This window comes from Aphis gossypii, chromosome X, assembly GCF_020184175.1.
Source record: "Aphis gossypii isolate Hap1 chromosome X, ASM2018417v2, whole genome shotgun sequence".
NCBI classification, from domain to species: Eukaryota; Metazoa; Arthropoda; class Insecta; order Hemiptera; family Aphididae; genus Aphis; species Aphis gossypii.
Window position 1 is genome coordinate 7,821,195 of NC_065533.1, and position 72,089 is coordinate 7,893,283.

At 29.0% G+C, this 72,089-nt stretch overlaps 3 protein-coding genes and 3 long non-coding RNA genes across 11 annotated transcripts in view; 3 read left to right on the forward strand and 3 right to left on the reverse strand.

Moving 5' to 3' along the window:
- The first annotated feature begins 10,223 nt into the window (after window positions 1–10,223).
- On the forward strand, window positions 10,224–36,455 carry LOC114129914 (uncharacterized). Of its 2 annotated transcripts, XM_027994775.2 has the most exons (12): window positions 10,224–10,593; window positions 23,829–24,026; window positions 25,227–25,357; window positions 26,193–26,428; window positions 27,373–29,256; window positions 29,338–29,441; window positions 29,514–29,660; window positions 30,140–30,424; window positions 32,330–33,685; window positions 34,310–34,609; window positions 34,839–35,042; window positions 35,352–36,455. In XM_027994775.2, exons 1-12 carry the CDS (start codon window positions 10,449–10,451, stop codon window positions 35,516–35,518), a joined length of 5,157 nt encoding a protein of 1,718 aa, XP_027850576.2. In that variant the 5' UTR covers window positions 10,224–10,448; the 3' UTR covers window positions 35,519–36,455. The 2 variants fall into 2 exon arrangements, with proteins under 2 accessions (XP_027850576.2, XP_050061651.1); XM_050205694.1 differs by lacking the exon at window positions 34,839–35,042.
- On the reverse strand, window positions 23,995–31,282 carry LOC114129915 (uncharacterized). 3 transcript variants are annotated; one of them, XR_007605625.1, is made up of 9 exons: window positions 31,076–31,282; window positions 30,923–30,989; window positions 30,571–30,625; window positions 30,094–30,400; window positions 26,188–26,480; window positions 24,615–24,728; window positions 24,414–24,520; window positions 24,181–24,257; window positions 23,995–24,109 (listed from the first exon to the last, which is right to left on the reverse strand). It is a non-coding gene; the product is annotated as an uncharacterized LOC114129915 (long non-coding RNA). The 3 variants fall into 3 exon arrangements; XR_003592874.2 differs by having other exon boundaries at window positions 30,512–30,625; XR_007605626.1 differs by having other exon boundaries at window positions 24,414–24,549; window positions 30,512–30,625.
- LOC126551694 (uncharacterized) lies at window positions 31,992–41,047 on the reverse strand. Its single transcript, XR_007605627.1, has 3 exons — window positions 40,873–41,047; window positions 40,607–40,774; window positions 31,992–32,135 (listed from the first exon to the last, which is right to left on the reverse strand). It is a non-coding gene; the product is annotated as an uncharacterized LOC126551694 (long non-coding RNA).
- A 7,500-nt stretch (window positions 41,048–48,547) lies between these two features.
- LOC114129913 (regucalcin-like) lies at window positions 48,548–50,381 on the forward strand. Its single transcript, XM_027994774.2, has 6 exons — window positions 48,548–48,714; window positions 49,062–49,218; window positions 49,289–49,492; window positions 49,566–49,787; window positions 49,881–49,993; window positions 50,068–50,381. Exons 1-6 carry the CDS (start codon window positions 48,670–48,672, stop codon window positions 50,314–50,316), a joined length of 990 nt encoding a protein of 329 aa, XP_027850575.2. The 5' UTR covers window positions 48,548–48,669; the 3' UTR covers window positions 50,317–50,381.
- A 14,431-nt stretch (window positions 50,382–64,812) lies between these two features.
- Window positions 64,813–68,823, reverse strand: LOC114129916 (uncharacterized). The gene is made up of 3 exons (XR_007606138.1): window positions 68,501–68,823; window positions 65,482–66,280; window positions 64,813–65,018 (listed from the first exon to the last, which is right to left on the reverse strand). It is a non-coding gene; the product is annotated as an uncharacterized LOC114129916 (long non-coding RNA).
- Window positions 68,824–68,840: 17 nt separating this feature from the next.
- The window catches only part of LOC114129918 (uncharacterized), a 4,089-nt gene continuing 840 nt past the window's right edge, over window positions 68,841–72,089 (forward strand). The window contains exons 1-6 of one of the 3 annotated variants that reach the window (XM_050207542.1): window positions 68,841–68,940; window positions 69,071–69,202; window positions 70,401–70,479; window positions 70,545–71,287; window positions 71,789–71,868; window positions 71,940–72,089. The exon at window positions 71,940–72,089 is cut by the window's right edge and continues 839 nt beyond it. In XM_050207542.1, coding sequence (XP_050063499.1) covers window positions 70,437–70,479; window positions 70,545–71,287; window positions 71,789–71,868; window positions 71,940–72,078 — 1,005 coding nt within the window. In that variant the 5' untranslated portion in view covers window positions 68,841–68,940; window positions 69,071–69,202; window positions 70,401–70,436 and the 3' untranslated portion in view covers window positions 72,079–72,089. The other 2 variants (XM_027994778.2, XM_050207543.1) reach the window with 2 other exon arrangements.

Sequence of the window (72,089 nt, forward strand, 5' to 3'; positions counted from 1 at the left end):
TATAGGTAATCTTAATATTATAATGACACGATAAACGTAAATTAACAAAGCCTATATTGGCAGTCGAGCGGTATTTTGTATACTTGATAAACGAATAAACCGCGAACCAAAACGAAATAAAATATATTAAGATATTGCACGGCGGGCAACCCAACATCGTTACCGGTGAACGGTGATCATATAGGTATTTTGTACAATTTAGCACATTAACAAAGTGATGACAGATAATGTATAAAATAACTAGTTTAAGTATGAATTATATATATTATCTACTGCGCGTTTTAGTTATTTCATAACATAAACTATCTGTTATAACACTTTAAATATAGTAGGTAATGTTTATCTGTAATACATATATATAATATGTATAATCTGCATATAATATAACACTTACTCAATATAATGATTAAATTGTCATACTGCATGTATAGGTTGAAATTTAAAATAAATAATTTTAATAAAACTATACACCACAGTACCTATATACATGGAAGACAGAGTATAATCAACGTCCCACGTACATCACACAATTTATCCGCAAAAATACGTACTTTTTTATGCAAGTATTAGTAGGTACCTAATTGACAAAATTTTTGAAACAATAATTCTTTTAATTTTTTAATATTTTATTTGTTACTCGTAGGTGTCAACTTCCTACTTTTTTCAATGCGAATAAAAAATAATACAAATACCGAAAACTAGCTGCATCGTAGATTTCATACGTGTAAAAAAAACTCGGTAGCGTATATTGAGCGATTGATAAATGAATATTGTTGGCAGGGGAGCCAGCCAACTATGTAGAAGATATTATTATTTATCACATTATCCTCTTGTATTGAACATAATAATATAATGTTAATTACTTAATTAATTTGTACAGTTGAAATATCAAAAAAATAGGTACAGTAACGAAAACATTGTAAACGAAGTAGCGACAAAATGCAGACAACCAGAATCGTTGTCGTCGGATTATCGGGTCCCGCTAAATTGAATATGCTTCCGACTACGCGTTTATTAACATGTACCTAAATTTCAATTTTTTTTAGTTTAATTTTAAATATCCTTATCATCTATTATACAATCGCATTTACACGAGGATATAATCTTAATTAATTATAACCATGTATACCTATTTATTATTTAATTTATTAGTACCTACATGCATTTTAATTTATGCGTAATAATAATAATTAAAAAATTAATTTAGCCAACAACTGATTTTGATTAATATTATTTTACTTACCGTGTTTTTTATCCTCAATTGTTTTTATAAGTACCTATTGAGAATATTTTCCTCCCCCTCTAAGTACCTACTAAACTCGATACGACTTACTACTAACTTGCCACCCTGAACGTCGAATATTGATCATTTTATCATACCTATAATTAATATATTAGGTACCTATGTATACTTTATACAGAAATATTAAGATTTAAAAAAGCTACACAATAATCCAACATCATCATTGCTGTTATAATTTACTTTTGTTCTATGGATGATTTAGTTGCCAATATATATATATAGCACGCGCATATAAAAATTTATTACGATTATTATTCACAATTTAAATAAATAATAACTAAACGGATCTCAACACCGTTGTAGTGAAGAACATCTGTATATACACATAATATATAATCGAAATAACCGCCTCCTCTCAAAACTACTTCATTCTACATTGTAATCGTTCACGCGTCGACGATGAACGGTTGTGGCTATACATCGTATATATTATTAATATTATTATAATGTATTATGTGCGCACTCAGGCGATGTTGATGCCACTGAATGCGTTCGCGTGTCACGTTAGCTGTATTCGATTTACTCTTGTAAACGCCATGTCAAGCTTAACACGTGATGCCGGCCAGACTTTACAAATAATCACCTGATTTACACGTAAATGCAATTACTTATATTGTACAAATTACATTATATTATATTATGTTCAAATCGTAGACGACTGGACCTGCAACTGACGATCGCCCCTGTTCATAAACCACAGTCTGTAATCACATTATCTTATTTATTCATTTATATAAAATCAACGGGCCAAAGCTCTTTAACAAAGAAACTTTAAAAAAAAAAAACATAACATATGAATTGGCACAATATGGAAATTAAAAGACAAAAGTGATAATAATAAAAGTAAAAATAACAAGAAAATCAAAGAAAAAATGTTAGTCTATAAAACAAAACTATAAAATAAATAATTATAGGCACTATGATTTTATTTAAAAATTACAAAGTTTTAGCTTTAAATACTTGACGAGACAAAACGAAAAAATCCAAGACTGTGGAGACTTATATATATACTATTACTTAATATTTATTTTATACTTACATGACTTTACCTCAATAATTTGTAACGTAGGTACCTATTTTAATATTATAATATATAATCGAATGGAACAAACGCATCGCGAGTCGACGAAACTGACGTGACAAACCGACTACTATATTATACATATATTCCTACTGTCCGCGAGGACCGGTTTTGACGCTCAGGTTTATTATTTATCCTCCGAAAGTTTTATCCTCGTCAGCCCACCCGCCACGATCAGCCCGTCACCGCTTTTTTATTTAATACAGTTTTATTGAATAAAATTTGTTACTCGTGGACGTGAGTTTACGTGGATTTTTGAGTGCACACTGCGCAGCATATTTTATATGACATATTTTAGATTCGGTTTATCGATTCTTGTTTTAACAGTCGGTTTAGGTGAAACGAACAGTTAGTGTCATTTAAATATTATATATATTGCTCATCATTTATTAATCATTGAATCAGGTTCCAATTAGATAACTCACTTGGACCTGGGACCTGATACCATGATGCCGATGCGTCTCATCTCGGATAGTCGATGTTATATAATGACTATATATAATAAAACCGTCGAATGCAACTTATTGTGTTTGTAAAAATACAAATGAAACGAAAAAACGCGAATTTACTATTAAAAACAATAAGATACTTTATCCTGTGTACGGCGTTTTAGCTGTTACCTAACATTTTTTTCAATTGATTCAGATCATACCTCGATACAGTATGAATGAGGCTCGCGGACAAATCATCACACGATAGATTAATAATATAATTTTTACTACTTAGGTATTTTATTTCTTTATTATCATCTATCTAAAAATATTATAAAACATTATTATGTAGTGAAAATATATATGCGATCGTCACCTAAATTATGATTTATTAATTAAATACTTAATTATTCATACTATATATTATATAAAAAAAAAAAGATTAACAAATTGTAATCGACCGTCACCGAAACCTGAACTATGATGCTAACTAAATTATATTATATGAATAATTAATATTTTGTAAAAACTATACCTAACTTGTTTACTGTAGTCTTTTTTATTAACACATTAAACGGGATATAATAATCATTATAGGTATATGGGCCCACTGCAACTTGCAAGTAATTGATACGATCAGAAATAAAATAGTATTGCCGCCCTGGCACGTATGTCATATAAGTCGTGCCGTCGACTATACTTAGCTTTTAATAATTTTAAACGTATCTATCATCTCTATCTACGCGTATTATATATATTAATCGTAATTGCACGGCGTTATAGACTACCTGCAGGTTATTACACGTTATATATATTGTAAAAGATGATCTTTAAATCGTTTTTCGGTATTATATAAGCCTAGTGTATATTTATATAGCTATTAATATTATAATATATGGGTAGGTACATAGGTGCTACTATTACCGACGTGCACACTGCACAGACGGACGGAGACAGCGCACGTTATTATATATGTATATAGGTATAGGTAATACCTATATAATAGATCCACGGGTCACCGGCGCCGAATTTTTTACGTGTTGTATTGTTGTATATTGAAGAAGAATATATTATTAATATATTAGTATTATGTTCTCTACATAGTACATATACGCGTACCAATGGCATAATGCTAACACTTTGTATACATGGGTACCTTTAATATTGTATAATGGCTTAGGTATAGGCTACGAACCACGGTCCGCCTATTATAAATAAATTATAATATTAAACGCGATTTGTTACCTTACAACGTTCACGTATATATATTAGTACATAGATATGTACAATAATACGACCGCGGGTCCTCTCGATTATAATATAATATTCTACCACATAAAAGATCTACTGCAGTTAGGGCGATTTGACGTTTCTGACGATCGTTCGGTGGAACAAATGAATGCCATAATATTAGACGTATATAGGTATATTATTATAATATATTATTCGCACATACCTGCAGCTGTTATAGTGTTTTGTACATTATAATGTTCTTATATATGTATTAGTGAGTGAATTTACGTCTAAGGAACTGCACATGCGGTGTATTATAATAGTGTATACTGTATATAATATATATTATATTATAATACTATGAGTGGTCGCCGTTTTGTCTCGAGCTGATGTAATATATTGTATAATTAAGTTATTGAAGTTTATAACGCGTAATAATAATTATTAAGTACATAGATGTAAAGTGCTATCATGTCACAGAAAATTTGCATAATTATCATACATCCGTGACAATTACGATACCAATAATAGAAACAGAAACTGTGTTTAACGCGACAAAATCAAAACTTTTTTAAAACAATAATATAATATTAGGATAAAGCATTGTATTCAAATTCGCGATTGAAGTTCCTTTCTCGGGACATATAAGCAGTTCCGTATACACATTGCAATTACACAAATGTAATATCAAGTGATGTAACATTATAACAAGTTACAAATGTATATTGTAAAAACATCGCAGAAATATTTCATTGTACAGTGGGTATAGTATTTTAGATAATTAAGTGTTGGATAGAGTTTTAAAAAATTAAGTCGTATATCTTAGACAATCTTTTAATATAATCGTTATCTTTATGAACACTGCCGACGTGTGTGACAATCTAATTTAAAAAATATCAAACAGAGAATATAATATATTATAGTATAGTATTTGGGTATTATGATAGTAAAACGATGTGTAAATTTACGTATATAATTATTTATACTGTGTCGTATAATATAGGTATTTATTCGTAATTATTAATTTAACGAGTAGGTACAAGTGGTGTACGTATAATGTATATATAGCAACGAATACATATTATTATTCGAGGCGTTTTCGATGCAATATCGGATACTATAATATATGTTATTATGATTATTTAAAAATTAAAATACCTATAGTAGTATATAGTACTACTATATTACGCCTCGATTATCACGAAATACTACTTAATTACACATCGACATACCGTTCAACATAGTATAAATGTATAATAATGTACCTAATATTATAATACGATCATACGAATATATTCAATATTATAATTAATAAAGACCGTATTTATATGCATTTAAAATTTAAAAATATGCATGCAAACATGCACTAAAAAAGTCAAAATATGCAAAAGAAAGATGCAAAAGAAAGATGCAAAACACGCAAAATAAAATTTCAATTTTTATTATGTTTTAATATCGATAGCTAAAAAGCCAAACATAATATGTTCACTTTTTCAAAAATTGGTTTTATATGTCCAATCAAGAAAACTACATGCTTTTTATGGTTCTGCCAAATATCAAGCGTCTAAAATTATTAGTAGTGCGTTATTTTTACATAATAATATTTGGCATTTTACTAGCTGATCATATATTTATGAATGCACAAAAATTATAAGTCAAAAAAAAAAAATGTGACATACAATTATTTTAAATAGAAATAATAATATTGGTGATTATTTTAACCGGACAAATGTAACATGTCCAGCCATAGTGCCATACTACACTATATTTGGTAAAAATGAAAAATTCAATTTTGGACTTACAATAATTGACCAAATAAAATTATTGATAAATCTATTTTTAAGCCATAACATGTTCGGATTTCATCGCGATTTATAAATGGTACCACTTTTGTAATAACCGTCTATAATAGTATTAATTTTATTTTCTACAATATACTATTCGTTTGTGTGTAATAATTTAAATTTTATTTTTTACGTCATAGCAGTTTATGATTAAACTTATTATAATAATTATTTTTCATATTATTATTCATTGTTTATAATACCTATAATTTGATTATTAAAAATTATATTCGGCTTTTGATATTAAAAAAATTGTAATAAATTATGTTTAAATTTTAATAATAATGACTAAAATTGTAATAATTTAATTAATAAATATGTCCATAAAATATTTTTATGTCCGTAGCAAGATATATAATAACAATTGCCATTTGTAATAAGTCCATTCTAATTCTACCAAAAAATTACTTAAAAAAAAATAAAACGTTTTAGTCGAGTTAATAGCTAGTAAATTAATATTAAATAGTAAATTTAACACTATATTATCAAGTTTACTCTAAGTTAAAACTTAAATTTAAAAATAACTAGGTATTAGAAAAATATTAAAACTTTGAATGGCTCTCCTGAACATTTTGGTATTTGTGACATACCTATCATTTTTGGCCTTTTAGCCATCGACATTTAATATTTGATTTTAATTTTGCAGCGATAATTATTTATAAATTTTATTAAAATTTTCATAAACAAAAAAAAAAATAATAAGGTGCCTATATAATACCTATAACAAATATGCAATACAAAAATGTAATTTGTTAAATTGTAATTACATTTTTAATCATTGATACATTGTAAAAAGTATTTTAGATTTTTTTTTTTTTTACTTATTTTACCTATTTTTAACGTCCGGATATTCTTTATTGAGAAGTTCAATATTTGATATTAATAATATTATATAAACGTACCTATAATAATCTGTTTTTTTTTGCTCAACACCTTTTTGGATCGTTAGGTGTATATTTATACGGTTTTTTGTTAAAATATGCAAAAATATACAAAAAATGCAGTTAAGTCAGAATATGCAACAATATATGTACTATACAATTTTGATATTTAATCAATCAACTTATGATTTGTTGACATTTATTGACTGCATGTAGGTATATATGATGTTGAAAGTATAACTGCAACATACATTTTATGCAAAATCCGCGGTCTTATTATATAATTATATAATGCATTATGTTAATAATGGTATTATATTAACTTATGCTAACTTTATTATGCGATATCTGCAACTATAGGTAATATATCAGCTAATGATATCACAATATTTTGTTTTGCCAAAAAAATAATAAATGTATATATCTACTACGAAATGAATTATTTTTAATTTGTTTGATTTTATCGTCTTAAAATGGCTTAAGTACTGCAGATATATGTACAATGTACTATTGTATATATTTTAATATCTCTTAGTTATATATATAGGTATACTGTATAGTATATAGGCAAAAGTGGATAATGAAAAAATTTAACCGTCAAATTCATTTCGTTTAGATGGATATATAATACACATATAGTGAACGAGTACGGTGTTTATATTAGACATGACATATAGATAAACTAAATATTAAAAACCGTGCATGTGCATAAAAATATTGTATAATTGCAGCTCAACCCTATATAGGTACATATATACTATTCGTACAGTGGCACCGTCATTTGAGTTTTTTAATTGTGATGCCTAATGGCTAATATATAGTATTGTTACTATAGTATAATGTTACAAAAACGGGGAAAATAAATAATAATAATAAAAAATTGTTAGGTACTATATATGGTTACCGAAAATAAAATAATAATAATAATAATCAGTACTTTAAATTTTTTTTTTTGTTAAAATTGTTACCATTGTGCATGCATGGTTACAGACAATTTTAAATTATTTTTTTGTGCACTTTAGAGGCCATTACTCCGAAATCACTTATCACATAGCTTACAAACTATGCACAGAAACCATCTACATATCAATCTTAATATGCCCTGCAATTTTTATTGAAATCGGTTTGGTGGATCTTGAGTTAAATATATAATATAATATAAAATGTATTTAAAATGTACACTTCTTTTTATACATACATATATATATAGAATAAAATATATACATTATATACTACCATATATTTATCTGCATTAACCTTAACAATATATGCTATAGAAATTAAAAATAGTCAACAAGTGAAAATGGCTGTCTTTAAACCAAACTGCAGAATCTGCAATATTGTCGAATGATATATATAGGTACATTTCATATTCAAGCTTTTTAAAGAACGTGTTTTCAGCGCAGGCTATCGAATTAATCCTCCCAATTATATGACGTTATAATAAGTTGTAGGTATGATATATTATTATAAGGTATAGTATAAATGTCCGACCTCAACATACTATTTATATTATTTACTGTATTAGTTTATTATAACAACAAAAAATAAGACTTTATCTGAAAGATTGGAAATAATATTGTTTTTTCGTTAATTACCTAGGTACATACCTATGCTTACATATTAAAGTCATCGGCGCGCTTGTAAATTATATGGCAGGCGAAAAAAACACAGAAAAAATATAGGTAGGTATATCTAGGTAGTCCAGTGGCGGTTTTGGTTGTATTTTTTTAGTGAGGCAACGTTTGTATTACTTCCCCTCCCTTCATAACAAAAATTAAACTTATATTTAAATCGGTTTCATTAGGCTCTGTGCAGACAATATAGTAACAGTTTATGATTATCTATAATTATGTGTTGTATTGTTTATCGTGCTGCAATTACAGCTTCGAGCTGACCATATTACCTACTCATCTATTTTTATTACTTAGAGGCGATGAAAAACGAGCCTCACGATTATCATTGCACATGCGTAATTTTGCTTATTTAATAGTCGCGTGTATTCACGTACTTACGTGTGTGTGTGTGTGTGAGTGCGCCGTGCGTGTGTGTGTAATTCATGTACACAAGTAACAATTCAGAGGCGACGTTAAACGGTGCTTCTCCGACGTCATCGGAATATTGCCGCCGGCTAAAATATGAGGGTTTGCTTACGTAATAATTATTTCGTACATTTCTTATCGGTTTATCACTATGTTTGGTAATAAACGCGGAATAATATTATACAATAGTAAAATAAATGATAATTCATATTATTAAACTTCGTAAACAAGATTATTTTTTTCAAACAAAACCATAAATACGTCAAAAATTGTTAGCGAAATGTGTGCTATCGGTGAGCTATGAATTATACTTTTAGAGTTTTATTTACTACAAAATTTTAGGTGAGGCACTGCCTCACTTGCCTCACCCTCAAAACCGCCACTGCTAGGTACCAATATTATAGAATTATAATATTTAGTAAGTATAATTACTCAGTATAATAATTAATGCGAATAACGCGTGTGGCACTGCTAAAAATCATCGTCTTCGCAAGCTACATCATAATATTATAATATACCTATAGGCTATAATATTATTTATCTATAATATATATACAATATACATATTATATATAATATGTAATATATTACGCATGAGCTGTAACATATAATATGATTCTTTTCACCCTTATTGGTACTTCATACACATCGCGTCTATATGACTATAATAGCCTATAGGTATCATATTATATAAAATGTGGTGAATAATAATATATATAGATTGCGTCTTATTATTTTATTCGACGATATTTCAATACACTCGACACCTCTATATTACCTATGTAAGTATATTATATATATCATATATTATAGTAATCGCCTGTCAGTGCGACGTACCTGTAATATAATAATATTTGCAGGCCAATACAGTATAATAATATGATGGGTTTACATGAGCCGTACGATTTCGATCCTGCACAGCGCATTTCACGAGATCTGAATTTATATAGGTAATAATAACAATATATAATATATATTGGAAAATTCGCGTGAATTGTTGAAAAACGAATATTCTTATTTTATTATTTCTCGATTGCCTACATCGTATATTGTAATAATATTATTTTAACGTCACGACCGACGTCTGTCGTCCAGAGGCATCCGGTTGCCAGCATCCGACGCCGCCGCCGAAATTCCGTCGTGCGACAGATGTTCGACTTGTGCGCATGTCCGTGTTCGTTCGCAGTGCCGGGCCGGTGGGTGGATCGGGTGGTCACATGGGCCGGCAGATCGACGGGCGAGCGGGACGGTCGGAGAAAGGTCCGTCCAATAGAATTGCCGTTCGCCCGGTGTACCGGTAGGTGCGGGCCTGATAGGCCTTCGACGCAAAACCGGTGGAGGAACCGCCACCGCCACCACACCGACGACGCACCGCCGCCGCCGAAACGCATAAAAAGGCGCGCACGAGCGCCCGATCGTCATTCCGCGGTACCGTCTACTTGAGTGTTCATTACGATTATTAACGTTTTTCTACTCGGCGATTTCATTTTTTTTTCCGTACACATTTTGTTTTTAACGTATTTTCGAATATTGTTGTTTTTTTTTCCGGACGCCGCTTGCGCTCGTCGCGAACGTATATAGTGTTAATTTTTAACTTTTTCTAAATATTATATTAACTTGTGCGTCGAACACGATGGTCGCGACGGCAACTTTGCTATTGCTGTTCGCCATTGCCTTCCAAACGACAACAGCCGTTGGACCTCTCGACCCACCAGAGACATTTCCAAATGGACATGATGCAAAAAACCGGCCTACAATCTCAATCCCAGACCCACAAGGTGAGAAATTAGCTATAATACCTATTTGTAGATATTATTTTTTCTGCATGTAAATTTTCGTTTATCATTAAGACTTATTGCTATACATAATATTTATTTTACCATTACCAATATTATTGTTGTTTTATTATTTGTATACATTAATTTTATACTTAATTGTTTACATTTTGATTGTTATACGTCTACTGCATATAAGTAGGTACCTATTTTGTATATATTATAATACTTAATATTTCAGAATTTTACTTCTCCAATAATAATGATAATAATAATAATAATAATGGTAAATTGGTAATGTAATGAAAGGATTATATATACATATTAGCTAGACTTGGTTGTATATTTAATTTTAAGCTTATTATATTATTATTATTGAAATGTTGAGATATTATAGGTATATAAGTGTGTATAATTTATACATTTTCAAAATATTGTTATCATCTATGTCGGTACTTTGAATTAATTAAAATAATAAAAAAAACCTTTAAAAAATAATAATAACTACCGAATCGCGCTCTTAAATATGAAACGTGTAATATTAATTTATTTTTCATTAACACTAGCGTGCTTATATACCTACCTACCTATCGTTTTTATACCTACTTGTTCTATATTGCGTATTTTTATCTATCGCTCCATAAAAATAAATTATGCTAAACGATTCGTTTAAAAGCATTTTATTTCACTCGTTTTGTACTCAAATTCCTGACCTAGTCTAACGTAATTTAATAATATTATACTGGTATAATATTATCATTTATTCATTTATATAAGTAAATCATGGTATAGGTAGGTATATATAATATTAGTGTTGCATAAGGCCCGCAGTTCTATATAATTTTTTAATAATCACAGCGCGCAATATTATCGTTCACTTAAATAATAAGGTTTTTTTTATTATTATAATTTAATTTTTTTTCTTGATAATATCTCGCATTTATTTGCTTACGCTGAAACTGCGTAATGTTCAAATGTGGTCACCTCGTACAAAACTTAAATATATTTGCTGTAAATAACTGAAAAAAATACCACAGCTGATGCAGATTATAGGTATACAAAGTTCAGACATATATCTATTGTAGATATATTTCTAGGAAAAAATGCTGTCTAGAAAACAAATTTAATTTAAAATAATATATAGGTTATTGGTATTAAATTCATCTCGAATTATGTGCAGACAAGGCACGTAGGAATATCTCGTAATGACGCCTATTCGTAGTCGTTTTACGTGTGTGTTTTGTTGTGTGTGTATAATTTAGGATGTATATAGATATAGATGTTTTATCGGTTATCGCCTATATGCATGTTTATGGTTATAGGTATACATAACCGTATTTGAAACCTCCAGAAAACACTTAACCTATAATATATTTTTATATTGACATATAGGATTATAAGCACACTAATATGGTAATTATTACGGTATAGTATACGGTGCAATATATATGCATAAATTATACATGATCTATTTATATAGTTATTTGTATATACGCGTATATTCCTCCGTGGCAAATACTTTTGATATTTATATAATTTATATAGGTAAGTATACAACCACCAGCGGTTTTCTTGATTTTAATTTTTAACGCATTGCACATTATATAAGGTCGTGCACCTATATAATAGGTATATTGTCGTTTTATCGATGTGTAAGTATTAGGACGTTAATAAACGTGTGGATCGATTTATTAATCGATGTGAAGTTATTACATCACATATTATGATGTACAACTTATACTTATACCGCCTTATTTGTCATTTATACATTTTATCAATTTTACCCATTGCAAATCAAATAGACATTTTTAATTTTATCGAAATAATGTCCATTTGAATGCGCATAAATCAAAAATAAACGATTTGTGACTCGATATTTATGTTAACTAGCGAATTAACGTCTTAAACTCATATTTACTTTAAATAATGCGTTAGTATACGGCATTTGATGACATAATAATATTATATGTATAAATTAAAGCAATGTGAAGATTATGGCTGGAAAGCAGGAGGTAAGTTTTTTATTTTATATCTCTTAATTGTATATTTTCATAGAAAACAGTGGTAGAATATCGATATAAGACAGCTGTATAGCACTTAATATTTATACAACAATAATAATTGCAGTATAGCGACCTATAACCTACATTAATATCGTATACAATTATGGTAACAAAGACTATACCTATACAGCTATACAATATACATAACATCGTATCTATCTTTCGTTCGTCTATATAAATGCATATAAAATGCATATTCGTGTGTATTATAGGTCTTATACTTGTTATTAGTTTTTATTATTTATATAAAATATAGATACCTACATGCTACATATAAACTTCTTTAAACATCCGAATGTTAGCTGTTAGCTATCGAAATTCTACTGCTGTAACAATATGAATTACTGTATATAACCTATATATAATACTATATAATATTATATTATGTATCCTGTATAACAAATGCACACGCAAGCAGTACGACCGAGCGCTATACCAATAACTGCAGCTCCATACCTTAATAATATATATATTATAAATAGATACCTGACCTACCTACAGCTTAAACACATTATCCGCGAGACAAAATAAATATTAAAAATGGCAATATCGGTTTATATAATATTACATTCGATACTTCAACGCATAAAAAATTCAACAATTTCTGAATTACGCAACTATAATAAATTATATGACTAAATTCTGCCGTAGTTAATGGTATGATATTATACATCGATGGTTCGCTATAACGATCGGTAATCGGTAATCGGTAAACGAAATATGAATGTTATAAACGCATGATTTTTCGAAGTAAACAATATTATTGTATTGCATTTGAGAAGATTAATTATAATCATAATAAATATAATAATTATTATGAGCCATTTATAGGTATTATAATCATCAATCGTTTCAATTTGTACGCTACTAATCGAGTATTTAGGTAATACATATAAATATATAAAATATACATATAATTTCAATACCCTCCATGCGCTCAACTCATGAAATAGTTATACCTAATACTTCGGTATATATTTTTCTCACCTCTCGGAATATATATATATACAGGAAAAGCTTTGAAGATCTATTTAGAAGGGGTACATTTTTGGAATTCATAAAGGGTATAAATGTCCTCGGACCTGCAATATCAGTAAATTTCGGTTTACGCGATCGCCACCCGCGGTCTAAAATAGCTATACCTACCTATATACATTCGACGTTCGATCTATATATAATATTATACATAGCATATAATGATGTGTATAATATATTATATTAGGCATTGTACTAAACTTACGACTCGTAAAAATATGATAATAATGCATAATACTGCACCTCCATCGTTTACCACGTTCTATAGCAGTGCGTATACGCGTCTTATCGCTGCTCACAATATTATTACTGTTGTGCGTTGCACTAGCGGCAGCGGCGGCGATGCGTTTAAGCGTGCGTGAGTGGTTCATTGAGAGAAAGACGGCGGCGTGTTTTTTTAGTTTTTTTAACGTCGAGTATGGCGTGCTTGCGGCGTGTCTAGTTTGTCTGGTATGTGTCGCGTCAAGGTCGTGGTGAGAGAATCGTTCACTTTTTCCTTGTTTACCTAGGTATATTATATACTATGCTTGCTCGTGTGTGTGAGCTCATTTGTATAGATGAATGTGTGTGTGTGTGTGTGTGTGTGTGTGTGTGTGTGTGTGTGTGTGTGTGTGTGTGTACTATCATTAATGAACCGACCACCCGTGACACCCCTCTTTCGCGCCGTCATTCCTTCTCCTCCTCGTCGTCAATGAATTTACAACCGTCGCCAATGCCACACGCACACGATCAAAACAATAACAATAACATCGCGTTAACTCACTCTCTCGAGTAAATATCATCAGCTGTAAACGTTTCGACGAATACGATTGCAAACGCGTAGTTTTCTTCGACATTTTCCGTACATGACGCATTATATGCATGTATAATATCATAAACGCGTATTCTCACCATGCTCTGGATTATATGTCGCGACGTCGTCGCGCGACAGTCGTTCTCTCTCATCGTTCTTTCGTGCCCGGATTTCGAAACCGACAGTGGGTAATAAATAGGTAATAATCATTGTTGTCGTCCAGCAACACCAAACGATTAGTCTCCACAGAGGGCGGTGGTTTTTTTTTTAAAATTGTTTTTTTAAATCTCTTGAACCCACACTGCACTGCTCTGACTCTCGCTCGTCTCGGATGACTGCCACTGCGGCGGGCGAACGATTCGAACGAACGCTTTACGCTCAATATATATATTGTACTCACATTACATATTATTATTATACACACAACAATAATAATTACACACATATATATACAGGTAAACGCGTACGCGCGCGCCTGCGTTTGTGCGTGTGTGCGTGTGCATCATGTGTGTGTATATACATGTGTAGGTACCTGTAAATACAAATAATGTACATTCTCATCGTTTGCTCGTGTTGTTCGTCTGCAGTGCGTATTATTCATGTGCGTGATGGTATTTAGAAAAATCTAATAAAAAAATAAAAATAAAACTCCCTCGGTCGTGTATATATATGTATACTATTATAATATAGTAATAACTGACGTATAACACGGTGAAGGGGTGAACGGGGGTCGGAGGCAATGGCGTTAAGGTCCACCGGCGGTGTTTCTGCCGTTTCCGGTACATATTATTTTCTGTACAACAATAATATTATACTCAGCTGTGTGTGTACGTATTGTAACAACTAGCGTGTACTTAAATTAGGCACATTATATTATCTGCAGTATTATTTATTGTTATTACCTATTTACAAGTTATAAGTGTTAAAACGGACATAGTGACATACCGACATGTATATTGTATGTGGAACCTAGACAACTCGAATTTTTTTTTTCGCTCCCAACCGATTCGAACTGTCGAGATTCCACTGTATTTATTTAACCTATATTATACTTATTATTTGGGCTGTGGATTTTTGAAGTATTAAACTAAACCGTATAAGCTCTTTAACGCACTATAAGTTTATATTAGGTACTCATGAATTCGATTTTTAAACTTTTATTTTACACTTTTCGATATTTTAGTAATTTCCCTCTAATTAAAACATTTTTTACACGTTTTATGAATTATTGTTTAATTTTCGTGTTCTCTACAAGACCCAATAAAGGCTCGAGTTGAATTTAAATAACACACGATTTTACGTTGGTAAAAATATCGTTTCCAAGTCATTTTTCCGGCCGGCAGTGACTAGCAAACAAATAACGTATAGAGGTACCTATATAACGCGACGTTAATATGTTATGACGATATTCGTATTTCGTGTATAATATTATAGCGTGTTTGAATGGTAAATACGCGTATCACACACAGCCGCGAAGGTAGGTGACCCAGGTTTCGGTTTTCGTATAAATATACCTATATATAACATTATGCGTTTTACATATAGGTACGTGCAATATATTTTATTTTATTTTTTCGTACATCAGTATGACGTATACAATTAATCGAGTGTACAGGATTTACGAATAAGTGTGTGCAGTATTCGCGAATAAAAAACAAAGCGCCACCGCCGACGCCGGAAACACGGTTCCGGTTAGGATACGTTGCCAACAGTGTTGTTATCGCGGATTAATATCGCTCGTGTATATTATATACATAATGTAATTAACGCCGCCGTCGAACTCGTCCCGTAGTCATCCGAATTCGTGTGCACACTGTAGTGTATTTTACGCATACGACCATAGTCCATAACTATGTATATTATATTATTATTACATTATATTGTCAATATCACGGTTAGGTCAGGCGAACACAACATTAACAAACATATAATATGATAGTTTTATTAGATATTATTTTATTATTCATTTTAACTATATTTCACCGTTGTTTAATCACAATATATGCGTCTCTGTGTGCGTGCGTTCTTCGCTGTTAGGTATCTCCTATATATTATATATAGGTAATATTAATATATTGGTACCTCATTGCAAAAGTCAAAATTCAACTTGAAACACCTATCTATTACGTAACAAAGTTTTTCTTTTCAATTTCAGTTAGTAAATCTGTTGTATACGATTGACAGTTTTTAAATTACCTAATGATTCTGTTTTTGAAATTTTGAATAATTTTTTGCACGTTAAACATTTTTTGTGCGTAATTTACACACAATTTTTTGTTTGTTTTTTATTGTTCGTATACCTTTTTTTGCTATAATTTTTTAAGCCTTACAACGATTACCTACAACTTGACAATGTCTTATGTAGGTATCTATTAAATTATGCCCCGAGTCTAACGCGGTTGGTCAAGGTGATGATAGTTTAGCGGAGCAATTTTTATGTTATATTTTTTCTATAAAATTGTTTCTCTGGACTATCATTAAATTTACCAACAACCATGAGCGATCACTAAATTACCGCAAATGACTTTTGGGCGGTAATACACTGACTGGTTTTTCACGTCGTCTTATAATATCGAGTATACCACGTCTGAGTGTATTGGTACTTTATGTATATGTTTCTATGTAGGACGTAGATACCTATAATGTATTATGTTAGAATGAGCAAATTATTTTACAATTTTTCGTGCTTTTTTTTTTTTGCTAATTTTTAAAAGCCCTGCAACGATTTCTTGACAATGTATATTATGTATTAAATTATGCCCAGAGTCTAACGCGGTCGGTTAAGGTGATGTTGTTCCCTCTGCCCATCTTATGTGCTATTTTTTCCATAAGATTGGTAAAGGGACACAGCATTAACTTAACCAACACATAGGAATACTATTAGATACCGCAAATTGATTTTAGGGTGATAATACATCGACTGGTTTCATGTGGTCGTACAATACGTGAGTATACACTCTTATGTATACTTTCTAGTTTCTATGTATGCTTTTATGTAGGTACCTATCAAATTAGCAAATAATATATGTATATCAAATATTACTGATCGTGTTCGTGTAGGTACTAATAAAATATTAATTTTTTACTGAAATTAATGTTTCATAATATTATTTGAACGAATTTAAAGATAGGTATATTTATAGGCGTTTTACATTTTTCAATTATTTCTATAAATCCTAACCGGCTTTGATAAAATTTGAAAATATAATAAAAAGTTAAGTTTATCATCTCGTAAGTTTTAGGTACTTATAGCAAATTTAAAATATTAAAATTTAAATACACAATATAATATTCTCTATATAGGTATTTCATGTTTTATAATTTCGAAGAAGTTGGATATTTGTTTGAAAAATTATGATTTTGGTTATTTTGTTGTAATCAATTCAAAAGCATTCGCATATTCACATATGGACTTGACACGTCCTTTCGCCACTGCGTTTATTATGATAGGTACATTATATTATATATACCTATATTTATCACATTGGAATTTTTAATATATTATACGTAGCCATTTATTCTACTATAACATATTTTATTCACATGGCACTCGTCAATAGGTATTGAGTTATAAAATAAATTAATAAATTACAGCTATAGATACTTCAGTTTTACACATTTATTACGTCGACTATGCGATGACACAATGAAGTACTCACTCGAAACCATCTAAATATATGTAGGTACCTATGCGTTTAGCATATTATTTATATAGATCGTTGCAAGCTTTCATACACTTTTTTTGCGCCTTATATATAATGTTCTCTATTTAGTAACTATAAGTATTCGTATTCATGAGTTGATATATATCTATTAATGTATATTATGCGCGTATAACGTGATCGCGAGCGGTTAACGTCTTTGGCGGCGGCGGTCGAACTCCTTGCGTGTTTTCCATTCCCCTCCCCTCACAGGCTTCACACTCGTCGTCTACTTTAGTGTTCAATTTTAGACGCCATGTCCAGACTCCAGATACACGGCGGCAAGCCGATCGCCCGGCAACTCGATAATGTGACGTTCCGGGCGGAAGAACATCCGCTACATGTTACCGCACTACGGGCAGAGCACTCAGGCGATAGAGTCGCGGCGCCCGAAGAGCGGAGACGTCCGCGCGCTAGTCGATCCGTCCAATTCATTTACGTCCTATTTTTGCTTTTTTTCGTCGATCGTCAGGTGTAGCTATGACGTCGATCGCACAAATATCATCGTTTGTATTATTATTATATTGATTTTATTGGGTGCATCATATTTTATATCAATCGTATATTTTAATTATTATTATTATTATTTTTATTATTGTTTATTGTCTATTACTAGTTTAAGTCTCGTGTTTATACGTACTTTATATACTTAAGTCTATTTCATATTTTAAAAATATTGGTTTTTTTTTTTTTATAATTTATCGAGTCTTAACTCTTCTTTGCCAACGAATACAGTTATACACACACACAAAACTATATAATAGATGTATAATAATTTATGTAAAAGCCAGTGCCGGATTTCGGACGGCCACGGGGCGTATTGCAACTCTTGAAAATTTTAACAGATTGTTATTTATATATAAGTCCAGTAGCGTACGCAGGATTTTAATTCGGTTAGGGTTTTATATGAGTAAATAATTTAAATAATTTGCTTAACAATTTTTGCATAATTAGTTGTAACAAATTACAATTCATAATTTAATTTATATCTATTAAAAATAACCAACAATTATCGACTCTGTGTATTGAATATTGAAATGGTGGTAAATAAGATTTTTTTGTAAAATAAAAAAATTTCAGGGGGGGTCAGAACCCTAGAACCCTACCCTTGCGTACGCCACTGTATAAGTCATTTAACGTTCGTCGATCGTTTGATGAAAGACGTGAAGATGGATTTAAATGAGATAACAGTTCTATTATACTTATAAATTATAATATTATAATATGTTTATCTCGCGACTTACGACTCGAAACACAATTATAAAAATTCAAAATTTGTATAGGTAGAGGTAAATGTTATTTTAAATTTTAATAAGCTTTTAAGAATTACAAAACGCATCGAACAATTTTTAATTTTTAATTTCTTTATCATTATAATATGTACAAATGAAAATTCTTAATGATTTCGTGTCGGTTTTCAAACGATTTAAAAAGATTAGGTCGTATCCACAAGAGGTCCCTAACGCAAGTTTGGAGTATTCGATCTAGGACTCTGAGCATTGCACCCCCTCCCTCGCCCGTGCACCGCCACTAAATCCGGCACTGTTGAAGTGCCTATATTATGTACCTATTGTTAATTTTACTGTTTTACGAATATATATTAGATAGACAAACTTATAGGTACGTTAATTATAATAAACCACTAATTATTTCTAATATATTATTATATTCGTTTTATTTTCGTAATGCTATCTATACCTAGACAATCGTATTATAGTCAGCACAGTATAATAATAATATATCTGTCTGCGCGTATATAAGTATATTACTATAGATTAAATAATATAAAATACGATTTGATATTATACACTGCACACAAACTGCAGCTGAGTATTAGGATATAAGCTTTCGTGCGCGGTGTTTGTACTTACTCGCTTCTCCGATGTACTGTGCAAATTGTATAGTACCTATCAATTAAGTGATAATAATAATTACCTATACATAATTTTTTTTTCTTATCTTCTTTTATTAATTAGCTCATTTTGTGTTAGGTGATTTTAACACCTCCCTTCCTCTAAAAATCAATCTAATATTTGCTTGTGATAGGATAGGAAGGTTAGGTTTAAAAAAAAAATAATAAGACAAAGTGCGATTGTTTTGTACTAACAACGATATATTTTCACATAGTACCTATATCATTTGTCATTGTCATCATATAGGTACATTAGTATTTTATATAAATCGTGTTGTACAGGTTTAAACATAGTTCTATTAGGTTATGTTAAAAGACATAAAAAAACAACTTGAAAATAAACAAAAACACATTTTATTGGATATCTGTTAATGTCGTGGTGTTTATTTTCCGATACAATATATAGTATAAAACAACTATTATAATATATACTGTGCACAAAGGACACATTTTATTATTCTGGTTTACAAAATATAATAATTGTACATCAGTTAACTATATAGAGTAATATATTTTTCATCGCAATGATTTGATTTAATTAAATAATTTACAAAATATTCGGATACAATTTCAATTTACGCTAAAAATGTTTACTTATATAAAATGAAAGAAAGGTAGTTTCTGCAAGACGATGGCATTGATTTCTGATTTTACAAATACAATTTTACATGATATTTTTAAGTCTATCGCATTTGCTATAAAAGCTCACTACCCGTGCTTTGTGCACGGCATAGGGCGATTACAAATAAATCGAGAGATTTTGCGGCTAAAAAAACGGATATGAGACAAACACAGGGGGGGTAGGGATCGTTTTGTGAAATCCCCTTTTTTATTTTGCCTTAGGCTTACAATCTTTAGGGTTATAGTCGCGATTGGAAATTTGACAAAGAAAAAATTACTGATAGGAATATAATCTTAAACAAGGAGGGGCGCATCACAACGGGTGCCTGCCGTGACGCACATACTAATATACAAAATAAATTTCATCGGTCTTTATAAGTTTTTATAAATTACAATTAAATGATCTATGTAGATCGTATATATGATAAATAATTATGTCAAAAGTGTCGAGTGACTTTGTTTAAAATTACGTCGCCGCTATATTATACCTACCTACCTATACGTCCTTTAGTCCTTATAAAGTTTATGTTACATAAAAAAAAATAATTACACTGCAGCTGTCGCATTGATTAACAGTTTAAATTTTTTAATTTTTAAGCCGTAATATGAGACAAAAACGCAAATTTTAAACAGTGAAACATCGATGAAAATTCAAGGGAAATGAAATTTTTTCGATTTATCGAAGTTTTCGAATTACTAAGGTTTTCGAGTTTATAAGGTTTCATTATATACTTATAATTACAAATTTATTGTAATCATTTATTTTCGTGTACTTTACTATTTACTTAGGTACCTATGTACCGAATCAGCTCATAATTATCGAAATATAATATAAAAATCAATACGACATTACAATGTTAAACATTGATTATGCTTAAAACATTTTAAACCACATCACACACACAAATGTGAAATATTTTTATCGCTTCTATAATTATTTTTAAAAACCAAATCGCGTATGAAATTATGTATATTAAGGCGTAAAAAATTAATGTTTATGGGACAATCGCATTGGTTTTTAGTTTAAGTATTTATAAATTCTTAAGTCATCGTATAATCCATATTATACGAGACAAAAACGAAAGTTATATACTAACACAAATTAAGAAACATATCTATGTTAACATAATATTTACATATCTATGTTTCTGTATACAGCAGCATATAGTTGTGTTATAATTTTAATGATTATGCTTTCATTCATTTTTGCGTACTTTATTTACGTACCGAACCAGTCACATTAAGAGTAAGAAAAATTATATTTAAAAAACCAATACGAAATAAAAACTATGCAGTTAATTAAATGTGACATTATTTACATGTATATTATGATAGCCAATATTTTGTGTAGGGCAGTGTGAGTAAAAAAAAATGTATAATAAATCAAAATATTTGTGGCTAAAAACGGGGTCGATTTAAATTACTTTTTTGTAGCACGATTATTTTTTTAAGTGTGTGAAATGGGTTTATCGAATTCATTTAAATATATATTGTAAATTTATTAATATCAGGAAGTAGTGAATCGTCGTACGCAGCCGGTTATTATGGCTGGCCTGGCTGGGGAGTAAAATAGGTACGTTATGTTTAGAGTACATTGTGTGTAATTTATAAACGGAATTTTTAAAAGAAAATGATGATACTTGATGCATCATGGTGACGTTTAGGAAAAATCAATAATTGTAACAGAAAATACTTGGTTAACCAACCCATCATTGGATGAGTGTATTTATGATCTTCATAGCAAAATTAACCTAATGAATACAATTGTAATCATTATGTTTTCGATCGCGAGCCGGGTATATTGTACCGGAATTCCGACGGTGGCGGTTTAGGATAGAGGCATTGGAAATGCGAGTGACGGGTGGCCCCGGTGGTTCCGGATAACCCCCGTATTCGGTCCGACCGTGGCTCGAATTTTACATGATCGAAGGTACTTAAACTAACTTATAACTAAATCTACAGTAAAAAAAAAAATACATAAACGTCCTTTGCGCCCTACTTAATAAGTAATCCGCGCCCAGACGATGAACTTTGGTCAAACCCGGCTCATACGGGGTAAACACACCTAGGACTGTATATTTTCGGGGTGGGAAAAGAAAAAACTACCTAAACGTGTTTAATACTTGAGCCGAGCCTGCAAAACGGTCGTCCACGCCCCTGCTGTTAGATTCCTATGACTTATCTCACTTCCTCTCTTCAACTGCATATCAACTGTACATATCACCACATAAATATCGTAAATCCTGTGCCGAGTGTGACCTACCTACGATAAAAAACCTAATCTACCTATGGCCTATGCACTAAAAGACACCGTTATGCACCGAAAAATACGTATCTATATAATGAACAGTACAGTTGACATGTGACGACTGACTTCTGGGAACAATATGACAATGCAGGGTTGTCGGCTTAGCTGATCTGGGCAAATGAAGGGTGTGAATAGAATACAACTACGAAGCGAGGGGCGCGCGGTCGGTTCGAGGCCGGGGCCGGGGACTCTAGCCCTGAACACTTGCTGAACCTTTGCGTCTAACCGTAAGCACCTTTGTCGGGGCGGGAACTTCACGGCCGCATTGGCTGAAATATAATCGAAATTATCGGTAATCAATATATCAATAATAAAAAATCTATAGTATAAGTAGTTATCGCGAAATTATAATATAATGTGTTGTTTTAAAAGGGCAGCTTTAGTCGAATATCAGCTAGCTTTAATAGTAGTACCTAGTTAAATATTGTAACGCGGCAATATATTTGGTGGTGCTTCGATGACAAGGCCAGCAGCCCGCATTGTTGTTTAAAAATGTTAATGAATTAACCAAGTTGAAATGTAACGTGTATAAATCTTAAGTATTTTTCTTTTAATCAGGACCCCTTTGAAAGTATCGATTAAAATAATTAAACATTATTTAATCAGTACAATAATGCGTACGTATAGCGTATAACGACGATTCACAGCCATCATATTATATCAATTTACATTATAAATACCTATAACCTAACCATCGCCTCGCCTAGACACCTATGTATGCACGGGCAATAACAATATTGTATATATTATAAACAGTATAAAATACTTAAAATTTAATGTGGTGTTTGTCTTCTTGTGTGTATAGAGGACTTGAAAACCATTCAAGAGTCGTGTCCCCCGTTGGGACACCCAGATGAAAGATTCAAGGTAACAGTACTAGGAACTTTGTCTCCGGCAGTCGGCGGGTGTGCGTCGATGATGAAGTACCGTCACGATATAGTTCCCGGTTTTAATTTATGGCTAGGTGATGCCAAAACCGGAGGCGGCAGTTGCGACGATGAAGGTACGTATAATGAATATTATATATTGTTACAGTACAATGGCGAGGGGGCGGATTCTGCGTTGCACCGGAAAAGCTCTCCTCGTCTAAAATCATGTGTACGTTAAACATTCAATTAGAATTTCTCGTGTATGATGAGAAATACAAACACAATTACCTTAAAATATCGTCGCAACTTGTATAGATATGATCACGTCCGTTCTGACAGCAGTTTATGAAAGTACAACTAAGCACCTATACAAATCACAAATTTCACATATTATATAGATATATTGTACGTATAGGTACAATTTCCGCGTATTTGTTTAGGTAAACGTTCGTCACGATCAGTGTAACGACATAATATGTATATAATAAAATCTAATTAATATTGAACGTTTTGATACTTACATGTCATCATGTGAAGCAATCGATTGTCCTCTTAAGTTTTGCGCATCCTATATTTTATTCGTGGACTTTTTGTTTCGTTACATTCATCCAATGCTGCAGTAATAGCGCTATAACATTAAGTTCATCCGTTTACTCCCTATGTATGTATATTTTATATATAGTTGGCATTTTTTATGTCTTATGAAATACAAGCACAATTACCTTAAATATAATCGCAACTTGTATAATTGATCACGTCCGTTCTGACAGCAGTTTTTTTATGAAATACTGCGATAATTGCGGTACATAGCAACATAAAATGCATCCAATCATTGCCTATAACACATTATAAAACATAATATGATAACAATAAAAATATAAAATATTACTCAAAGTACCTATGTATTCAAAATATATTTTAAATTATTGTTATTTTAAAATATTAGTTTGAAATGTTTTCTTAAATATTTTTATTAATCGTCAGCAGTTTTCATACACAGTTTTGTTTTTCTAATTAGATAAAATATATATTTTTTTTCTTCAGAAAACATGTTTCTCCATGTACTCATATTATACATTATATTTTATTTGAATGTTGTTTACAAACTAATAATATTTTATATATTTTACCATGATTTTATATACACGTACATACCCTCAAATAATACAAATACACAATTCTCAAGCGCGTTTTTATGTAAAAACAAATCATGCAGGTAGAAATACTCAAACACTATAATGTTACAAAAACAGTTAAAATAAAAAGTATTAATAATAAGCAGGTACTATTTAATTCATTATACTGATGTATTTGTTCTGTTCTCGTACTCGCAGGATTAGATCATTACACATTTGAATGTTTTTCAAAGCATCCACTCATAGAAAACGATACCATAAAAGCATGGTATGTGACCTTATATGATAAAACTGCTCGTTGGTCGGGCCGAAAAGACTACAAATGTGGTGTGAGTATATTGTTATGTTTATTGTTTATGCATACATTACCGATTCGATTAATAAATTGGGGCAATAGAAGGGGGCACACAAACGACAATGCAAATTCTTATACACACGCCTGGCGCCTTTCATTTTTACGCTGATGGTTGGTGAATGGCGATTTACATAATTCAGTAATTCACATTATTTGTGTACATAGATAATTATAAAAAAATCGTACTTTTGAAGATCACAATGTCTACGATAAAAATTAAAAACCATAATCAGGTCTTACAGGCTCATACGTATTATTCTTATCGTGAATTCATAAAATTAAATACCACTTGCCAACAATAACTCAGCCTAAACTTTACTCAACTTATAATAACTTAAGATAATTAAATTAGATAATACGACTTTAATTTTGTATAAAAACAAGCAAACCCAAAGCCATTTAACGGTTTGCTCGTTTGCGAATTACCTACATAGGTATATACCTATATTATTATTATTATAATTTATACCTATATTATTTTATAATTGATAAATATATGCGTTAGGTTAAAATGGCGTACCTATAATAATCAATTATACTCGTAATATTTAGCAAACAAAAATCACTTATTAATAATAACTGCCTTTAAAAAATAAATATTTAACGGAAAAATAGTTCTTTGTCTTTGTACTTCAATCATTCGCCATTTAACTAACACCAAATTCTACTACACTGAAATCTGTAGTCCTAGACACAACGATATTTTAATAATTGAGAGTAATATTGGGACTTGGTGTGCTTATATTTATAATATATATTGTACATTATACAGTTTTTGATCTATTTTTTTTCCGTTCATCTTACCTCAGCTGTACTCAATGCTCAATGAAGACCCACCATTGATCCAAATGATAATTAGTGCGAACCGTTCGTGTGCTGGTCTATCACAGAGAATGGCGAATGCTGAGCATAGAGTACCAGAAGGATTCCGACATTTTGAAGATGGATCCGTAGGTCTTTTATTATCTAAAGACTGGGCACATCCAACTTCAGGATCAGATGTCTGGAGGAAAAAGCGGTCGGCAGTAAAAGACAGTGTACACAGGTTAGTGTCGATGCGACTACGCCGCAGATGTCAGTATACTAAAATATAGATTCTGTAACGAACACAGTAATAGTTTTATGAGTTATAGTTTTAGAGTTTTATGCTCCAAATACTCAATAATGACTTTTTTATTTGATTTCTACTTATAAGTATACCTGTCTACATTTAACATAAATGACTGATAACAATATATAGTAAGAGTAGAAAGACTTAGGAATCACAATTTCACTTATATGAATTTCATTTGTTTTCAGTTTTAAAATGTATAATATCACAAATTTTACGATCCAGTTTACTCTATCAAATATTAAAGTTAATTGACCTGTTACAATCAAATTTAAATGTAAAATTATTATCAAGAGCCACAACTAGAATTGATTTGATATTTTCATTTTTATGCAACATCATTATAAGATGTTACTATTTTTTAAAAATTTTTATCATTTTTATATTTGACTAATTTTAATGATATGGAAACTTTTTTAATATTCTAACTTAAATAAGGAATCCATAATTGTCCCTTAACTTTAGGTTTATAACTGACCATATTTTATAATAATATAATATAGGTATGTCATATTTGATTTGATGCATCAATTTAAACGTGTCAAATTTATGACTTTAAAATAAAAATCATAACAATTATTAACCTTTTTATTATTTGCTATAATAGTGATGTAATAATCATCGTTTTATTAACAATACTATTACTATACTATACTACTAATACTATTTCTACTATAAATCAATCAATTTTAAGGATAAAATGATGTTTTATAGGCCACTAGGGAGAGTGGAAATTTATTACTAGCAGAAATTTCACATTTTAACTAATACTAATAAATGGTATGATTCGCATACTCTAGGCCATAATATTTTTATCATAATAATAAAATATAATATTCTGTTTAATGCAAACAAATAAATGTCCGTCTATTATTTAGGTTTCCAGATTGGTCACAAGGGTCGTGGTTAGATTTACAAATAGATGGAGGTCAGTTAAGCTATGATACTGCCTACCAAGAGAAAGACGAAGTTGACTACGATCAAGAAACTGATGATGAAAAAGATGAGGACGCAGAAATTTCAGGTAGTGAACCATACATGCAAAATTCACAGCGAAATGTTCCTGTTGGAGCGAGTAGCAGAAACCGACGATCAATTCCAAACATAAATGGCGTAAAAATGTTCAGAACTAGAAGTTCTACAATTCAAAACACTAAAGAAAACAAAGATTGGTTAAAACACCAATTATTTAACGAAAACATGCGAATCTCTGATCCATTTAATTTTCGCCGAGAACGCCGTCAAATAGTACCTGAAAAACAAAAACATTTTTTCAATATTTTTACACAAATATTGCCACAAGAATTAGTAGAAAATTTTTCTGATTTGCTTGGATTTGGAGGCTACGCTAATAAAATCGCTCAACCAAATAAAACTACAAATATGAATCATAATTTTTTAAAAGTTTTGTTGGATAATAATTATCGAAAGAAAAGAGATCTTGAAAATGAAGGCACAAAACAACGACAAAAGCGATGTTCTGGTTCATCGCAGACAGAAACGACAACAGCACGTCATGGTAATTGGGATTTTGAACACCCTCCCAAAGAAGGTGATCCTGACGACCCTATTTACAAGGATATTAAACTTTTACCACAAAAAAGAGATATTAAAGACGATACCGGTCGTGGTCAGGCACTTTTTAAGGAAGTATTAAGTTCTTTATTAAATATTCCTATTATTCGGCGTGTAACAGATTTGAAAAACGGACGCGATCGAACAAGTAATGGGAAAAGTACAATACAGCGAAAAAAAAGAGAAGTAGAGGATAAGTATTCGTGGGAAAAACTTTCTACAACAACAACAGAACGTGTTAGAGATTTGTGGACCGAAAACCCTATGATACCGATGGATCTTATGGAGCCATTTTTCTGGACAACTAAAAAAATTGAAACAACACCTAGTTCTGATTATGATGAATATTCTAGAAAAAAAAGATCTACGGATGAAGACTTAGATGAAGAATTTAAGAGTAGGAATTACGAGGAAGAAGCTGCTCTCAAAAAGATTAAGGTTATAGAAGAAGTAAGCAAATTAATTCGAATGGGGAATGTCATACGCGCTCTCCCATATATTTCACATCGTAGACATGATCAATCAAATAGAGACATTAAAGAAAACGAATATGAATTATTCCCCGACACCAGTATGGCATCAGTACCATCTCCAGCAAAGTATCTTGAGCTCGCTAAAATCATTGGAATTCCATATAAAGAGGCAGTTTTAAAATGGCGGAGTTTGGAACGTAAGTATCGTCAGCAAGAAGCTGAAGCGGATTATGCTGTCTATCCCGGCCAAAATCATCCAGATATTGTTATGAGAGATTTTGACCAAACATTCGATGGTATAGAATATGACTTTAATCCTTTGTATCCCGAGGGTACTGATGAAGATCCGACAGCCTACCGGGCTCTTACACTGCCAGGTGGTTATCGGCTTGAACCCCGTCTATCGCGCCGTACTAAGTTTGAAGGAAAACAGTTAGATGCTGCCTTGGAGTCAACCACGACAGATAGTAACTTTAAATATATCCAGCCTAACTCTATAAATGATCAGAAATATACTTTAAAAACAAATAAACGCATGAGACGCAGTTCTACACAAAATAATCAACAACAGCATACAACAACAAAATTTACATGGCGCTGTATCATGCCTGTTAATAATGATGAAAAACAACATGATAATCTTGAAGCTGGAGCCAAATTTCTTACCTATGGTGGCCGTATTGAAAAAACTGTGGAGAATAGCAATGACCAACAGTGAGTTAAAAATTTTATCTATTATATAAATGTACAATTAACGAATATATAGTAAGTGATTATATTATATTAATTTAATAGCAATGAACAAAAGTCAGATTTAAATATCGATGACTCAAAAATGTCTTACGGGTGCTTGTGGTTAGTACCTAGAGGACCAAATATTATAGAATTTTCGATCATAGGTGAGCATTTATTAAAACAAATAAACCAATCATTGAAAAAAATTAATAAAAATGTAATTTTAAAATTTTCAGGAACAGGGTTACCTGACATACATCAGGACATAGAGAGCTTTGCACGTCAACTTTGCACTGAAAAAAAGGCAGTTACCAAAAATAGTAATATGAAGAATAAAAAAAAGTTTCATATACGCCGCCGCCCTTCGTGGGTCACCGAAACACGTGAGTATAGTGTATACTTATTGTCAATACAAGTTACGTATACTAGTAGCTAATTTCTTAAGTCTTTAGTTGGTTGATAGAAATAAAAAACTTGTATGTCTATATTGACAAAAGGTTTGGGTTAGAATACGAGAAATTTAAGAAATTTAATCATGTTTAGATTCATTAATATTATTGTTAAATGTATTTTTACTAACAAAATACTACTATAAGTAACTGTAATGATACAAGTTATTCTTACTGATACTTGAAATAATTCGTTTTCTTTTGACACATGATTTTTCATGCAAATATATTTAATTTTCAACCTATCTTAAAAGTTAAAAGTTATTTTTTATTTATTTTTTAAAGATTTCTATGTATTATCAATAAAATTATAATATCAAAGGTATTATTATTAAAGGATCATAAACTTAAATATTACGAATCTTACCTTAGAACAGTTACTAATTGTTTTTTAAATGATTGAAAATCCGTAGGAGCCAACGAAGCTAAACGTGTGCCTGTTGGTTGTCCCGTATCTCCTGGTATAGTGTTCTATGGTGAGATCCCAGCTCCGCCACCATCTTCTACGAATATAAACAACTCACAGCCCGCACTACCACGACTATGTGTTAAATTAATTTCGTCTGCCGATGACTGTACGAATGGAAAAGCAGGACCAATCGACCAGATGAAGTATACTAAGTCAGAATGCGTTGAGCAAGACTCCTCAACTGGAACTTCCCCACAAACAGTGGCTGGACAACAAACAATCTTTGAAGGTCAGTTTATTATTATTATTCATATTTTATTAGTAATTATTACAGTCATAGATATTCTAACTAAAAAATAAAAATGTTGTTACTTACGTGATTATAGTATTATTAAGTAATTAAAGTCCAGAATAAAAGAATATTTACACACTTACAACTTATTTCATCTATCAAAAAACTGTTGATAATTATACAATAATTCAAAATATTCTGAAACAAAAATATAAACTAGCTGTGATCACATAAATTATAAAAGCTCATATATTAATTTATATTAATATAAATAAATATTAAATTATTAAATCATAAATATGTTGATAAGATAAATTAAATAATAATATTATGTTGATGAGCTGAATTGAATAATATTATTTTTTTTTTTATTTAGAAATTTGATATTTGTATATAAGTTTTATTAACAGAAAAACTAAGAACATATAACAAAAAAAAAAAAAAAAAAATTGCAATCAAAATATTATGATATACCTATATTATTTTATTTTTTACCTTTTTCGTAGATAACCCAAATGTTCATTCCTCACTTTCTATTAGATATGAAATTCTTTTAAAAATCCTGTTCGTAATAATTATAATAATTATAAATGTGACAAACGTATTAAAAAATATTAGTTAATAATTAATTTTTAGGTATACACGTACCTCCTATAGTATTTTGTATTACACCCAATATAAGATGAATTCCATATACGAAATAGTCAACTAAAATGTTTGTATATTTTTTCTGATAATGCGTTTTAAATGTTCAAAGTATAATATTTTAAAAATATTTTATTTTTTACACGAATCCGATTATTTCACGTATGTATCATCCAAACAAATCACGATGATATGGCATTATATATGGTCGCTAAGAAATAAAACATAGCATTATCAATTATTTTTAAAATTTGATTAAACAGATATGCCGATAGACAAATTAAAAAAACTTCGACTAGACACTTGCCTCTTTTGCTCGGGGTGCGTAAAAATTGCTTAACGCGGTAACCAACAACGGAATATGTCACAAACATGACGACATCAAGAGCATAATGTCTGATTGTACCTATACCTAGCTGAAAGGAAATAAATACGCAAGCACGCGAGAAAAAAACGAACCACCGTTCACAGAGCGTACAAAAATGTCGTCATTACACTTTAGACGGCGGCCGATGCGTACTTGCGCGATTAGACAAAACATGCAAACAAAATACCTACACACAAAAGCATCTATTCTACAAAACAAAAATCACTCCTTAACTACTGACTTACTAGGTGACGCCAAACGCCAGCGACGCTGGTTGCGCACAGACGCGGTGGGACCGTTACACCGTACGCTACCTAACCGTTGCCCCGGACGGTAGCGTGTTTTCGAATGCCTGCCCCCGTCCGCCGGCCAATCCATACACCACCATCAATTCGACGCCACCCAGCATCGTCGACTAAACTACCTCCGCAATTACATCCTTTACAATTGCCATAGTTGGCGGTGGACGGTCCTCACGCCGCGCGTTCCATCACCAACGCGTTTATACACACAACGTGTGAACGACATCCAAAGGTGTATGCAGAGTTTAAAAAACTGAAATAACAGAACCCGTCTTGTCGATTCCTCTCCGCCGTTTCGCTCGTACACAAATAAAAACTTGCTTGCTAATTTTGGCTATATCCGGTACCCCGAGGGTCATTATTTAAACTGTCGCTGTCGTGTCAAACACTGTATCTACACATATAAAAAAACGAAACACACACACATTTCGTTCCGTATTAGCTCAATGTCCGTGACACGTTAAACTAGTTTATCACATTTCTATGAGTATAGCCAGTGTAGGTATTAATATATTATTTTGTCATTTTGCGTAAGTAATTTGCATGTGTGTATTGTTTACGCGCATTTATGGTAATAACTATTAGTAGAGTCCAGAGGGCATACTGCCGGTGAAAGTTGGCGGAGGAATAAACGCCACTCAGCTCCTACAGATACCTCAACTGTCGCTTCATCTGTAATCAGTACATCTACATCAACCGATACACTAATGTTGTCGGGTCAAGGCACTTCGTCAGGGGAGATAGACAACATAACCAGCCACCAAACGACTGAGTTGACAGCTACCTCCTCGGCTGCTACGACTTCATACTCTACTACTCCTGGTAGAAGTTACGGCAGCAAACGTTTTGTCGAAATCACTATTACAGATCCTACAACTTTAAATATCACTACTACCACTGCTACCACCTTCTCGACGGCAACGTCGTCGACTTTACCATTATCTTCGTCGCAACAGACGACTTCGCCCGAACGACAACTATCATCATTCTCACCGTCGACCATTTCTACTACTTTTACTACTACTCCTCCTCCTCCTTTTACTTCGACGGCCACTGTTACTACAACCACGTCTTACTATCCGGTTGCTGATCATCATTATCGTCAACAGCAACAGTGGCAGCAACAACACCAACAAACGAATTATAACAATAATGATTATTATTACCGAGGACGACAACAACAACAACAACATTATTCCCCACCACCACCTGGAAGCACCGGCACGGATTATAATAACTATTATCTCCAGCGGCAGCATCAACAGCCTCAGACGCCTTCGTATTGGTCACCTCAACAACAAGTCAATGGTGCTAACGTTTATAGTAACGGTTATCAACAGCGGACAACCGAAGGAGGTGGACGCAGGACAGATGATTATTACTATCGACAGCAACAACAAAATTATTACAACCATCAATACAACAACGATCGCCAGCATCAAACGCCACAGCCTCCTAATTCGTCACTTACGGTACAACATTTGAGTGGTGGTGGTTGGAACGTGCACGGTGACCGACCGTTGTACATAAGCAGTGGTATTAGAGGTGATAACAACCGAGAAGCATTGGTTGCTCGGAACACCTCTGCCGGTATTAGTGATATTAATAATGGTGGTTGGGCGACACCGGAACAACAGCACTGGTGGTATCAGCAACAGCAACAGCAACAACGACAGCAAGAACAACAAAGACAGTACCATCAACGGCAGCAACAAAACAACCGGGGCCTGGGCGGAATCTTGTCACTGCCACCAGTGCCACTGCCACCGCTGCACGTGGAACAGGGCGCTGTCACAGTTTCGGCGATGCCTACATCGCCGCCGCTCCATTTGCGTCGACCACAGAAACCTCCGAATCACTACTATTTGCCAACGCTGACTACTAAAACCACTACCGATCATCCGTACCGCTTACGGTCAAAGTCCGAAAGCCGATATTATGAAGGTATACTACGAATATTGTCAACGAGCCATCCGTTTCGGTTATGATCAGCACATGAAGCGCCACTACAATCACTACAGTCTTGTGTGTTTGAATACTTCACTATTATAGCATGGTCTTCACAAATATGTTTGTCTGTAATTTCCAACTTTCACCATCATTTGACCACCCCTTCGCACTGCAAGTCCACTCCATCACCATTATATATGCTTTTTTTTACACAATATATCCACCATCACAGCCACCATTATATTATACCATAAACCTATTAAGTCAATGGATTGTTTTTAAATAAAACGATGCTTAGTTTTAAAACCCAGATAATGATTTTTATTGAACATTTATGAATTATCATCACAATTTAAGCTAACTTGTATTACGATTGAAAACTATTTCCCAAAAAAAACCATTTGATTAGAATTGCTTCTTATTATTTCACTTAGATTACTTTTGTGATGTTCATTTGATTTATAGATTTATGAATAATAATCAAAAAAAAAAAATTACTTATTACTCACTAACTAATAAAAAAATATATTTGCTTACGTAATTTTGTAATTACCTAATTTACTACAGTGTATAATAAATTAGTAGTTTATGCTAATCGATTGCATTTTTTCTATGTAGAACGTGAATATAAATGTCTCGGCCAATGGACAGAACCACAGCAACATATTAGCCCGGAGATCGGAGCAAAACCAATTATGTTGACGTACATGTACGTAAAGCGTTTGAATCCGGACGTCAACGGAACGGATCAGTATGAATGTTTTGTTGGAACATTAATACCGAACGACCCGGGTGTAAATTCTGAAACCACTACCACACTATTGTTAACGGAAGCTGGTAGTGGAACCTTGTGTAGCCGCCGTGCGGACCCATACCGAACTGGTATGAAGTTGGTTGGAACCAAAATTAACAAAGAAGGTAAAAACAATAAATTTATCATTATTTTAGTTGTCGATTAAAAAATTATATAGGCAGTTTAGTTAATTCTGTTGTCGTTACTTATTATTTCTTCAACAATTTCCTAATTTATATTCCGCTAGGAAAATAATTATACGTTATTCCTTTCGATTTCTTGTGCTCGATCCAATTCCACGTATTACAATATTGAAATTATACTCAATTTAAAACTGATTGGGATAAAAATCAGGTGCTTGCAATGGATTAGAACAACCAGCACAAGACACCGCTGGCGGTTCGTGGTATCCTCTTAAGCCACAGCCAATTTCTCCATCTATTCCCGGTGCCGAAAACAGTGGAGGCACATGGTACGCTGCGCCCCCTGTTCCCGTGGCCGCACAAAGTCCAACCACTATGATGCCTATCCTCACAGGCAGGCATACCGGTGGTTATGGTTAGTATTAACTTTGAAAATTTGCACAGAATTTATAGGTTAATGGTTAACATCACAGTTAAAAGAATACAGGTTCTTTTTGCACTATAATTGATGACGACTCTACTACTTCCTTAATATGGTTAATCATTGTGGTCAATTTGTCAATTTACATACCTATTTTGTTTTTTATCATATGACATATACACGCATACCTTTTAAGTATAAAACTTTAAATTTTCATTCAACAATCGAGGTTATTTAGGTACTTACAACAATTTTAAACACTCATTTTTTCTTTTTATCACAAATGTTGTTTTATTTTTACAGGTGCCTCATTCAAATCACGCCAGAATGAACGTCATCCACACTCGGCTATTCCACCTAAAACCAACAACAGCACCCGAATCATAGCTGATAAGAGAATCATCATACTTTTAGCCATCATTCTATTTTCTGGACACTTAAATAATATAGCTCGTCGCTATTTCAATTAAATTATCTTATCAAACATAGACAAAATGTATTTAAAATAGTTAATATAATAACAATAATAAAATCTCAAACATAATACACGATCCATACCTGGCTCAAGAGGATAGACAAAATTCTTTGAATCTTACATTATATAATTCTTATACACTCATTTATTTCAAACGCGATATTAAAAAAAAAAAAAAAAAAATACAAAAAAAAAATCGCTTAATTTTTTGTAAGTAAGATACTTTAAATAAACATTAGTACTGTACGTTAGATTAAGGTTATAATTATTATTAGGTTATATTTATGTTTTAATGGTAAATAAATGAAAAAACGAAAAATGTTATGTTAAGGGGATTGGAAGCGGCGATTTTCTGTATTAGACGTTCCTATATTTTTGAATTTTTGATTTAAACTTCTTCAAAAGGCAAAAATTGAAATATGTCTTTTTTTTATTTTTTATTTTTTAATATTTCGTCTTGTAAATTTTGGGTGGATAATATCAAAAATCTTATCGTTTCATTATATATCGGTACGTTAGGAATAGATACGTCTATACGTATGTTATACGTATATTACATTTATGTTAGACAAAGACAGAAAATCACCGTTTCCAATCCCTTTAATGTTAAATCATTTAATATGAATAGTGAATATATATCATTGTTCGCATAAGTTTATTAAATTAGATTAAGGTTAAATCAATTAACCTCGAAGAGTGAATACATATCATTTTTTCCATAATAGTTTATGTAAATAGCCAATTCTATTGGAGTATTATTTATAAACTATTATCAATTTTGTAGGTATAAGAAAACTTTTTTTAATTTAAACGATAATTTGTATAATATAAATACAAAATTATGCATAGGTTAACCCATCTTAAAAAAAAAAAAAATTCTTAGATTTTTGTAGTATAGGTGTTTTCAGTACCTACCTATAAGTTCTTAAGTTAGGTTAATATTAAATTTACAAATTAAAGTATTTAGTTTCATCATTTTAATACTTTCTTATTATTGTTTTTAAAAAAATGAAAATCGTATAGGTAATAGAAATTTCACATACCTATTGCTCAACTATAATTTATAAACAATTCATTTTTCTCACTAAACAAAAAATAATAATTATTATCTAAATCGTTACAAATTAGAAAATGATTAAAACTTCATAATTATTGGTTTTATAGGTTAAATTATAGCTTTTAAAGTAGTATGTTTTTATTTATTTTCTTATTAAGTTTAAATGTTTCAAGTTAAAGATTTAAATATAACTCCACGTTATGCGAATATTATGACTATTAACATTTTATTATTTCTTACGTTTGATTAGTATATAATATTTAGTTATTTTATCATATACTTATTACAGTTTTAACTTGTACAATTATAAATATATTTTTTGTTTTTTTACTTATTTTTGTATAATTTGTATTTTTTCATTTTATAATCAATTGTAAATCTAAACAACATAACTATCATTATCATTTTTTTTTTCATATAATAAACAGTTTTATTTTATATCAATACGAGTAATATTTTACTAAAACTTTCTACATTTACGAACTACCTATTACTATAACTTATTAATTATACTAATATATAATTGTAGACACTAATAAAAGTTCTAAGTTTTAAAAATCATAATTCAGTAAATTCATTTTACCTACATTATAATATGTATTTATGTATTATGTATATTCGTTTAAGCCTTTAAGGTCAGAAGCGCAAACTAATTCAAATTACAGGGGGGAGGGGGGCAAAACAAAAGTATTTAATACCCAACTATTAAAAAACGAAATTTCACTATGCTCACTCATATATAAATAATAATAAAATGCATCAAATAAGAATAGATAATATAATTTATATTGTGAGATAACAGTGTGAAGGGGGCAGTTGCTTCCCCCTGCTCCCTTAGATTTGCGCCAATAAATTAATGTGTTGATTGTTAATATATTATTAAATTAACAATAATTAGTACCTATAGTCCTATAATGAAGTAAATAAATAAATATATACCTACCTAAATGGCTAAATGTAGGTATATAATTCTTTATTCATTTCATATAGATAATAATAATGCACAATAATAATTAATGTCTATTTAAAATGTTTAGTCGTCGCTTATAGTCGTTTATGTTTTAAACGTTCGGTGGAAAATAGGTGTCATGTCTTTATATCTATACTGTAGTTCTGTACTGATGAGTAAGTATTAGCATTGATTATATTATATATAGTATAGATACGCCACGCAATAGAAAAACATGAAACGCAAATTTTAATTTAAAATATTTTTCATAGATGCCAATAAGATCATGGTTAATTATGGAATAAATGAATTTGGACAAACATTTATTACCTTGTTATAAAATATATAAATACTAAAACACGGATATATTTCTAAGTTCTATCTATATTATAAATAATTTATAGGTAACTAACCGTCCAGTCACAGCTTCGACTGTGATTGGCTGTTAATTTTGCCTTCAGACGATATGTAGAATTTTTTATTCAAAATTTATAGTTTAATGTGATCGGTAAGTAAGTATTAAAAAACGATTAATGAAAACGTATTGAAATGTTTTTATAGGTATTAATGATAAATGTATTTGTATTAAAAGTGGGAACATAAAAATACAATCTCCCCTTCTCCTAACCCTCCGACAAAAATATTTAATATCGGACTATGTGATGATATTCAAGAAAGTACACCTCTATGAAAAAAAATTGTAAAAATAGCATCGTAGATGTATATGTACCTATATATATATACTAACTTGTAAGTTACAATCTAATGTTTGGTTTTCATCAATGGCTTTTACAAGTATTATGAATTATGATCAATAACGGTTACTATTTTAGATTAAATTAAATTACAAGCATTTTCACACATAGGTATTGAAGTTTATGAACTGAACACCTGTACGTAATTCTCTAATTTTATAATATCAGGATATAAATGCAAATTCTACGGTTGTAATAATAAAAGATGTCAAATATCATCGTATACCAAAAAAAAAAAAAAAAATGATATTAGCAAAAACTGGATTTTTTACATAGTCGCGAGTATTCGGTTTTATATGAATAAGAAAAAACAATTTAAAAATAATAATAATAATAATAAAAATACATAGGTAATAAAACAATTTTTAATTTTTTAAATTATTTTTAATTTTAATTAAGAATAATTATATAAAAATATTTCAAAAATTAATATTTTAGGAAATAGGTATATTGTTGGACAATTTAACTCCAAATTCACTTATAATAAAAAATGTATTTATTCTGTACACTTCGAAAATGTAATGTACATATATGAATGAAAAAAATCAAAATTGAACAATTTAATTCGTTGTTATAACTAGTAAGATCTTTAATTGTGATCGTATAAATCTTAACATGTGATTTTACTCGGCGTATGCGAGAACGATCGTGATCCGCGTAGGTGATATAACTATAATTTCATTCTCACTACTCAGCGGTGTGTATACAACGGCTCACAAAAATATTGTAAAAAAATGGAAAAGGGAGCGATGTACAGAACTATATTATAACTTATAAGCAATGATGAGAGGTGACGAGAAAATTTGTTGTTATCTTTGCGTATTTCTACCGTAACCGTGATTGATTACGAATCTAGCGCCAACGGTATCTAATACTATATAGCCAACGCTAGCGACACATAACGACCGTATCCATAGAATGGACCAGCAAGGGCGCCACATAGGATGATAGGGAGGGACAACTCCCTTAGCTATTTCTCTACAAGTTAAAAATTGATATCTCATGTTCCAAAATGACAAAATTAAATATTGGTGGTCGTTACTGTAGGCACTTGCAGTAATTATTTATTTGCTTTTCATTAAACAAAACCATACTGTTGAACAAATATTGTTTTTAAGATACTATTATGGATATGAATAAATACGGTGATTAGTGGTAGATAATTTTGTTGATAATATTTCGTGATACATATTACAATTGCATCAATTTATTGTTACAATATGGCATAACATTTACATATAAATCTTTAAATTGTTTGTGATATACTTATAGCGCAAAATCGTCAAAATATTCTGAGATGAAACCATAATTACTACACAAAAATTACCGATTTTGACTACAGCTATTTTCGTTAGTCAGCAATATAGCTTATTATTTAAATTGGCATGTCTCCTTATTCTAGCCTTGGTACACAGACTTCTACACAGTAGGTACTAGGCAACGAATTTCTATGAAATATTCCTATGAAGAATCTTTTTCGAGTACATATTTCAATATTTGAATGCATAACACAAGTATAAGTGTTCAATTTTATTAAATTTAAAAAATGGAGAAGGATTTATATAACAGCCAAGATATTATATTTTCAATTCTAATATTTTTTAAATATATTAATTGTTCTAAAAAAAGTATATCAAATAAACAATTTAGATCAATTATATGTAAAGAATACTTATAAATTCATTTTCATTATGTCGTTTAAACAAAAAATACTATGATTGTTAGTAAGTGCCATTTGTTTACCAGATTTATTTAATTTTATACCTATAATAAATACCTAGTATTATCTTTTATTTTAATTTAAGTTACAATGTATATACTAAGCCAGGTTTATAGATACCTATTTATATTATATATAAATATGAATTATATAATACATAATACATAATTATATAATATGTAATATGTATTATATATATTATATATATATGTTATATTTTATATACTTTAAGTCAGTGTTTCCCAACCTTTTTTTACTCGACACTGCTTTTAGGTTTTCAAAAATCACTCACCTCTCCCCCATACATCAATAAATAAATAATAAATATCAAATTTACATTAGAATTGCCCCTTTAAGCGCTCCTTTATGTAAAACACCTCTTCAAAATTAAAAATGCCCATACACAAGGGGTTGGTACCACCCACATTGGGAATCACTGCTTTAAGTAGCACATATTTTTTTTAATTTATAATTTATAAACTTATACTTGTGAATTAATAAAAATATAATTTGTAGGTAAGTACCTATTTATTTACTAAAACAAAAATTAATAAAAAATTGTAAACTCACTTTTTTTGAAATAAATAAATAAATCTACATACCAAAACGTCGATGTAGCGTTTTCCATAAATATTGTAATTAGGACCGCAAGCCAATGTCCAGTAACTGTGGGAGATGATGCTTGCAACAAAACTTGAAAAGCTGGCAACGAGCCTCGTACATACGATCTTCAGTCTACGTAAAGTCATACTTGGTAACAACGCCCTAATCTTTCAAAGTATACGGAATAAGCTCAGTCAATTTTTGAAAATAAATGTAAGGTACGTGACTAAAACCATAAGCCACCAAAACAACATAATATACCTACTTTTATCTGAATAAAACCATTTTTAACACTACACCGACGTTTGCTTGAATATTTACTATTAAGTATCTAAAACTAAATGTATTGAACGACTAGCGAATAAAATTGTGAAACGACATCAGGGGGGACCACAGACGAACTGACGATGCCCGGGCAGCTTGCAAGCTTATTACAGCGAGGCTGGGATTAGTGGTGGAGAGTTAGTGAGAGCGCGTCGCTCGCGTTTGCCGGGCCATGAATCACTTTCGTTGTTACGGTAACGGTACCCTACGCACACCTACTCCATCACAGCACATATCGATCGGGACCCTTCACTTTCATACTATTATCGTGCAAACGACCCTTGTTTGACGAGTAAACCCATGTAGCAGGTTGTCGACTGGACCTATCAATCGATCACTGGCACCTCAAAACCATCTCCACCATCCACCCTGCACATCAAGACCCTGGATATCTGGTCTCACAGCACCGCCTACCGTCGACGATATCTGAACATGCCCCACGCATTACCCAGTCTGACTTCACAGCCAAAATTTGCAGGAGCAGCTTGACTAACGTCGTATAATTGCCAAATATATACGTATGGTATCTTGGCAACGAAAAATCAATAGAGGTCGCCATTCCCGGGATCATCATCCTCGGCAGAAATACACATCGTTTCTTTCCTCTACTATTTACCTATCTTTTTCATTACAAGAAATTAATGCAATGTCTAGGGAATTAAAACAACAAATTATTGTTAACCAAATTAAATATTTACAATATGACTATAGCATCCTTACTTGCAATATTGTATCAGCCTTTAAAAACTATATATTTATTTTCAAAACCCTCCTAGATTTATACAATCTCTATTAGACTAATCTAAATCAGTTAATTCAAATATATCATGAAGGTATTCAAAATTAAGTACAGCCATTATATAATAATTATAAAAATAACAAATTTACAAAGAAAAAAATACATTTTACTTTTCGTGCAATTTATTATGTTATTTATAATTATTTAATTTCTTTTTTGAACTAAAAATAGTAAATACTTACATGAATAAAAAAAACGATTACAATTTTAGTAAATAAAAAAAGTAAGGTTCGACGTTTTCAATTTTCAAATAACTCAAATAGTAGATAAGTGAAAAGTGTTAACATTTGTTGATACTATTCGTATTATGTTATAAAAATATAAAAATTAGCTAATGGATCTAATTTCAAATAACTGGATTAATTGAAAAAGTCTTTTAATAAATTCATAAGTTTAATACTTAAATTAATAAATGTACTTATCTCAAACACTATAATAAAAATAATAATTTCACCTACATTTTAAAGAGCTAAGTTTATTCAGTTTATATTTATATATTATTAAAATGTATCCAAATCCATTTCTGTTTTGACTATCTCATTTTAATTAAGTATGTAAATCGTGTTCTATTTCTTAGTAAAATGTATAGCAAATACATTATGGTTATAAAACAAAATCGTTATTTTATGCAATATTTCTTGCTTTTGTAATTGATGGCCTATAAATACTGATGTCCAAACTGCAGGTTGTCAATAATTTTAGTTGATTTCTGAATCAACTATCCTTTAGTTCTCCCCCTGGTTATTATTTAATATTAATGAAGGTGAAAATAAAAAGGGGAGACGAGTTGCTATAAACAGTGGCGTGCGGGCAGGGCAAGCGAGGTATAGGCGCCACATGCCCGCTCAAAAAGGAAGAAAAATAAATGTATTTAATCAATTACAAATCAATGAGCAATATAATATAAGTTTTGTGTTTATATAGGTATAATAGATATACTCATAAGTAATTATACTTCATTACCTTCATTATATAATAATATGCAATATATTTACAGAAACGATAATCGATTAGGATTATTAACTTGGCTCGTATCTATATGGTATAGTAGTTATGGCGTTACCTAATGCGAATATGCGAAAAGACCACGATTTTATACAGCACTAGGAAGCGCTACATCGAGAGCTTTTAAATACTTTTTCTAATATACCAAACTTTCGATAATTGGTGTTTTTTTTTTGTTTATCACAATACAATAATACTAATATTTTTTTATAATGTTTTATTAATAAAAACAACAAAATCTATAGATTTTTATGATAAAGTTACCAATGAATTTATAAAAAAAAGTTAGACGAATGGATTTTATTTATAAATAGGTAAATAAATACTATACATTTTAAAAAAACTTTTTTTATTTACCTGAATAATTAATAGTTTACCTTTATAAGTATAACGGTATTTTTTTTTTTTTTGACACTTACCCAGCTTTCAATACTACCGCACGCCACTGTTGCTAAATAATTATGTAGGTATACTCTGTTATCATTATTTATTTCATGTTACGTCTATTGCAGTGGCGAATCCAGTACTTGATTTTGGGAGGAGTATACGACCAAAATAATCTACATCTACATAATATCCCACATTTTATAGTTAACACAACAAATTCTAAACGATGCATATCGCCAAAGGAATATTAAATGACTGACTGTAGTAAGTCATTTACATTTTTATAATTTCCTATATGTATATATTATGTAATAAACAATGACCTGTAAGCACATCATTTACCGAAACCAAATTTTATCATTTATCATGCGAGATGTGTATTATTACGAAATTATTTTTATAATTTTATAATGTTATCGTACTACTGAACGTCTGAACGATCACATTACTAGTCCAGTAACCAAAACTGTGATAGAGAAATTTAGAAATGTAATTACTAATGTGCATAGCGAGAAACTTTCAAAATTGTAATTTTAAAATGTTCACAATAAACGTGCGTATATAGAAATTATGATTATCTTCGAAATCCATTACTGTATAGAGCAGTATAAACACGAACGGACGAGTAGGTATTATTAAAAGTTGGTCGAATAATTACCAATTGTGAAACAACAATTTTTTATCGCATAATATATTAAATATAAAAGTAGGTACCTATTATAACAATATTTTATCAAATATTATACCCATTAAGTAACGATTAATATCGATCTATATAAAATATAAATATAGTTATTTTATAAATAATTATAGGTTTATTTAAAATCGAATGGTTTTATGATATCATTGTATTAAATCTAAAGTTTTTTATATAAAATAAAAAAATAAAACTTATACAATATGTTTTTTTCTTTTGGTATTATAATTAAAATTAGTAAAGCTAAAATTATGTAACTTAAAATAAATCAAGTCAAATACCTATATAATCCGTGTGATAATATAATTAATATACAGTGAAAACTATAAGTTTTTTAAGATTTTCCTTTTTGAATAAGAAAGGCACCTACAGAAAAAACTAGAATATATTTATTTTTTTAAATCTATACGTATATCTATCGTGTTATGTAAATATTCTCATTTTCTGTTAATTTTCGTTAGTATTTCTAAATCATTTTAAAAAATACTGAGATTATAATAATTTTAACTACAGAAGTATCAAATTTACGAATAGTTCATCAAAGTTAATACATTTTAGATTCTGAACGGAGTGAAGAATGTATTGATTTTACAATGATGTATGTTGTTTTTTTTTTTTTTGTTTTTTTTTTTTTTGTGTCTGTGTACAGCATAACTAGTCGAAATAATGCTCCAATTTCAAACTATGAGGGTGGTTTCCGATGTAAAAGTGAATATCCTTGGTGCATTATAGAGGTAAAAAGTTAACATTTTCCAACAGTTTTCAAAAAAATTGAGAAAAACAAAAATAAAATGACGGAAAAACGGCAATTTTTACGCAAAACCAGTTTTCGACCAAATAGATTTTTTTTATGGTTGTAATTCAAAAACTAATCACTGAAAATACTTGAAATTTTCACCAAATGTTAATGTCAGTGGTATCTGTATATAGTTAAATTTTCAAAAAATTTTGACTTTTGTGTGTGATTTATAGACCACTGAAATTTTCGATTTTTTTGAGAAATTTTTTTTAAAGTGTCGATAAAAAATTTTTGGATGACCAAAAAGTTTTGAAAATTTAATACAAGGTTCCTTATGAGTTGTTTTTATTATAGCTAAAAAAAATTAAAAATCGTTAGTCACAATTTTTTTTTTATAAGCGTTTTTAGTTCAAATTTTTACAAAATCTGTCGAAAACGCGAAAATTTGCAAGTAATTTTGAAGTTGAAAAATCATAAAATTTTTTTCTTTTATAACTAAGTTTTGAAAATTTGGTACAAGGTTCTCCATATATTTTTCTTCAAATATCTGTAAAAAAAACTCTACCGGATTCTGACAAAAAATTTTTATGAGTTTTTGAAATTTAAATTTTTACAAAACCGCGTATAATAACGGTTTAGCCTCAAACGATTTTTGATATTTGTTATAATTCAAAAAGTATAAGTCGTAGATACTTGAAAATTTTACCAGTTATTTAGATTGGCATTTTATTTACTTGATTTAATTTTCAAAATATTTTGAGTTTTTTTGAGCTATTTATAGACAGTTGAAATTTTCAATTTTTCTGAAAATTTTTTTTTAAAGGGTCGATAAAATTTTTTTGGCCCTATCAAAATACTTGAAAATTTTATACAAAGTTCCTCATATGTTATTCTTATAGTGATTAAAAAATTATAAGAATACATAGGCACAATTTTTTTTTATTAGCATTTGAAGTTCAAATTTTGACAAAAACTCGTCAAAATCATGAATATTTGCAAATTATTTTGTAGTTCAAAATTCATAAAATTGTTTGTATAGGTAGCTAAGAGTAGAAAATTTAACACAAGATTTCCCATAAGTTTTGCTTCAAAAAGCTATAGAGAAAATTTTAAGAGTCATTATAGGAAAAATGTTTTGAGCGTTTGAGTTTTAAATTTTTGTGAAATCGGAATATTTGTTTCAAAATAGAATATATGACAATATTTAATTATAATATATTATAGACTGACAAATCATCTCCGTTCAGAATCGTTTTTCGTATACAATGACACTTATCATTGCATTCAAATTTAATCTACCCTAGTCCGAGGTCTACCCCACCCCCTAATGTACAGCAGAGCGGTACCCACTTGCCGACTTTTTTTTTATTTATTCGTACAGAATATAACATAGTAATAGCATAAAGTTCAAATATTGACTGAGACATGTGCAAAAATAATTTCAACAACCTTTTTTGAATTATTTTTTATTATAAAATTTAAAACACAATATGTGATATATTTGTATATACTTTGTTTTTGTCATTTTTGACCACTCGTGAATTGTAAAACAGTAAAACTATTCATTGGTTAAACTTATAAATCATACGAAAATACAAAATACACAATAAACGAGGAGACAGACGTCAAACACGTTGATTAGATTCGAACTAATGCATGAAAGTTGACTGACAAGCCATCGGCAATTGTTAGTAATAAACCATAGAATTATCAGTAAAGATTATCTTTTTATAGAAGTGGAGTGTTCCATGTGAAATTATATTATTATAGGTTTTAGAATATAAATTTAAAAATATAATTTATAATTGTTGGATACTTCTTTTATCAATACTTTACAGTTAAGTTTTAACCGAAACTTTTGATGGGTGTAATGGGACGACCTAGGCCGAAGTCAGTAATAAACTGGTGACATGTCCCAGGAAGTATGGCAACACTAATTTAGCAACGTAATTAAAAATTGAAATCCAACGCACCATGTAAAAAATATTTATCTTTTTAACAGCAAAATAAAATGTTGAAAATTATTGAAATCGGACCAATTTATAAAATCACGCTTGTAATATTTTTAACTGGTGATATTATTATACCAGTACGTGCGCGTTCGACTGCATCTGAATTGCATGCCAAAAAAAATCCTAATTGCATGCCACCTCATAAAGGAGCTTGTCCGAATTGCATGCCAATCTCATACTTCATAGAGACATCTGTCCGAATTGTATGCCGTGTATCGACAATACACTTATTATATATTATAACTTAAACTTTTTTTTGAACTTCTATAATTTAAAAAAAAAATGCATGACGTAAATTAATTTCTAAATTGAAAAACTTCAAACTTTCTTTTTATTTTGAACTGTATTTATGTACATATAATACGCTTTTTAAATTGAATATGACCATCTATAAATACAATATTATTATTATTATTATTTAAAAACCTCCATCAAATTTTATATTATTATTATAATTATTTATTTAAAATATACCATGTACAAATGTAAAATACATTCACTTTATTAAACTAAACTACAATATTTCTATTTAATATTTAATGTTAACAATGTCGTCTTCTCCAATATTTATATATTTTATTGTAATGAGTAATGACTAATAAGTGTAATGTATAAAAGCCCCTTCTTAATTCTTTCAGTGGAAATATAAGTTAAATTATTTCATTATCAATAAAATTATATAGGGCATGCAATTCGGATAGACTCTTTCAAGTGATGGCATGCAATTCAGCCATCCCAATTTATGTTTTTTTTTTTTTTGGCATGCAATTCGGATGCACCGGCGCGTTCGTAGATATATAGACCGCAAATCGCATAGCATTCCATACACTCACATTTATTATCATTTACTATTAACACTACGGTACCTGCAGGGGCAACGAGTGTGCAAATTTCCTAAGAGTCACTTATGCAATTAAACTGTTGCACTACTAAAATTACATGTCAGCAACTAATTGTTATCCCTTGTTTTTATTTATTTTATTTTTTACATAATTTTTAAATCTTTCAAGTCGCATTCGGCCCGGGAGCATTTTAATCTGGCTCGTCCTACATTTCTAAATTACATCATAGGTACAATTTTAAAGTTTATCGTCTATATTCTATAATGTATATAGTATATGTATATTGTATAGTCTATCTTATCGATATAATACTTGTTATCTGGTATTAAACATCGTTAAAATATGTCATAATATAGTATATACACACGTATGTATACGTATAACTTTTGACCATAGGTAGCTGTTAGTACATTTTGTATCGTGCTGTCGTTGAATTTATTATTTTCGTATTTTTGAAGTGCAATAATTCTCACAAAAACAGCGTGAAATTGATTATGAAAATAGAAATTTGAACACCTCATAGGATAATAATTACCTATTTATTTATTATTAACAAAGTAAATGTATATTTTGAATGAATTTTATAATTATTTTTTTTTTTTTTTGCTTTCTATACTCTGGCCCGCTAGATTTTAATTTACTAAAAATTGTGGCCCTCTAGACTCTTTTTACTTAAAGTTGGTCATCCCTGCTATTATAATAATAAAATAAAATAATTTTAATTGTATTTTCATTATCTTTCTTGATATATCTGGAAAAGGATTGAGCAATACCGAAAGATAATAAGAACGGTCCAAAAAGTATTTATTTATATATTAAATTTTTATAAGACAATTATATCGTTATAATGTACCTATTCTTTGTAAAAATAAAATAATTTTAATTTATAGCAATAAAATAATATTATTAAAACATTAAATAACATTATAGAATGGTGTTTTATTAAAATTTTATTAGTCGTTAAATAAATTTGTTTATTAAATATCAAGTTAATTTAATTCGATTATACATAATGTTGTAATATGTATTGATGAAAGTAGGTTTAAATTTAATAAACGATTCACAAAAAAAATAATAACTCGAAATAATCTGGCCTATTTAGTTTTATGAAACCATGAAAGACGAAAATATTTACATTTCAACACATAGTATATTTATTAATCGTTTATTATAATAAACTTTTAACTTTAGAGACATAGTTAAAATTCAGAATTAATACTAATTAATCATTTTATTGTATACATATATAGCAAAAAAATGGAATCGTGTTGCCCAAATAAATGCTCATCAGCGCCATCCAAGGTATAATTAATTCACTAATACGTCAACATAATCTGAATGCAATAAAATATGTTGAAAATGTACCTATCTCATATATGAGGACATCTATATAAAATAGAATTACGATTATGATTCGAATGTTTAAATTTTTATTTACGTATTTATTAAGGAACGCGTTAATTGCTATAAATAATATATAAGTAGGTAGTTACATATTTTATCTGTGTAAGATAACAGCCTTCATATGCATTAAAATTCAACAAATTTTTTTAAGTTACGATTTTTCACTCAATAGGATTTTTAAGAAAAATACAACCATTACAATAATACCAAGTACAAAATAATTTCAATTACATTTTTATCCCCAGATAAACTGCAACATTCAACGAGTATCTCCACCTTTGGAACTCGGAGAAGGCCCACACTGGCATCAATGTACTCAGAGCTTATATTTCGTGGACTTACACAAGAAGAAAATTAATAAATATCATCCAGAAACCAGCTGTTATACTACCGCTACCATAGGTAGTCCTTATATTTATGTTACGTTATATTGAGTAATATGTATTAAATAATGTTTGTACGTCTTTCATAGATTGCTGCGATCCTTTGACTTTCATTATCCCAGTTGATAATCAAAGTAATACTTTCTTGGTTGGCCTAGGCCCTGCAATAGGTATAGTAAGATGGAACGGGTGTTCGAATACAGCAGAATACAGGTACTTAAAAACGGTTGACAAAACTCCGGGCAACCGTCTAAACGACGCAAAAGCTGACGCCTCTGGTCGTCTGTGGGTAGGTTAGTACTCTAAAGGTTAATGTGGCTATGGAGCGTGAAACATTGGTGTTTTAAGCCGGTTAATTTTTTTAAGGATCTATGGGACCTGAGATAGACGATAATTCAGGTCAATACCATAAGTGTAGGGGTTCGCTGTACTCTGTGGATTTCGACGGCACCGTCACTAAAAGACTACCGAATATTAGTATCTCCAACGGTATGGCGTGGAGTCCGGACAACAAATTTTTCTACTACATAGACACTTACAAGTACGCTGTCGAGGCGTATAATTTCGATCTTGCCTCGGGAAATATCAGTAAGTAACCCCTATGATCATAAAATTATACTTATAGATTTTATTAGTTAACAAAAAATGTAATGTGGTATCTAATGTGTCTATGTTGTGCAGGCAACGGAAAAGTGATTTTTGATTTTAGATGCAAAAATATAACCGGTGATCCAGATGGTATGACTATCGATACAGACGGTAACCTGTGGGTAGCATGTTTTAACAGTAATCACGTGTGTTTTCAAAGAATAATGTTTCATTCCTAGTATTAATCTCAAAACGTGTTTGTTCAATATTTTTGCAATAGATTATAAAAATTAATCCTAACACAAGCTCAGTATTGACGACCATTGAATTTCCCGCCTATCAAATCACATCCGCTGCATTTGGAGGTCCAAACTTGGATCAGCTGTATGTGACTACAGCAAGTTACAAAACAACTGATGCGCAAAAGTCAAAACTACCGTATTCCGGAACTCTGTTTCGAGTTCTCGGCACGTGCTCAACCGGTTTTAATGGTGTACCTGTTAAAATTAACTTGTGCGCATTAAATTAAATTAATTGTGCACAATATAAATATAATAACAAAATAAATATTTATAACCTAACCTAAGTATAAAATATCCATGAGTTTATTTAAGTATATATTAAATAGTTTTATAATTTTTATAGCTAAGTGTAAAATGTAACAAAATTACCTACTTTACTATTTTTTTTTTAAATGTACATTATAAAAACTGCAATAAAACCTAAAATGAGTAAAAAGATATATGTAACTCTTTCATGCTCTAGGTTTTGAGTATTTTATTTAATTTATTTAGAAATGTATCCAAACATGGATTTTAGAAAACAAAAAACAAAAAAAAACATAAGAAGTTACCAAAGGTGGGACAGCAAATATCCCACCGTGCAATAAACAGGTCATATATTTTAGATACCTATATATAGTGTCGGCCTGGCCAGAGCCCCGGAATCATGAACGCGGCCGAGGCCCTGAGCTTTTTTTTAGCTTACAATCATGGCGGGGGGAGGAAAATATACACTAATTCACTACCCTATAAACAACCTTGTTAATAGTAAATGAAGAAAAATATGTGACCCCAGAGGAAAATTGCAGCCCATGCCTCTATATTCCAAATCGACTGCACTACATACATAGAGTAACTATTCCTTTCAAACATTTCATACGAATCAATTATTTGTTTAACTTTAGTTTGACAATTCTCTTAAATATCTTTATGCGTATAAAATATAAACAATTAAAACAAATGATACAGCGAGATAAAATTAAAAAACCCGAATAGCTTGATACAAATTAAAACTCTTCTTGAAAATTTGAGTTTGTATCAAGATAGTACTTCACTATCTGTATGTTGTGTCAGTATAGGTACCTATTGCAAGTTCTTATAGATATTTATTATTGCAATTATTTGATCTGGTGGCACTGAAAAAGTGTGTATGTCTTAAAATAATGTGTAAATTGCAGATGCGATAAAGCATAAGTCATGATACGAAAAAAAAGTTTGAGAAAAAGGGTATAAGTCAATTTTATACTAGAATACTTATTTTATGTGTGTATTTTGTTTTTATATACGAGTATAATAAAACTATTAAATTTATTGTTTATAATACTTCGTAGCAAGGTGACATCCAAAAGAATAGCGAAACTATTAAATATGGCACAAAGTAATGGTACCTTAAGTGTTTTGAATTTAATGATATTAATATTAGTTTAAAAATATTATTTTAAGTAATCTATCTGTAAACTAAAGTAGGTACTTTATTTACTTTATATATATTATATTATAATATTTTATTTGTAGACATAATTTAGTTCAGTTATAAATTATTATTTATATTTTAGATATTAATATATAAGATTCTTTAAATGCCACTGTACCAATGCGTTGCAATTTAATTCACGAGTTTAATGCTATACTAAGGAATGCAATACACTAACACCTAAAGCATATACTGATGTACTGCCAATAACTGAAGAGAAGAAAAAAGATTTAATTTCATTACTACAGTTCATTCCAGAAATACATCACTCATTTTATCAAAATTTAAAAACATATTATAATTTAAGAGATCCGCTTGTATCTGATAAACAAGGAGAGTAAGTTTTCATTATATTCAAAATTTAGTCTTATTTTATTCTCTTTTTATACCTATTCAATTTTAATCGTAAATTTTAATAATTCATTAATAGGTATACTTAATAATATTGAATTCATATTTTTAAAAAAAGAAATTCTATAATTTAAAAATATAAGTTTTTATTTTTTGTTTTGTTATTTTTATTCAATTTCAATTTTAATTTTTAATAAATTATTATCATACTTAATAATGTTAAAATATGAATGTTCCTAAAGCTTGGAACTCTATAATTTAAAAATATGATAAATTATACATTTTTTAACTTCTCTATTTGATGTTATTCAATTTTGATTATAATTTTTAATAAATCATTAATACACTAAAAATGTAGTCTTAATGATTTTAAACATAATATGTTTCTAAATTAAGGATCTCTATAATATAAAAATGTTAGTTTTTTTATATTTGTATGATGTGGTTATAATTATATTTTATATGCTTATATTTTCTATGTTATTATGATAGTAATAAATTGTTAACATTACATTGTACTTATAATAGCTGTATGATTAAAAATTTGTTAAATACCTAAAAGGTTATTACCTACGATAGGTAATTAAAAATATATTGTATTCATTATTTTTAATGTTTAATTAAGTGTATAAAACAAGAAAAATTTAAAAATGTATAACAAAATAATAATTATTATTAATTATATTATTATAATGTTTAACACTAATACCTATCTCACAGTGAATATTTTCAAAAATATATACATTTATAATGGTGAAAAGGGAATAAGTCAATTGTGAAAAAGGGCATAAGTCACTATATTTCAATATATTCAGTGCAATAGGGTATAAGTCTTGTATAATTAATAAAATTAACTTTTTCAATAAAACTATACAAATTTAATTAATTATTATAAAAATAGTTTAATTTATTAAAAATACATCCATTACAATTATTGCAATAAAACATGAGAGTTAATCAGTTTTTTTCGTCTCCTGAAAAGTTATTAATTATGACTTATGCCCTTTTTCACGAACGCCGTCCGAATATTCACGTAGGTACTGCGTAGTCATGTTATTTCATGGTGTGACATATAATGGACACTTACTTTTACACAAATATTAGGCCATATACTTAGAATAGCTAATTAAAACCACAACCAAAATAAACTATATTATATTTGGAGTTCAATGAAATAATAATCAAACAAATCGACCGGTTCAATGAGAAGAAAACTAATGTTAGGTTTTAGGAAAAAATATTTAAAATAATAATTAAATTATATAATGTTAGACTTCTAAGAATTTATATGCATTAAATATATTATATAATGGAAAACATATTAAATTTCTTAAATTAACCAACAGACGTCTGAAAAATAGAAAAAAATAGATGATAGGTGGTATACTATTATTGTTCCACCGAGTCGGATGAGTTATTTTTTTGGTGGGATTACGTGTATCCTACCGTGTTGGAAAGAGGTAATTCACATTATCGATAGTATATTATACTAAGATACAGCGTTAATCGGCATCTATAAATAAGTACCTATTTAAATTATGCAAATATTGCAAATCATATAAAAGTAACTTAAACAATTTAAAAATGAATCACAAAAAAGTTAGTTGTGGTATCATAAGAAATACTCTGAAACGGGAAAATAGTACAAATCAATTAAAACTTGATAGTATTTGATAAACCAGTATTTTATCAGTATTATTAAATTTACATATTTCTGTGTTTCACCACTTCTGTCACCAGCTATAGTATGGAAATTAGAGATACACATACCAGATCGATGTGATATTGGGATATATTTTTTAATTTACATAAGTAGATTTTTACTTTAATTACCGGAAATTTATGATAAAAAATTGTAGGTATAAATGGTGATTAATATATTAGTTATATATTATATATATGGTTTTATAACGCAGTTTATTACGCAAAAGCGTAAAAATAAAATAAACTTGACAAATCAATAACAATGTGTGTTGACTTATCAAAGCAATATGATTGGTAACCGTATCGGTTGTCGTTAATAACTATCCCAACAAAAACACTACGCCAAACTCCGTGTAAAAAAACGCTCAGTATAAAAAAAATCCACCTCAAAAAGTTGTGATATCATTTTATAGCTATGTATTTAAACTATTTAGGAATAGATATATTATTATAATTTATGTTAAAATTCATTGCTTATAAACTGAACTTAGCTGGTGACATTATTTAAAACTCATGAGAATTCATTTCGTATTGAGTATACATGTTATCTTTGAAAATGAGTGATACTAATTAAGTGTTATATAAATTAATTGTTATAAATTACTAATTAAGTGTTATAGATTTAAAGTCACCAGCTAAGTTCAATTTATAAGCAATGAATTTTAACATAAATTATAATAATATATCTATTCCTATATAGTTTAAATACATAGCTATAAAATGATATCACTACTTTTTGAGGTGGATTTTTTTTATACTGAGCGTTTTTTTACACGGAGTTTGGCGTAGTGTTTTTGTTGGGATATCACTAATTTTTTTCATGTTATTATTATTATTGTTGTTGTTGTAATCATTATTATTAAATATTATAATGTCATATATGTATTATTATATATCAAACATTTAAGTTTTTAATTATTTTTTTCCTGAAAACACCGCCACCGCAAGCGCTGTGACAAAGCACTCGCGTACGGTAAGTGTGTGTGTGTATCTCCTCAGTGGGCGGGGAACTTCATGCGGGCCGCAGGGAATATTATCGAATAACATTTTCTTTTTTTGCCATAAAAATTCATAATATATTTGGCTATAACTCCATTTATAATGTTCAGATCGGATTAAAAAGTGCAGCATGCACTTCTACGGAACATTTCCAATTAGATTGGTGCATTGTCAAACTAAATTATTGTACAAGAAATTAGGTATGCATTGTCAACTATTTTTTTTCGTGATTTCAGATGCTTCCTGTAATTATACCCGGCAGTTGTCGCGCGTTGTGATTGCCAATGCGTTCATTTTAAGGCGTTTTTTTTTATACTTAGCGCGACCCTGCCGGGTCGTTGGATTTCCCGAGAAAAATATCATATTATAGTTTTGTTAAAATTAGACGAAAACCAAAACCCAATACCGTTATTATTATACAACACTACAAATAATTATCGTATATTGTCATTGTCGACTGTTGTCTTCGAAAGTACGAATACAATTTTGCAGACCCCTCCCCCAGTAAAGCACTTTTGGATCTGTCCCTGTTCTCTACAATCATTAATTATAACAGACTGTATAATTTTATAAAAATTCTATACTATAATAATGAATAAATGTATTTTTATAATTTCCAAAAAAAAAAAAAAGCTGGACAAGTAGGTATCACTTAACTGTATATACAAGGTGTCAAACTGTACCCAATGTATGTGTTTAATATGAATTCAATAATATAATATCTTTGTATACAAAAAAATATTCTGGACGGAGACGGTCAATCAGCATCACTGCATGCGTGGATTCAAAGGAGGTAAGTAGTGGCGGTAGGGCCCCCCCCCCCCCCCGTTGACTGTGACAAGATGTGATATCTATATAATTAATTTAAATTTAATATTTTATGTTATCCTATATAATATGTAAATGTATTGTTATATTTTTTATTTCATTAATATTATATTACATAAATAATAATAATAATAAATTCATTTTCACTCTAAATATAATAACTTAATACACTATTATTTGCTATATTATGTAAACACTTGCTGACTAATTTTATTATAGTTTAAATATATACATTATACATACAAAAAATATTGACCCCACAGGCAAAGAACTAAAGCCACTCCTGCTATGTATAATACCGTAACTATAATTTTATTGCAGTTTGTATAATGTTTAATGTACTGTCAGTATTATAGAAGAAAGTTCTTTTTGTCACAATTTATTCAATGGTATGCAAAGATGTAGTTGTCATTATGAATTATATCGTTTTTGTGGTAAAAAAACCCCTAACTTGTAAATCTTATTTATTATTAAATTTATGCTGTATTAAATTTAATATTTAAATATTTCCTCATTATTGTTGTTCGTTGGTATTGAATATGAAAAAAAATGATTTAACAAATTGATAACATTGTCTTGCTCTTATAACTAAGTATAAAATTACTTGTAAAACACATAATAATATTTAAAACCAATACGGCAACAATACTAAAAATTAATGAATTAAAAATGTAGGTTCTAGCTCTGTGAGTTGTGACACACACATTTCAACGTGTGGGCTTTTTTCAAATCCAATAATTTGTCGATTAGCCGCTATTATATTATAATATTCACTAGTAAAATAGACAAATTATTCAAGACGTCGGTTCAATTCCAGGTGCTTAATGATATATTATTATTTAATATAAAAAAATTCCAGTGTTAATTAAATTGGACACTTACCTCATGACGGCAGATGTTTTTTTCGTCCGCGGTAGTATTGATCATGCAACGCGGGCGATTGCTGTCCGACGACTGCAGAAAGCAGGCAAAATACTGGAGGGTGAGGGTCGAGAACAAATCGATTACTGTTATTGTATAAAATGTTTATACACAGTATATATTCAGTATAGTAATAGTGTAATACAGTTTCCGAGTGTGCACGATGGTGGAAGTGAAGGCTGAGACGTGGGTGGATCCAGGACAACTGGCATGGGATCGCTTCCCCTCGACTTGAGCAAGCTCAACTTTGCAAGAAATGGCCCCATTGTTGCCAACCCAAACCGAGCGATCCCGGCCATAGATAGTTCGCAAAACAGTATGTCCAATACGAACGAATTCATCATGAATTGTCAGACGTCGATTATTTTATATTATCGTATACAATATTTTTTTTTTTTTAGCTGAAATACTGATGCAAGGAGCGACGCAAGTGACTTTGTTTATGAACTCAAACATATTTTCGTTTTAAGTATCAAACCACTGGAATTACCCTATTCCTTTGTTAAGCTTAATATATGTGTAACCGTTTGGTGTTATACTTTCATAAATCCGTTTCGAATATTAATTTCGCATATTATTTGTAATTGTAACATTTGTAGTCGATGCACGTAATAGTTATACTAAGGTTTAACTACACGGGCTACTCGTCACATATACTAATATACTGTTAATAATTTATTCATACGAACTACGAACACCATAACACCAAAATATATTTTTGAATTTATGAAACATGTAGACTTCTGAATAACAAATATTAATTACATATCAATGAGTTCTCTTGTACAACTTGTAATTAGAATTTTTTAATTTTTAACTAATTTATTTATTTATTTTAAATTTCTGAATGGTATTTTTCACATTTTTTTTTAAATTTTTTGTTTTTAAACTATAGGATGGTCCATAAGTCCCTAATTATTATTTTTAATTTGCTTCAACATACCTAATTCTATTTCCCCGTACATAAATCTTCACCATTTAATGTACCAACTTCAAAACTAGTTACCGATTACCTAGTTGTTGTTAAACAAACTTAATATCCAGTAAATGTGCAGTGCACATTGTTTACGTATTTAGTATTATACAATATACTTATTGGTGTTAACTTGTATTGCGCATTGTTTCTATGAAAATTAATAACTACATAACCACAAAAAGCAAAATAATAGTCACTAAACAGCTGTTGTTTACAATACATAAAAGTCTTTTTTCAGTTTGGAATCGAAGAGACGAAGACGCCGCTATATCGTTTGCTTAAAAACAAATAAATATATATTATACAAGTATACGATGAGGGCAGTCGGGATAGTCCTCGCGACTTGCCCCCTTACAGATTACATTAATTACAATTTATAATTATTATTATGTTGCCCGACCAGAGTCTTAAAAAGAAAAATAGACATTTACAGCATAAACATCAAATCTAAACTTTTATAACTTTTTATACGATAACAGTTTTAGCAAATCCTAAAAACAGTTCGTTTTACTCCAATATATTTATATATATATAATTAAATTTTCAAAAAGTATAAAACAAAATTTCCCTCTATTATATCATTTTGCGTTTTACAATAAAATCATATCCACAAATCACAATTGTGTGTAGACCCTAAGCACAGTGCTTATACGCGCTATCTAATACGGCCCCGATGACTAGGATAACAAATCATCTCCGTTCAGAATCGTTTTTCCTATACAATGATTCCAGTCATTTGTCATCATTTCAATCAAATGTAACACATCGCCGTTACGCCATTACAGTGACCTACTCTATGTCCGACATCGACTCGATACCTATTGTACCTACAGCAGAGCGTTACCCACTTGAACACCCGTTTTACGAAATTTTATATGATGAATGGACTGTATGAAATTTATTTCTTGTAGAATCGCTCGCTGTGCGCGGTATAACTTACGATGCGCGACTGACTAGGTAGTGACACGAAAATATCACACATAAGATATAATATATAAGATAAAGTTATTATCGCGATAACGCCATAATAATACAATACATAATACGCGATTCGATCGCTAACAATGAACTTTAATTATGAATTTTATCCATTAAAGTTATTATAGTTATTACGCTGTATCGGGCAGCGAACATACCTAGTGGTATAATATAACTCATAAACATTAACAATATCATAGGTATATATTGTAATGTACCGACTACTACTGTTTAGTCTTAGGTATATAATATATACTACCACTAACGTGCTATATCGAAGTATATTACGCAATAAGCGTAGATAGATCACAGACTTCTAGTTCTTTATAGAAATCTGTGAGATAGATGAAGGTTCCGATAAGTGACAAGACGGTGCTCACGGCTGTACAGTGTACACACGTCTTGTCGGCGAGTCAATCTAACAACCGACTACTTCAGCTTAAGTAGTTAAAGTAGTTTAGTGTAGGTAGTAAGTTAATAAATTAACAAGGGTGTAGTTAATAAATGCAATATTGTAATGATATAATATTTTATAGACAGTATGAATTAATATCAAGCAGTTATATTAATAATTGATTTGATCCTTTCGAATACAATAATACATACACTCTCACACACACACACACACCACACACACACACACACACATACATATATATGTATATAAGCTGATCATTTAGTAAAGGAAAACGGTATGAGAACTCAACAGACGAGCATAATAGGTATAACGATATAATTTTAGCGTATCCTAATATAAAAAGCGTATCCTATTTATATTTTATTATAAAGCCATACAGGTAACCAAGTTTGGATGACAATCGCGAATTCGAAATAACAATATAATATTATACTGGTGATAAACTGATAATTGATAATGATAGTAACAGATGTGATATATTATTAATTTAAATAAAAAACCGATTATTATTGCCTACGCCCTACATTATATCTCAACCCGTAATCACTCCGTCATTCGCTAGTCAAAATAACAAACAGCGCATTTAGTACCATTTACAACCGTGGTCCGTGAATGTTTGTAAAGACTTAGGTTGATAGATATAGTTGTAGATGAAATAAATTAATGATAAGGATATTTTAAAGTGTAATTTTATTGTTTAGTTTAATTCTGACAAATACTATTATTCTATTGCCGTCGTTGATTATGGGATCATAGTGCATTGTACTCAGAGCGTCCAAATAAATAGGTACCAACTACCGACACCACTTACAGAGAGATCAAGCATCTACCACAATTACAACTACTGTTGAATCCGCGAAAACGCAGTCAAATGTGGAGTAATATTTTTACACAGGTTATGATTTGAAAAAATAAGGATAGTCGAAATTGAATCAACAATAAAGCACTAGACAACTTTTAAATTAACAACATTACCAAGATATATAAATATTATTGCCTATTAAATAAACTGTAAAGATGTAAGTAAACATATTAAATTAATCATATTTCGTTTTTAATAGAAAAGAGAAACAACTGGGAAATTAGAAAACAACACCAACAGCAATCAAGGAAATAAACCATCAAGCTGAGCCCATCAGACATTACACAAGCCAAGAAAGGAAACATAACGCAAAGTGGAAAACAGGATCGATGCGATAAGGAAAATATTATTTTATTTTCATTCTAAATAAATTGTAAAATTAACTCTAACCAATTCATAATATTAATATTACTTAATACATAAACTGTCTCTATAAGAATTCTGAAAAATTATAACCATTACCATCAGGGTTAAATAAAGAGTAAAAATAGTACAACTAATTGAATAAAATGTTTATACCTAAGAAATTTAAAAAAATAAACTCTTATTTTTAATTGTTAAAAAGTGTGATTACACATAAATTCCATTTTCATTTACCTAATTAAGAACTAAAATCTAACCAAGGAATATATGTATAAAAAACTATTCAATAAACTATAAAGACATTACAGAACACAAATTAATCATATTCCATTTTTAGAAGCGAAGAAAAAAAGACGGGTTATTCCACAACAAAACCAACAGATGTAAAGCAGAAATCCAGCAAATAACCCATCAATCAGGGAACATTAACAAGAACACAAGCCAAAAAGAAACCCTAACACAGATAGGAAAACAAGATCAGGCGATAAACAAACTATAATTTAATTTTTATTCTACATAAATCATAAAATTAGTTCTGCCTTATTCATAAAATATCTAAATACATAAAAGTCGGTATAAAAATTTGGCAAAAATTGAAAAACTAAAAAAAGTGAAGTTTCATCTCAGAAATTTAAAACAAAAACCATTCCAATCAGACTTCCATATAAAGTAATAAAAAAAAAATAATGAAATAATATAATATATAAACAAACTAAAGTAAAATAAAATCTAATTTTTAATTGTTAATATTTATGTGAATATAAAAAATCTATTTTAATTTTGCTAATAAAAACTCAGTTTTCATTTCAAATATTTGAAAATAAAACCATTACAATCAGGTCTAAATACACTGTAAATATAATAAGACTTATTGAATAAAATATTTATTGAAAGTTTTAGAAAAAATAAAACACTTTTTTTAAATTTTATATACGTGTAAATATGAAGTAGTCATTTTAATTAAGCTTATAAAAAACTCAGTTTCTATTTTAAACATTACCAACCAAAACTATTACAAAAAGTTCTATTTGTACTGTAAACATAATATGACTTGTTGATTAAAATATTAATAAAATAATTTTGAAAAGAATAAAGACTGATTTTTATTTATCTATATGTATGTAAATATGAACCAGTCATATTAATTTAGCTAATAAAATAATCAGTTTTCACTTCTAACATTTCAAAGTAAAACTATAACAAAAAAGCTGTAAATGTACTGTTAATAATATATCACTTATTGAATAAAATGTTTTTTGAAAGTTTTAGAAAAATTAAAACACTTAGTTTAAATTTTATATAAATGTAAATATGAAGCAGTAGTTTTAAAATTACTAATTAAAAATTCAAATTCTATTTCAAATATTTAAAACCAAAACCATTAGAAACCGTTCTAAATGTACTGCAAATACAATATGACATGTTGATTAAAATATTTATAAAAATTTTAGAAAAAAATAAACACTTATTTTTATTTATCTATATGTGTGTAAATATGAACCAGTCATTTTAATTTAGCAAATAAAATACTCAGTTTTCATTTCAAACACTTCATAGTAAAACTATAACAAAAAGCTGTAAATGTACTGTTAATAATATATCACTTATTGAATAAAATAGTTATTGAAAGTTTAAGAAAAAATAAAACACATATTTTAAATTTTATATACGTGTAAATATGAAGCAGTCATTTAAATTAAGATTATAAAAAACTCAGTTCTCATTTTAAACATTACCAACCAAAACTTACAAAAAGTTCTAATAGTACTGTAAATATAATATGACTCGTTGATTTAAATATTTATAAGAAATTTTAGAAAAAACAAAATTCATATTTTAAATTTTATATACGTGTAAATATAAAAAAGTAATTTTAAAATTACTAATAAAAAATTCAAATTCTATTTCAAATATTTAAAACCAAAACCATTAGAAACCGTTCTAATTGTACTGTAAATACAATATGACGTGTTGATTAAAATATTAATAAAATAATTTTAGAAAAAAATAAACACTTATTTTTATTTATCTATATGTGTGTAAATATGAACCAGTCATTTTAATTTAGCAAATAAAATACTCAGCTTTCATTTCAAACACTTCATACTAAAACTATAACAAAAAGCTGTAAATGTACTGTTAATATTATATCACTTATTGAATAAAATGTTTATTGAAAGTTTTAGAAAAAATAAAACACTTTTTTTAAATTTTATATACGTGTAAATATGAAGTAGTCATTTTAATTAAGCTTATAAAAAACTCAGTTTCTATTTTAAACATTACCAACCAAAACTATTACAAAAAGTTCTAATTGTACTGTAAACATAATATGACTTGTTGATTAAAATATTAATAAAATAATTTTGAAAAAAATAAACACTTATTTTTAGTTATCTATATGTGTGTAAATATGAATCAGTCATTTTAATTTAGCTAATAAAATAATCAGTTTTCACTTCTAACATTTCAAAGTAAAACTATAACAAAAAGCTGTAAATGTACTGTTAATATTATATCACTTATTGAATAAAATAGTTATTGAAATTATAGAAAAAATAAAACACATATTTTAAATTTTATATACGTGTAAATATGAAGCAGTCATTTAAATTAAGATTATAAAAAACTCAGTTCTCATTTTAAACATTACCAACCAAAACTATTACAAAAAGTTCTAATAGTACTGTAAATATAATATGACTCGTTGATTTAAATATTTATAAGAAATTTTAGAAAAAACAAAATTCATATTTTAAATTTTATATACGTGTAAATATGAAACAGTAATTTTAAAATTACTAATAAAAAATTCAATTTCTATTTCAAATATTTAAAACCAAAACCATTAGAAACCGTTCTGATTGTACTGTAAATACAATATGACTTGTTGATTAAAATATTAATAAAATAATTTAAGAAAAAAATAAAACACTTATTTTAAATTTTATATACGTGTAAATATGAAGCAGTAATTTTAATTTAGCTAATAAAATAATCAGTCTTCATTTCTAACATTTCAAAGTAAAACTATAACAAAAAGCTGTAAATGTACTGTTAATATTATATGACTTATTGAATAAAATATTTATTGAAAGTTTTAGAAAAAATAAAACACTTTTTTTAAATTTTATATACGTGTAAATATGAAGTAGTCATTTTAATTAAGCTTATAAAAAACTCAGTTTCTATTTTAAACATTACCAACCAAAACTATTACAAAAAGTTCTAATTGTACTGTAAACATAATATGACTTGTTGATTAAAATATTAATAAAATAATTTTGAAAAGAATAAAGACTTATTTTTATTTATCTATATGTGTATAAATATGAACCAGTCATTTTAATTTAGCTAATAAAATACTCAGTTGTCATTTCAATCATTTCAATGTAAAACCATTACAAAAAGCTCCTAATGTTCAGTATATATTATATCACTTATTGAATAAAATGTTTGTTAAAAATTATAGAAAAAAAAACACTTATTTTTATTTATCTATATGTGTGTAAATATGAAACAGTCATTTTAGTTGAGCTAATAAAAAACATAGATTTCATTTCAAATATTTAAAACCAAAACCATTAGAAATTGTTCTAATTGTTCTGTAAATATAATATGACTCGATGATTTAAATATTTATAAGAAATTTAAAAAAAAAATAAACCCCTAATTTAAATTATCTAAATGTGTGTAAATATGCAGCAGTCATTTTAAAACAGCCATTAAAAAACTCATTTTTTATTTCAAACATTTCAAAGTAATACCATTACAAATAGCTTCTATTAAACTGTATATATTATATCACTTATTGAATAAAATGTTTATTGAATATTTTAGAAAAAATAAAACACTTATTTTAAATTTTTTATATTTTTATAAATATGAACCAGTCATTTTAATTTAGCTAATAAAAATTTCAGTTTTCTTTTCATATTTTTGATAATAACCATTACAAAAATTGTTGAATGAGAACCAACTTGTATTCAAGCTATGTTATTTTATGAAAATCATGTTGGCTATTCCGGAACATAAACTTATGAACCAATTAATTTAAAACTTTCGCGAAGTCCTCAGTTTGTATGTTGTGTGTAGATGATAATTTGAAAACATCAAGTTAATCAGAGTATTACAGCTTTAGTTATATTCCTAGTATATTAATTACTGTTTTAATTTAATAACCATTATAATCAATAACATTTTTTATGAATATAAGATAGTAATATATAATGTTTTATTTTATCATAATATAATATACTGTCTAAAAAATTTAATTATTTTACGATATTATATTACATTTAAATATATTAATATACTTCACAATTGATTAAACTAAGTATATGTGTATTAAAAAAGATTCAGGGGTTAATACAGGGGTCGCCAAACTTCTTTTAGGATGGGCCAAATTTGATATACGCTTTGGCATCGAAATATTTAGAAATGCGTTGTTCATCTAGGAATTGATAGGTTATGAAATTGAGAAATAAATAAGAATAGATAAGATTTAATTTAGAAAATGTATGTTCATTTATATAGTTTTTTATTTTATAATTCAAAATTTTTTTTATATTTCAAAACATTAATTAGCTTGACGGGCCGGTGCAAAAAGCTTGGCGACCTGTAGGTTGGTGACCCCTGTATTAATATATATCATAATTGATAAAACTAAGTAAATGTGTATAAAGATTATAAACATAAAGTATATCATTAGTATCTTGTATAAAGATTCATAAGTAAAAAAAATATCATGAATATTATTATGTCATATATTTTTGTATGTATTGTTGGTACATATGTTGAACTACATAAATTATACCATTTAGTTATAAAAAAACATTAATTAATAAAAATAATTTGTAAGACAAAATGCAAGAAAAGCCAAAAAATATATTTTTATTGTTTTGTTAGTTTCAGACAAATGATACTATTATTCTACCGCCGTTGTTGATTATAGGCCTATAGTACATTGGCCAAAATAAACTGGATGGGTTGAATAAGTGTTATTGTTTGCCGTTTACTGTTGAATCACTTGAAGGATGGACAAAGTCTGGTATCAATTCATTAGCATAATTATACCTATTAAAAAATATATATATATATGATATAATTACTAATTATGATTAATTATATGAAATAGATACATTTTAAAAGTATAATAATAGGGTTTAATTAAACTAAGTACTATGTTATAGAAATTAATAACAAAGAAGATAGCACTAGTTAACATATTTCAATTATAGTATCTTAAAGTTAAGTCTTAAATGAAATAAATCAGTTGTAATGTATTAATAATCAACAATCAAAACATCAACAAAGCGGATAATATATATCATTAATATATTAGAAGTAGCTTTAATAAATAAAATAACTGCTGTAATCAGTAAAAAATTTTTTAAGAATGTGTTCTAACTTCTAAATATAGTGGAAATCATGCTTAAAGTTAAATTGTTTAAACCTAAGTTTACCAAGACCATATTGGCAGCTAATATATAACAAGACAAACATTTATTTAATAACTTCTATGATAATTAATAATTACCTAATTATGGCAAAATCATAATGACCAAGCAGGTGCAAAGCAAGTCCAAGTTTCCAATGAGCTCTAGCATTTTTAGGGTTTAAACACAATGCAGTAGTTAAAGCATATCTTGCATTTTCTGGATCAGATTTTTTCAAATAAAGATCTCCCAATATCATGCAAATATTGAATGCATCTTTGTGTTTATTTTGCTGTTGATATATTCGAAGAAGATTCTTGTATAAATCCACTCTTTCTGCATCCAATTGGATGCATTTTTTGAAACATTTTTCTGCTGCTTGTAAATTTTATACGTTGTGAAAATATATAAGAGCCAGTTCTACATTTATTTCTAAATGATCGGGGTCTAATTTTAAACATTTTTTATAGGTGTCAATACACATGAACATGTCACCTTGATTACAATATGCAGTTGCTAAAAATCTTAAGACAGTGACATTATTTGGAATCAATTCATTAGCTTTTTCAAATGCCTCAATTGATTTTTGGTAGTCAGTTATTTTGAAATAAATCTTACCCAAATTAAACAAAATAACTTCCATATTAGGATTTATTTCTAATGCTTTATGATAGTTAAAAATGGCTTCTTCATATTTTGCAGCCATAAAACATTCATCTCCTTTTTCAATCAAAGCTTCACAATGTTGATTAGCAATCACCTTAATCCTTATTATCTGTTTAGCATTTTTTTTTTTTTTTTTGAGATGGTGACGCGTCCATTGTTTAAACACGTGTGAAATTTTCAAATGAAGACAACAAATGATTCACATAAGCTTATGACCAGAATTTTGATAATGAACTGCAAATAAACAAAATATATAATTTAATATATTACAGTGAATATGATATATACACATATAACTTTATATTATGATTTACACTTACAAACAATAAATAATTTAGAAAATATAGGAGGACAATAGGTACAAACTATTTAACAATTTACATAAAGGATAATCTTAAAAATTATTCAGGTTACATTCTTTGACAATCAGGGGCGGAAAGTGCCGGAAAATTACCCAGTTGAACTCGGTGAGCCTCCTTAAATTTGGGCTGACTAAGTAATATATGGTTAAAAATATTTGAATACCCCAAACTCTGTTATTCTGAACAGAACAAAAATGTATATTAATATGAATCAATAACTTTATATTATTGAAAAATTGACCGTTAATATTTTTAGTTGCTGTTTAAAATCCTAAAACTCGGTGAGACAATACCTTGTTTAGGTTAGGTTAATAGTAAAATGGCCAAAGAAATTTTCCTAATAAATTTCATTGTGTTTAATAATTGTTTATATAATTTAAAAAACATTTAAATGAACGCTATACATTTTATTTTTTAATGTTTGTATTTTTTTTCATTTAAATTTTTATATTCGATTTTTAAGCTCTTAGCTTGCAGAGAAAAGATTGAAAGGTGATTGTTGAACAGAAAGTACAGTTGCCATTAGTTAATAATAAATGAATAAAAATGAATAATTTAAATTATTAGGTAAGTATTTACACAACTATTAAGAGAGGTGATAGATAGGGATAATAGGTGTTTAATGTTAAAAAGCAATGTTCAACAAGTGAATATAATAAGTGATAAAATTCAAAGAGATGTTTAGTATAGGTTAATTGTAATTTATAATACAACACTAAAATAAAAGCTTACAAAAGTATGTATATTTACTTATCAAACATAAAAAACATATAGATAAGAATATTATTGAGCGAATCATGTAGGCTATTGTTGATATTTACTTTTTGAAGAGAGTTATAAGCATTTTAAAGTTTTAATGTTTTACATAGATTTAACTCATTTCAAAATGAAAATATAAATGTGTTTTCTTAGACAAAATTGTTACCTTTAGATTTTATAATAGTTAAATTGGCTCTAACTCTACTAAACGCAATTTTTTTATATTGTATGTTTATAAAACAAAAACAACATGTATGAATATGATATCCGCTTAAAAAATAAATTCAACATCAATAAGCATTGATAAAAATAGGATTTTAACCTATGTATACACTGTACACCTAGTCAAGATATCTATACAGAACATCTATTAAGTTACATACACTAAATACCAATCACTAGTTTATGAGTAATATATAGCACTTGTATAATAATAGTAATCTTTACAGTTTTTAATACTTCAGTTTTCAATTTTAAAGGTTACATTTAGTAAAAACTATCATAATCTAACTTAACGATGATCACTAGATAGTGAACATTTAACAGTGCAATCAGAATAGTGTTAAATACTTTCTAGTTAAATTTATAGATTTGTGGAGTAAATTGGGTGGTACTCATGCTGTAATTGCACTACCACATTTTAAATAGAAATATATACCTATTGCAAGTTTACATTATAGCAGCATTAGAAAATCATAAAATATTGTAAACCTATAACTTCTATTTTCTAAAGTACACATTTGCTTACAAATTACAAGTATGTATACAATTTCACTTTTTTACAAGTGTTGTTTTGTATCTATATCATAAATCCTATTTCAAGAGTTCATTTTGGCTCACATTTTTTGACGATAATTTTAATTACCTATCTATTAATAATTGATGAGTTTGATGCAACGTCTTTTAAGAGGATGTTACTCGGTTTAAAATAAAAAGTAATTTGTAATTTTTTTTTTTTTGTAATGTATGAATATTATTTTTATTAGCAGCAATAAACCTTACAGTGGGTAGATATAACATTTTTTTTTATTACTGCTTTGCCTATCACAAAGGTATTTAATAATAGGTACATTTTTAACTGCCAAAATAATTGAATACTTATTTAATAAATTAACCTAGTATATATATTTATTTATTGGGCGAGTGGGGATTTTCAAATGAAGTCAGTATTAATGGGTTAGAAATTATAATATTTCTCTGCACCGCCAGAAATTGGGGTCGATTTAAGTCACTGTTTGTAAAGTTTGTTACAAAAATCTAATAGGTAGGTATTAATAATAATAATATAAAACTATGTAATTAATATGATAACAATATTAACGTTCATACTTACAAAAGATTTATCTGTTTGAAGTATATTGATAGTAGTATACAGCAGACAAGAACACAATAACGTACAACACAAGCCGCAGGAAACACACACTCAACTACTAGAGAAGTAGAGAGCGTACAATGTAAGAGATTCTCTATAATCTCTAGTACAGTATATAGCTAACTATATGACAGCCGGCGAGTCCAGTTTGTTAAAAGTATTAAGTATTTAGTCCCAGTGAAGTAAACAAAATTTTATAACTACACTAAAACTAAATTAAACACGGAAAATTCATCAGTAACGGAACGATAAACAAGTAAACGAAACTGCGTAGTGTGACATTGTGTATCGCGCCGACAACCGACAACACGCGGACAACGCCGTTTGTTTATATAAACAACCAATGAATCAACGCCATTGGCCCGTACAGTATCAGTCGGGTGTCCCGCCCATAAACATAGGTAATTTTAAAAGTTGTGAAAATCAATAAGTTCCAACTAATAAATACAAAATTCAGTATACATTTTATTGAATAAAAAATAAAAAAATAAAAAACAAATTTTGTTATATCATCGGGAAACGAACGATCAGATGGTTGTGAAATAAACGGGACGTCGCCGTGCTGTTGTCCGCCATTTTTGTGTTTGATTTCTTCGTCTGCATCGTATTTCTGTTTGCGTCTTCTGGTCGACGCGCTTCATTATTAGATCATCATTTTTGAAGGTACGTCATATTTCATTTTTATACTTTATAATATGTATAATGTACTGCATACAATCTCGCGAGTCCATGGTCAGTGATACGCTAGGGCTAGTAAGCTATTGCATAATTTGCATGTTTTTATTAGGCTATTCAATTTATTGCTAAGTAAGCTTGAAATTATATTTTAGTCCTTTTTTAGTGCATTATTATGTACATTATTACACTATTTTATGAAATTAAATACAGATATCTTATCGATAACGATTATAACAATATCATCATTAATTTGTTAGAGAGACTCAGCATCCTGGTTCTTAGCAACACTCGATCCCAGAGGACTTTTTACATATCAACAAGTAGGTCTAGTTTTGCTGCTAATGCACGTATACAATTCAAAAGCTCTATGAAAAGTTCGTACCTAGGCTATTTATTTATTCTAAACTTGTTATTACAGTTATATCTTTCTTATATATTATTTTAATACTTATCTAGTCTATATATTATGTATATGTTATGTTATGCAATGTTATGTATCTTCATTATGTTTTATCTTGTGAAAGCCAATTGGCGTTCTTTATGTAAAATAATTAATAATTAAAATATAAGATTTTATTGCTCTAAGCCACATTGTTCAAGAAACATTTGATTTACAGTTACAATTATGTCCTACTTTTGTTCTTGGCCATTAAGTTTTGACAAGCAATCTAAATATATTTGTTTAATATTTAATTCTGAATAATATTTATTGTTGAATATCAATATTTTGATCAACGAATACTAACATATTATTAAGATTATACTACCTATTTATTGCAGTTTGGCATTGTATTTATTTTCCAATTTTTTTATTAAACTTTTAACTACTTATTATATATAAATCTAAATTCAATTAAATTCAATTATCATCGTCCTCCAATTGAGATTAAAAGGTATTAAGTAATTATTTCATATAATGTAGGTATCTAGTATGAGATTAATTGATTAAAAAAAAAATATGTTTTTTTAATAATTGTAGAATTGTGTAATTCTTCTATAATTTCCAAAGTTCTACTGAGTATTCAATATTTTAAAATGTTTGAAACTTGTTATCTTAAGATTAGTTTTATATTTACAAAATATAAATAAATAAAATTATGATTGACATTAAAAATATTATTAAATATTGCAATAGTAATAATTAATATTATATTTACCATTTAATGTGTATAATTACTTTTAGGTTGGAATTTATAAAAAAAAACCCTAAACTATTATAATGTCAGAAGTATCTGGATTTATTGATGAAGAAAGTATAAAAGGTAAGCAAATTATTATGTATCTCAAATTTATTTTTAACAGTTTTTATTTTACATGTGAAATATAGGTAGATTTGGTTGGATATTAATCGAAGGACACCCTATTTCAATCATCACACGGATAATTAATGGAGAACATTTAAAGTTTGTGTCCGTGTTGATGGCAGAAATGCTGCTAATTAGGAACTATTTACACTATTTTAATCCAGACATTTATAAATGTTTTTCTGTGAAAGGTTACTATATTACCAATTCTGAAGCAAAAATATTAAACTATATCAATAAACAGTTTTATTCAAGTATGTTTCATGAATTCATTGCTGGAAAAGATTGCATTGTCCGTTTAGAAGATGCCCAGGAGTTTTATAAATTTGTATGTGTGTGTTATAACAAAATACAGTCAAATATTAATGACCACAAAATACAATTTGGTTGTATTAAATTTTTCTCACGTTTTATTCCATACTATACTAAAGAGGGCCAAAAATATCTTCCACTTTTCTATTTTACAAATCCAAATGACCCATCAATAGGAGATGTGGAACTTAAAAATTGGGATTTAGCTTATCTTAAGTTTTGTTTCAAAGTTATGGGCATCTTTGATCAATTATATAATATGGACTCTTGCACTGTAATCAGCCTTAATAATATTAAGAACTATTATCCATCAGAAAAAGTTTATGAGGATTTTTGGCCTGAAGACGTGTCTAATAATTCACATATAATCAATCTTAATAAACATTACAATAAACCAGGTGTCTGGATTACAAACCACGTTGAAGTTTATTCTGAAAATACTTTGAACCAATTAGTAAGTGTTATATATATTGACTTAGTGTATTAAATTAATTTTATATTTTTTATTTAAGTTATGTTAATTATGCTAAAAAAATGGGATTAATAGTGTTAGTTTTTAGGTGTGACTTTTTGCTTTTATTTATTTATTTTAATTATACATAGAGCAGTGGTTGGATTTAATTGATATGAATATAGTATTGATTGCAAGAAGATTTGAAATTTGGAATCATTTATTATTTTTAAATTTTTATTTCGTTAGTATTGTTACAACAATCATTAACTTAATATATCATATTCTATTATACTAATGAAGTACTAACACATAAAATGATCATAGTCCTGGTTTTTATTTTTTTTTAAATATAGTCACTCATGCTAATATAACAATTTACTAAGTTAAAATTCTTAAGTAGGACTCAATGGTAGTTAACTATTTTTATATTACTATTTTATTTGGGTGAATATATATATATTAAGTAGTCATTTTTCAAATTTGTTTTTATTTGATTATTAGGGTTCTTCATTTATGCCACAAAAAATTAGTTCAGCTAACAATAATACGACCCAAGTAAATCATTCTGAACCAGTTAATGCGTAAGTAGATTAAAAACAATAATCAAATTAAATAAATATTTAAAATAAAATAAAATTATTTTTGTTTTTAGTAATTCTGTATTATATCCCAATAATACTTCTAATATTCAATATGATCAATCCACCAGTAGTGAAGTCTCACAGCAGCAACAACAACAACAAATTCAATCGTTAACATCCCTCTTCAGCAATTATACAATGGATGAATAATAAAATTTAAG

Excerpts from the sequence above, each read along its gene's own strand:
- LOC114129914 (XM_027994775.2), top strand. The coding sequence starts at position 10,449 with ATGGTCGCGACGGCAACTTTGCTATTGCTGTTCGCCATTGCCTTCCAA. Across the intron at positions 26,429-27,372 it reads GTAAAAGACAGTGTACACAG|GTTTCCAGATTGGTCACAAG; the intron begins GTTAGTGTCGAT and ends TCTATTATTTAG. Across the intron at positions 35,043-35,351 it reads CAGGCATACCGGTGGTTATG|GTGCCTCATTCAAATCACGC; the intron begins GTTAGTATTAAC and ends TTATTTTTACAG.
- LOC114129913 (XM_027994774.2), top strand. The coding sequence starts at position 48,670 with ATGGAATCGTGTTGCCCAAATAAATGCTCATCAGCGCCATCCAAG. Across the intron at positions 49,219-49,288 it reads TTATACTACCGCTACCATAG|ATTGCTGCGATCCTTTGACT; the intron begins GTAGTCCTTATA and ends CGTCTTTCATAG. Across the intron at positions 49,994-50,067 it reads CATGTTTTAACAGTAATCAC|ATTATAAAAATTAATCCTAA; the intron begins GTGTGTTTTCAA and ends TTTTTGCAATAG.